The sequence below is a fragment of the Schistocerca gregaria genome, chromosome 4 (assembly GCF_023897955.1).
Source record: "Schistocerca gregaria isolate iqSchGreg1 chromosome 4, iqSchGreg1.2, whole genome shotgun sequence".
Lineage (NCBI taxonomy): Eukaryota > Metazoa > Arthropoda > Insecta > Orthoptera > Acrididae > Schistocerca > Schistocerca gregaria.
The window spans coordinates 70,565,383-70,637,471 of record NC_064923.1 but is presented as its reverse complement, the minus strand read 5'-3'; positions in this window follow the sequence as shown (position 1 = coordinate 70,637,471).

The window sequence follows — 72,089 nt, the reverse complement described above, 5'->3', positions numbered from 1 at the left end:
TAGTGACCGGGCAGATACAAACCGTGTACCAGGACATTGGTCTACAGCAGCTGCATGAGAGATTTGAACTTCGTATGAAAATCAGCACAGGGAACTCTCAATTCAAGGATCAATGACCATCACATGTAAGTAGGAACTGTTATCTGTTTTGTTGCTTCTTTTCCATTTAAGAGATCGGGGAAGTAAATTAATGAGCATAGGTTGGAGTAAAAGCGTGAGGATAACAGATATTTGTGGCACTGTATGAATGACAGGATGATAAAATCAGGCCTCATGAGCTTGCTACTTGGTGAAACGTTCAGGTTAAAAGTAAGTAATGAAAACATCAGTGATCTACAGTTTGCATAATAATAAAATATTTGGGGTATTAAAATCGAATATCAGGAAGGTAGAATTCATTTTAGGAAGACAGTATGGCAGTTTTTAATCGACAAGTGTAAGTTGAACATATGCAAACATTTTAAATTACATTATCCTCAAATGTAAAGCCAAAGAAGACTTACAGGAACTGGAATCACGAAGGAGAAAGCTGCAGTGATCGGTGCTGACCCACATGTAACTGATGAAAACCATGCACATTTATCCAGGCTCATTGAAAGTATTCTGTCAGAAGTCCTTCTTCGTGTGCATATTGTAGCAAGAAAAGAGGAAAGGACGTGAGCAGGTGTTTGGAGGTGGATGCAAGATGTTGTCGAAGCTGCTCCCCAGTCGGTGATTTTTAGACTCCAGAGGAAGCAAAGCATTAGTTAGGTGACTCGACGAGCTTCACATGAGTAGGGTGTCCCGTCGAGTGCAACTTGAGTAGTGGCTGAGCAAGGTCGACCCTCTGCTGTGTGTGTTATGTGTCTTGTGTCTTGAAGCGAGGACCTAGAAACAACGGAGAGGCTTCGTCCGACCGTAGCCTTCAGTGGTTCACAACCTCACACAGGCCACAGCAGTACACCCCCCCCCCCCCCCCACCACCACCACCGACACTGAACCCAAGGTTATTGTGGCTCCCACAGTGGAACCCCCCCCCCCCCCTCCTCCCTCTCCTGGGAAAGTCTTATAACGGGTGAGTGTAACCCCAGATGTTTGAATGGTAATTATAGTGTACGTGTATGTAGAGGCTTTTTGCACACCAATCGACGATTTAGTGTAACTGATGAGGAATAAGGGGAATCAGCCTACATTCACCGAGGCAGGTGGAAACCCGCCTTGAAAACCGTCCACAGGGCGGCCGGCACACTGAACCTCGACACTAATCCTCTGGGGGAAATCGTTCTGGCGACCAACATGCCTTCCCGCTCGGCAAGCAGCGCGTTAGAACGCGTGGCTAGCAGTGCGGGCCTACCCTCTGCTCTACAGCCCCCCTTGTGGCTCGGTGCCAACTATCTCTCACACTACTGGCGAGAGTTGCTCTCTGTGCAGATGCCTCTGATCCTGAGGCAGTGTAAATCTGTTGGTAGAAGATCGGTGATAGTTTAACTTTGCAGAAGCTGATTTTGAGGTCGGCAATGGGTGCCATCATGGGTAGCTAACCGGTCACAATAGATGGGTGGAGTGTCTTCAAGGTGCTGTGCATATCGAATGCCCACTTCTTAAAATTCTGTGACCGTACTACATGGCCAGAATAAAGACCTCATCGAAGTCCACCCTCACATACTTGACCTTTCTCCTCACATGCATGTACCTACGGTGCATTTGTTAATTTGCTGCACTCAACCATATGAACTCCTATGACGAATTAACACAACAGCACTATGGGAGCAGTTGGTGCACCAACCAGTAATTGGAGAGCAAACAGACTGGGTGAAATGGTAATATACTGTTGAGGTCCAGTGTCCTCCAATTTAGTTTGTATACAATGATTACAGAAATTATGCAATGTTGTAAGTGTCTGTTTAATAGTTCAAGGAGGACACACTATTGCAGCTACTTCTGATCATCACTGCGATACCATCACAAAAGAAACAGTCATTGGTATAGTAATTTTTAGTTGTAAGCTGCCACAACAATAATATACTGTGTGGCATATGATTTATACTCTCTGCCAAATGGTATTTATGACAATAACGCCAGGATAATTCTGGACATGCTGGTAATAAATGACGGTCATTCTCCAAAACACGACCTTAACAGTCATAACACTGAGGCAGTAAGCAATTAGACAGTCCTCGTCAACCCGCTTACTGACATGCCCTGGAGTGATGGCCTGTTGCACAGCATACGATGGTCAATGTTTCCTTTCGAAAAAGTTAAGAGAAGACTGTTAATGTGAGCGCACGCTATGTTGTCGACCAGTGCCTGTAGTATCAACATACATTATTAGCAGAGGCATGCTCAGGTCATGTGCTCCTCTTCCGCCAGCAGCAGACTATGAAATAACTAACTTGAGCCTTGAGAAAAATTATATGTCTGCTGTCACAAGAAAAACAGCTACTCCATTCATCAAGTTAACTTGAAGTTTTGACAGAAGAAGCGTATCACTGTGGATTTCAAAAATATAGTGAGCATGGATGAGAATATGACATCCAGGCACATAGCCGATTTGTATTCAAGGTCACCCCAAACCCTAACGCAGGCCAACCAACAGGGTTTGATCAACGTCACCCAGGGGAATCACTCAGGCAACTGTGCGAGTTATATTTAAGGTCATAATGTAACTTGATACTAGTCATGTGATCCTACCCGCACACCTCATGCAAGTGTACTTGTTACTGAATATCTGATACAAAACTGTCAGTAATCCCTCTTAGCCAATGGGCCAATGAGGATCAAGCACCTCCATCTTTTCTCCCTTATCAGGTTTTATAACTAGGTCAACTGTATGTAGGTCTCTTCATATGAGGTTGGAGCACCATGGGGGAGGGGTGGACATTAGTTACAAACAACAGCAAATCATTAATAATAATTTCCTTTCTCGCTTTGTAGATTAATTATTGCATGAGGCTAGTCAACTGAACTCAGTGGTGAGAGGGTTTTTTAAATAATAACAATGATAAAAGAAATTGATTAATAGTATATTGTCAACGACTTTTTTGCAACACATTTTTTACAAGTACTTTTTGTTTATTAACACTGGTTTTCCATTTTTGTTCACAAAGCTTTTTGTTTCTATGACATGTACTACGTGTCTTCTCATTTACAATCATTTTGTTGTTCCAGTTTATTAACAATTTTTATGACTATCAGGCACATTAAAGCTAGAATGTAAATACTAAGTTTTCCTTATAAACATTCAATATACCCAATGTTTCTTTCAGTATATTTACATTTCAGTTAATCATCTCTTTGTAATTACAATTTATACTGCTCGTGCAGTATATCCACCAACGGCCTGGCAGGAGAGGTAACACTGGTTCCAGGTAGACCACGGAAGTCAATCGCTATTGGGTTAGGCTAGGACTTGGTTAGGTCAGTGTCCATGTCTGCCAAGCGTTGTTGGCAAGGGGTGAACTCAACCTTTGTGAGCTACTTGTGAGCGGTTGAGGAGCTACTTGATTGCGGGTATCGTCATGAAAAATGTCAATGGCAGGGAGAGCAGTGTGTTGATCATAGGCCCCGCCATATCTGCATCGAATGACACCTATGGGCAGAGGCTGACTTGGCCGCCAATAGGTACCGTTGGCTTTTACGAGGCCTGCTCAAACAGAGTTTCGATGTATCCAGTATTTAACAAATGAGTTCTGTTCTATTTACTACGTGTACATGGCACACACTGTCTTGTACCACAGTCGTAAGTAAACATCTTCAGCAATGACTGCTTGGCTGCTGTCGTTAACAATTTATTGTTTTAGGGTTCATTGCCTACACATCACATAATCGGGTTAGATACGGTCAATCATAACATTATAGTTGCAACATGGGCAAGCGTGAACATCCCTTGTCCGTGAATAAACATACAATATTAGCAACTAGCATATCATCAAGTAAGTGGAAAGTAAGAGCAGACAAGTGATGGACATGATATATCTGTACAGATAGTGCAGAATAAGACATTTATTCTCTCACGCACCAAAAACTATGACAAACGGCCCTTCAGAGTATTCAAAACGTAAACACTAAAAATTTACAAATAAATACACAGGCACACCATCAAGCAGTCGAGTGAAAAATATGAGTACAGGAGGGTTTTAATCCCGTCCCCATACCCACAGATGAACCGTTTCTCGTCATGATGGTACAGCTGTACTTTCAGATGCAGTGCAGTACATACCTCACGGTCTCTCTAGACAAAGATTACCTGGCGCACCATGTGTGGAGATGCACCAAAGCCCTCGAAAAGGCACGTCTCATAATCTTCAATCAGGAGAGCGTTTGAGGCCACATGATGAACATCCATAGCCGGCATTTGGGACGCAATTGGATCTAAATGGTAGTTGTGTACCTCGAATGTGAGCCCTATAAACTCCACAACCTGGCAACCATTTGTCTCGTCTTTCATCAGACCGATAACGTTTCTATTTTGACGTTTTATTCGAAAAAGATTATCGGCCGCATATCAAAACTTATCGAATTCGTCGTGATTATGCCTAATTACTCCACATGGTTTGCAGCTTTTCACGCAGTAGGTAACACTATCGGTATCCATGTAAAGTGATTTGTGATAGGTGAACTTAGGCTTAGCAAAGTGATAGTGAAATTGCTTTATGTAAAGTTTGACGAGGTCCAGATCACACATACTGATATAGACAGGTTTCAGGTTTCATGAATTACATAGGAAACTTCGAATTTCAAAGAGACCAGTTCTTCATTGAAGACAGTGACCGAATTTAAATTTGGTCTGGCGACGTCATAATGCCCATCTCACCGCCAAACTTAATGATCTTCATGTTTTTCTCCAGAATTCTCCAGATGTTTCTGAAAATTAAGTTATTCATCTTTATATATATAATTCTACTGTACGTGTGTATGTCACTAAACTCCTCATAAACAGCAGGACCTATCTGAATGAATTTTTTTGTATGCATTTGGGTGGCGCCCTGGATTCACAAATCGGCCCGGCAGATGGCGCTGCAGTCGGTATCTAGGTTATTTATCTATACTACAGCTAAACGACTGAATCGACTTGAATGAATTTTTCTGTATGCATTCAAGTGGGGGCCCATATTATTGACGACATGTTTTCCATCTCAAGTTTCTGTCCTCTGGAATAAATAAAAAAGATTCCATGAGCGACGAAATTCTGCACCGCATTCGGATCGCTGATCAAGATCCCAATATCGATTTTTCACCGGAAATATATAACGAGGCGCTAATAAAGATGAAGATATTTGCCATTCTGATTTCGAATATGCCACTCATTCATTTTGGTATGCCCTCACCTAACCGCCCAAAAACAGGCAACATTAACAGCGAGATTCAGCGAGAACAACAGTTCAATACGGCCTCTTTAACTACTTTCGTTGAAAATAATGAGCAACTCACTGGAAAAACGTTTCTCATCTCACTAATACTTGCCGCATTCGATCGCGAAATCATATTGCGTTAGCAATTGCTTCATCGGGTATTGCAGCCACTTTCCTTGATGGCGGGCGGACTGCACATGCAGCACTCAAGTTGGCGTTGAACATTCACACAAATGCCGATGCAGTGTGCAACATAAAAAAGCATTCCGGCATGGCTAAAGTTTTGCAAAAATTCAATATTATTATCTGGGATGAATGTACTACGGCCCTCAAGCATTCACTTGAAGCTCTCGATAGAATGATGAAAGATCTAAATAATGACACCACGCTTTTCTGTGGTGCCTTATTGCTGCCGTCCGCTGAATTTAGACAGACACTGCCAGTCATTCCACGATCTATATATGTGGATGAAATTAACGCATGATAAAACAGTCTTATCTATGGCGAAATGTCAGTACATTACGTCTTAACACAAATATAAGTGTTCAACTGAAAAATTCTCCGAGCAGTTGCTCAACAGTGGAAATGGAACAGACCATCAAATTGCCAGACAATTTCTGCAACATGGTAAATACGAAAGATGCTTTGATTGAAAGCATATTTCCAGATTTACAAGCTACTTGTATTAATCATGCGTGGCTTCGTGTACGAGGTATTTTCACCGCAAAAAATATCGATGTTGACCCTATTAACTTAAAATCAACAGTCATTGACCGGCAATGAGATTTTGTTCAAATCGATCGACACTGTTACAGATCCTGACGAAGCAGATAACTACCCCGTTGAATTCTTGAATTCGCTGAATTACCAGGTATGCCACCACATAACTTGCGATTAAAAATTGACTCACCTATCATTTTGCTTCGGAATTTAAACGCACCTAAGCTATGCAACGGTACAAGATTAGTCATAAAAATTATGGGCAATGTTTTGAAACTACAATTTTGAACGGTAAATTTGAAGGTGAAGATGTTCTCCGGCCACGAATCTTAAAGATCCCTTCACACTCACCCATTCCATATAGACGTCTGCAATTTCCAATTCGCTTGGCACTTGCCGTGACTATTAATGAGTCACAAGGTAAAACAATGTCGATTTGTGGGTTGGATCTAGAAAATGCGGTCTTTTCACATGGCCAATTATATGTGGCGTGTTCTCGAATTGAAAAACGATCAAGTTTATTCATTTATACTTCTTAGGAATTGACTAAAATATTGTTCATCAACTCGCATTAACATAAAATTTAAAACAAACGTTATTGATTATAACGAATTGTTTTTAGAAAAATTTATGTTATTTCAAAATAAAGAATAATGAAATTATTATTTTATTTATCTTTCATTTCATACTTTGTTTAATATCCTAACCACTTGAAATATCATGCAGGACAACGTGTGTCGGGTCCGCTAGTTAATTTATGAAAATCTTTCTCAAAATCACACAGTGCGACAGGTCTCTGTTTGGTATTTAAATCAAAATTTCATTTCGCAGGCGATACTAAACGATTTCATCACCAAATTGAGACACTGCTGGAAGTTTCTGTAATCGATAATATAGCTATGTTTCTTCCCTATCCTTGTGAACAAATTCGAGATGGAGACTTTCCTGCTGGACTAGGCGCTCTGTGCGTAGCGTCAAGTCACTTTAATGGTCCTGCTGATAGGTGGGTTGTTCCAGTTCTACCTCTACAAAGTATCTCTGATGAGTTTCATCAGCCACATCAAGCATCTCTTCCTTCATTCTGTCAATACTCTCTTTGAGAAGCCACTGCAACTTTTCAAATGGTAGATTTTGTTCCATGGATTGCCGACAGAGGTTGTTGACATCCTGGTAAAGGACGTATCTTAAAACGTGAGTAGACCTGTACTCGTAGTCTCTCATTCGAGGGTTGTTCACCTTAGTGCACCTGTCTACGCACTGGCGAATTCCTCCACGAATCCCGCGTCTGAAGAACATCAGCATGTCAACACTGCCCAAACGTTTGATGTTGACACATATCTTCCTTAGCACTGAATCCCATGAAAGGCCACGAGAGGTGAAATGTAACCCAAGATCTAGAAAGTGTGTCCCCACACATACCCTCAGAAATTTCTAGAAGATACCGACGATCAGGTGGATGTCATATGTAATTTTGCATAATCTCCTAAATCGGTGAAACAGAACTCCTGCCGAACATTCACTGTGTGCTTATTTTTCGCTTCCGTTATTGCAGTGCTTGGAGAAAGTGATTGGGTCTTTCCACTGAATTCAAGTATTCGTATGGAAAGACCCTATTCTTCGTCTCAAGCTGAAACATCACATCAGCGAGATATACTGGTCTAGTTATATGTTTTATCCTCTGGGCTTACCATCCCAGCAACTTTTGGAAGACATATGTGCATGAAGCGGATCGGAGCATTATTCTTGCTGTGATTCGCTTTGAGAACAAGATGCACTTCCCAACTCAGATGTCAGGAATGATACATAACTTACCATCCTTCAAGCCAAAATCACCCAAGTGTGGAACTAGACGTCAGAGGACGTCATGTTTCCATTTGATAAAAATATAAGAGATATTAGAGATAAAGTTAGTCAGTTGCTCATAGATGTTGACTCTGAAATAATTGGTCTCTCGGACCACCACTTAAATAATTTGACAATTCAGAGGCTTCCTTTACCAGGATACAGATTAGCTGGTTGTTTTTCAAGGAGTTCCTTGCTGTGGGGGGGGGGGGGGGGGGGAGTGACCATGTATAGTATTCCATTTGAGTCCATAGACGTATCATGGCACTGCACTGAACAAATATTTGAATGTTGTGCAGGGTTAGTTTCATTTAGTGAAACTGAACTTCGAATTGTTGTCGTTTATATGTACCCAACTCTGACTTCAGAGCATTTCTGATCAAGCTAGAGAGGGTTCTTGATTCACTTTATAGAAAGTACCAGAAATTAGTTATACCGGGTGTTACAAAAAGGTACGGCCAAACTTTCAGGAAACATTCTTCACACACAAATAAAGAAAGTATGTTATGTGGACATGTGTCCGGCAACGCTTAATTTCCATGTTAGAGCTCATTTTAGTTTCGTCAGTATGTACTGTACTTCCTCGATTCGCCGCCATGATTTCACACGGGGTACTCTACATGTGCTGCTAGAACATGTGCTTTTAGAAGTACGACACAACATGTGGTTCATGCACGATGGAGCTCCTGCACATTTCAGTCGAAGTGTTCGTACGCTTCTAAACAACAGATCCGGTGACCGATGGATTGGTAGAGGCGGACCAATTCCATGGCCTCCACGCTCTCCTGACCTCAGCCCTCTTGACTTTTATTTATGGGTGCATTTAAAAGCTCTTGTCTACGTAACCCCGGTACCAAATGTAGAGACTCTTCGTGCTCGTATTGTGGACGGCTGTGATGCAGTATGCTATTCTCCAGGGCTGCATCAGCGCATCAGGGATTCCATGCGACGGAGGGTGGATGCATATATCCTCGCTAACGGAGGGCATTTTGAACATTTCCCGTAACAAAGTGTTTGAAGTCACGGTGGTATGTTCCGTTGCTGTGTGTTTCCATTCCATGATTAATGTGATTTGAAGAGAAGTAATAATATGAGCTCTAACATGGAAAGTAAGCGTTTCCGGACACATGTCCACATAACATATTTTCTATCTTTGTGTGAGTAATGTTTCCTGAAAGTTAGGCCGTACCTTTTTGTAACACTCTGTGTGTGGTGACATCAAAATAAATGTTGTTACGATGGTGCAAGAGAAAGGATGTTGGTAGAGCTCCTAACTTCATATGCTCTGATGCAGGCTGAGCTTTTTCCAACTAGGGCACAGGGGAACAGTAGCACAGCCATAGACAATATTTTTATTCGTCCTTCATTACTAGATGGGCATGCTGTTAGTAAAACCCCATTTACTACTTTTAATACTAAAAGACTTTTGTACTCAAAACATGTCGCATATAGCTACAAACTATGTAGGAAAGTTGATCCAACAACAATTGAGAGTTTCTTAAACTTCGTTAAGGAACAAGAGTGGCAGGATGTTTATAGAGCGGACAACATAGGTGCCAAATATAATGCTTTCCTTAACACTTTTATCAAGCTCTTTGAGTTGCTTTCCATTAGAACTTTCTAAACGGGGTTCTAGCAGTTAAAGGCAGCCCAGGTGCCTTACTAGTGGAACAAGGATATCATGTAGAACAAAGTGGGAATTACATCAAAACGTTAGAAGTAGTCACAATCAAGCTACAGTAGCCCATTACAAGCAGTACTGTGAAGTGCTTAAAATGTTATTAGGAAGGCAAAGAGTATGTGGAATGCAAATACAACAGCTAATTCACAGGATAAAATTAAAACCATATGGTTAGTTGTGAAGGAAGTGTCTGGTCAGTAATACAAACTTGACGACATAAAGTCCGTTGGATGTAAAAATATTTCAGTTACTGATATATACATGCACAGTATTTAACAACCGTTTTCTGAACATTGCTGCTGAATTAAATAAAAATTTATTCTCTACAGGGAATCGCATAACTCTCTTGTCAGATGCCTTTCCGAGATTCATGTCCGGAATACTACTCTGTGTTACGGACAAGGAGGAGATTGAGTAAATAATAAAATCACCGAAGACGAAGGATTCTCATGGATATCATGGAGCGCCTAGCAGAATATTAAAGTACTGTGCTGTACATGTCAGCCCAGTATTAATCCATATTTCTAATTTTTCCTTTAGGAATGGTCAGATTCCTGAACTATTAAAGTACTCAGTAATGAAGCAGCTATATAAAAAAGGATAAAGGGATCAAGTAGACAATTTTAGACTTATTTATATGCCATCAGTGTTCGCTAAAGTTATTGAGAAGGCTGCGTATGTAAGGGTAATTGATCAATTTACATCACATGATTTGCTATCAAATGTACAGTTCGGCTTTAGAAGCAATTTAACAATTGAATACGCTTTATTCTAGTTTCTCTGGGAGGTATTGGATGGCTTAAACAAAAGGTCTTGAACGCTAGGCATATTTTTTGAGTTAACTAAGGCATTTGATTGTGTTGATCACAAAATATCGCTCCAGAAGTTGGACCATTACGGAATACGGGGAGTAGCTCACAATTACTTTAGCAACAGACAGCAAAAGGTCATTATTCAAAGTGTTAATAATGGCTGTGATGTGGGGTCTGAGTGGGGTACGGTCAAGTGAGTGGTACCCCAGATCAGTGTTGGGGCTACTCGTGTTCCTTATTTATATAGATGATATGCCCTCTACTATTGTGGGTAACTATAAAAGACTTCTGTTTGCTGAAGGACCCTACCCTGTTAGTAAAGGATGTTGTGTGCAAAATCGGCTCGATTAATGTTCATGGCTTGTGAAAAACAAACTAACGCTAAATCACAGTGAGACTCAGTTTTTAGATTTTCTAACATGCAATTCAACAAAACCTGACGTTTTTATTTCACAGAATGAGCATATGATTAATGAAACTGAACAGTTCAAATTTTTAGGTGTTCAGATGGATAGAAAAACTGTCGTGGAAAGCCCGCGTTCAGGATATTGTTCAAAGACTTAATGCTGCCATTTTTACTATTCGAACGGTACTGACGTGAGTGATCGTTTGACACGAAAATGACTCTACTTTCCTTATTTTCATTCGCTTATGTCGTATGGTATTACATTTTGGGGTAACACTTCCCCTTTAACCGACAGGAAGAAGACGCTGTGATACGCAAATGATTAGCTTTTCAGAGCATTCACACAAGGTTGGCGCCGAAGGTGACACCTACAACGTGCTACATGAGGAAAGTATCCAACCGATATCTCATACACACAGAGCAGTTGAACGGCGTTGTTGTGACATCTCGTGTAAGGAGGAGAAATGTGTACCATCACGTTTCCGATTTTGATAAAGGTCGGATTGTAGCCTATCGCCATTGCGGTTTATCGTATCGCGACACTTCTGCTCGCGTTGGTCGGGATCCAATGACTGTTAGCAGAATATGGAATCGGTTGGTTCAGGAGGGTAATACGGAACGCTGTGGTGGATCCCAACGGCCTCGTGTCACTAGCAGCCGAGATGACAGGCATCTTATCCGCATGGCTGTAACGGATCGTGCAGCCACGTCTCCACGTCTGGATCCCTGAGTCAAAAGATGGGGACGTTTGCAAGACAACAACCATCTCCACGAACAGTTGGATGACGTTTGCAGCAGCAGGGACTATCAGCTCGAAGACCATGGCTGCGGTTACCCTTAACGCTGCATCACAGACAGGAGCGCCTGCGATGATGTACTCAACGACGAACCTGGGTGCACGAATGGCAAAAGGTCATTTTTTTCGAATGAATCCACGTTCTGTTTACGGCATCATGATGGTCGTATCCGAGTATTGTGACATCGCTGTGATCGCACATTGGAAGTGTGTATTCGTCATCGCCATACTGCCGTATTACCCGGCGTGATGGTATGGGGTGCCATTGGTTACACGTCTCAGTCACCTCTTGATTGCATTGACGGCAATTTGAACAGTGGACGTTACATTTCAGATGTGTTACGACCCGTGGATATACCCTTCATTCGATCCATGCGAAACATTGCATTTCAGCAGCATAATGCACAACCGCATGTTGCAGGTTCTATACGGGCCTTTCTGGATACAGAAAATGTTCGATTGCTGCCCTGGCCAGCACATTCTCCAGATCAGCCAACAATTGGAAACGTCTGGTCAATGGTGGCCGAGCAACTGGCCCGTCACAATACTCCAGTCACTACTCTTGATGAACTGTGGTATCGTGTTGAAGCTGAATGGGCAGCTGTACCTGTACACGCCATCCAAGCTCTGTTTGACTCAATGCCCAGGCGTATCAAGCCCGTTATTACGGCCAGAGGTGGTTGTTCTGCGAAGTGATTTCTCAGGATGTATGCACCCTAATTGCGTGAAAATGTAATCACATGTCAGTTGTAGTATAATATATTTGTCCAATGAATACCCGTTTATCATTTGCATTTCTTTTTGGTGTAGCAATTTTAATAAGAACAATCCGTTTCACTCAGTTAGTACTCCGCAGAAATCAAAAATGCATTTGGATTGGACTTCCTTAACCTTTGTGCAGAAAAGTGTGCAGTATACTGCTGCATCCTCTTTCCGTAAGCTACCACTAGAATTAAAAATTCTTATCAGTAATCCATGCGCTTTCAAATCGAAACTGAAGATTTTCCTCATTGGTAACTCCATCTATTCTGTCGAAGATTTCCTTGAAAAATTAAGCTGATTCTTGTAGTATTGTTGATTGCGTTTATTTAGACTGAAGGCTTGTCAATTTTCGGGTTCATAGACATTTTATTTTTATTACTTTTGTGTTGTAATTTCATAACTGACATATTGCATGACCTTGGAGACTTGCTCCTCCATTTTGTCCCACAGAAGTTGACGAATCAATAAGTTAATAAACAAATAAACTAGCCAGTATGCATTATACCCAGTCAAACTGCGGAAAAAGAGTTGGAGTTGCTACTTCACGTTGTATGCATTGTGAGTTGCAGTGCGGAACTTCCCTATCAGATGACAATGGTCTCTACAAGGAGATTCCGCATCTCTGTCCAATGCATCCCACAAATTTGACTTCAAGTGTCTTGTCATGCAATCCATCATTCTCCTCCAAGTCAGTCATTGCGACGTTGGCGCCATAAAAGCGATAAATTTCCCACAAGTTTTCGAACTCAGTAAGCAACAATCTCGCAGCATTGATCCAGATGTAACGTTCGAATCTTTCTCGAGTGGAGCCATACACGCACACAGGTTGATGCACAGCTACATATGGTACGTCCCATTCTGTGAAGGTCGTGTGGGAGCCAGAGGGGTCATCTTCACAACACGCCACACGAGTTAGAAGGCTCTCGAAATCCGGGTAAACGATGATGGGGCGTCGCTCCTGGTAGTGGGTATTCTTAAACTTCAAGAACTTCATATCATCAGTAGGTATATCCCGGCTCATTAGTCAATGAAATGCCTCTAAAAATACTCACTCTTGGTAAACGAGTTGAGGTATCTACAGCAAAATACTTTTCACCTTTAATTTTAGAAGTTTGGATGGAAAGTACATGAGATATGTTTTGTCATGTTTTTCATTCCCATCGAATAAGCAATAAATTTACACGTTTAGGGCAATTATCGGATAATTTGGAGAAGTAGAGGGGTCATAGTACTTCATACTTGACTTCTTCATTTAGCACAGCCTTCTCATGATTGTCATAATTTTATGTCTCATCAGCTCCCTAAACGTGACTCGAATGATCAGTGATTTTGGAATACCCTGGAATCTTACAAAGATTTCGATACCTCAGAATCCTGTGTGATATATATATATATATATATATATATATATATATATATATATATATATATATATATATATATATACTCCTGGAAATTGAAATAAGAACACCGTGAATTCATTGTCCCAGGAAGGGGAAACTTTATTGACACATTCCTGGGGTCAGATACATCACATGATCACACTGACAGAACCACAGGCACATAGACACAGGCAACAGAGCATGCACAATGTCGGCACTAGTACAGTGTATATCCACCTTTCGCAGCAATGCAGGCTGCTATTCTCCCATGGAGACGGTCATAGAGATGCTGGATGTAGTCCTGTGGAACGGCTTGCCATGCCATTTCCACCTGGCGCCTCAGTTGGACCAGCGTTCGTGCTGGACGTGCAGACCGCGTGAGACGACGCTTCATCCAGTCCCAAACATGCTCAATGGGGGACAGATCCGGACATCTTGCTGGCCAGGGTAGTTGACTTACACCTTCTAGAGCACGTTGGGTGGCACGGGATACATGCGGACGTGCATTGTCCTGTTGGAACAGCAAGTTCCCTTGCCGGTCTAGGAATGGTAGAACGATGGGTTCGATGACGGTTTGGATGTACCGTGCACTATTCAGTGTCCCCTCGATGATCACCAGAGGTGTACGGCCAGTGTAGGAGATCGCCCCCCACACCATGATGCCGGGTGTTGGCCCTGTGTGCCTCGGTCGTATGCAGTCCTGATTGTGGCGCTCACCTGCACGGCGCCAAACACGCATACGACCATCATTGGCACCAAGGCAGAAGCGACTCTCATCGCTGAAGACGACACGTCTCCATTCGTCTCTCCATTCACGCCTTTCGCGACACCACTGGAGGCGGGCTGCACGATGTTGGCGCGTGAGCGGAAGACGGCGTAACGGTGTGCGGGACCGTAGCCCAGCTTCATGGAGACGGTTGCGAATGGTTCTCGCCGATACCCCAGGAGCAACAGTGTCCCTAATTTGCTGGGAAGTGGCAGTGCGATCCCCTACGGCACTGCGTAGGATCCTGCGGTCTTGGCGTGCATCCGTGCGTCGCTGCGGTCCGGTCCCAGGTCGACGGGCACGTGCACCTTCCGCCGACCACTGGCGACAACATCGATGTACTGGGGAGACCTCACGCCCCACGTGTTGAGCAATTCGGCGGTACGTCCACCCGGCCTCCCGCATGCCCACTATACGCCCTCGCTCAAAGTCCGTCAACTGCACATACGGTTCACGTCCACGCTGTCGCGGCATGCTACCAGTGTTAAAGACTGCGATGGAGCTCCGTATGCCACGGCAAACTGGCTGACACTGTCGGCGGCGGTGCACAAATGCTGCTCAGCTAGCGCCATTCGACGGCCAACAACGCGGTTCCTGGTGTGTCCGCTGTGCCGTGCGTGTGATCATTGCTTGTACAGCCCTATCGCAGTGTCCGGAGCAAGTACGCGAAGGAACTTGCCCCCCTTCTTGCAGCGGTGTACCGTAGGTCTCTAGAAGAGCGAAGCGTTCCAAAGGATTGGAAAAGGGCACAGGTGATCCCCGTTCTCAAGAAGGGACGTCGAACAGATGTGCAGAACTATAGACCTATATCTCTAACGTCGATCAGTTGTAGAATTTTGGAACACGTATTATGTTCGAGTATAATGTCTTTTCTGGAGACTAGAAATCTACTCTGTAGGAATCAGCATGGGTTTCGAAAAAGACGATCGTGTGAAACCCAGCTCGCGCTATTCGTCCACGAGACTCAGAGGGCCTTAGACACGGGTTCACAGGTAGATGCCGTGTTTCTTGACTTCCGCAAGGCGTTTGACACAGTTCCCCACAGTCGTTTAATGAACAAAGTAAGAGCATACGGACTATCAGATCAATTGTGTGATTGGATTGAGGAGTTCCTAGATAACAGAACGCAGCACGTCATTCTCAATGGAGAGAAGTCTTCCGAAGTAAGAGTGATTTCAGGTGTGCCGCAGGGGAGTGTCATAGGACCGTTGCTATTCACAATATACATAAATGACCTGGTGGATGACATCGGAAGTTCACTGAGGCTTTTTGCAGATGATGCTGTGGTGTATCGAAAGGTTGCAACAATGGAAAATTGTACTGAAATGCAGGAGGATCTGCAGCGAATTGACGCATGGTGCACGGAATGGCAATTGAATCTCAATGTAGCGAAGTGTAATGTGATGCGAATACATAGAAAGATAGGTCCCTTATCATTTAGCTACAAAATAGCAGGTCAGCAACTGGAAGCAGTTAATTCCATAAATTATCTGGGAGTACGCATTAGGAGTGATTTAAAATGGAATGATCATATGAAGTTGATCGTCGGTAAAGCAGATGCCAGACTGAGATTCATTGGAAGAATCCTAAGGAAATGCAATCCGACAACAAAGGAAGTAGGTTACAGTACGCTTGTTCGCCCAATGCTTGAATACTGCTCAGCAGTGTGGGATCCGCACCAGGTAGGGTTGATAGAAGAGATAGAGAAGATCCAACGGAGAGCAGCGCGCTTCGTTACAGGATCATTTAGTAATTTCGAAAGCGTTACGGAGATGATAGATAAACTCCAGTGGAAGACTCTGCAGGAGAGACGCTCAGTAGCTCGGTACGGGCTTTTGTTAAAGTTTCGAGAACATACCTTCACCGAAGAGTCAAGCAGTATATTGCTCCCTCCTACGTATATCTCGCGAAGAGACCATGAGGATAAATTCAGAGAGATTAGAGCCCACACAGAAGCATACCGACAATCCTTCTTTCCACGTACAATACGAGACTGGAATAGAAGGGAGAACCGATAGAGGTACTCAGGGTACCCTCCGCCACACACCGTCAGGTGGCTTGCGGAGTACGGATGTAGATGTAGATGTAGAAGTATGGTGGGTCTGACACACCGGTGTCAATGTGTTCTTTTTTCCATTTATATATATATTGCTTTGTACATAGTTTCGCGCAGTCAGTGCATACAAAACTTTCCCACTAGAGCGCGCACCGCTACGCACAACAGCGCAGAAGTGACAATGTATTTATCCTCAAGATCCTGGACATTAATGCATGCGTTACCTTCGGGAAGACGAATGAAACTGAACCACTGATTAAGTATATCAGAAATATGTGAGTAAACATCAAGGTGGAGTACTTGGCTGAGCGCCTTATTGGAGCCCCCTTCTTGGAAGTCGGAAAAGTGGCCCAATACAACGCTCTTTGTAAAAGTTCTGAACCACTCAGTGATGGACGCCTCGCGATATCACACCTGTAGCCCCAAAGATCTGGATGGTGGTCCTCTCATCAGCACCACATTCCTCTTTCAGGGCAGCATCAGTTCACACTACTGAACTGCCGTTTACTTAATGGTGGGATACCGTGGGCCACTGATGTGTCCAGGGAGCTTCCTCTCCAAAATATGCTTCAAAAGCGTTCATGTAAGTGGCGGAATCTCGATAGCCAGTATTAGAATTTTCGACTCGAGTAAGTGTGATCCTGCTCCAAAGTGTACCAACGGTCACTGGGTCACTGAGAAGTAGAACGCGGCCATAGGACTTACCTTGCGATCTCAGGTCTCGAGATGGGCCATGACGTGCAGAGTGCTGTCCAGTCCATGGCAAACAGAGTGAAGTACTGATGCCGTGCCAAAGGCTGGCATGTGAAATAGATGGTTGGGACTGTACCGCAGATGTCGGTGGAACTGGCAGTTACTGTTTTGCAGTCAGCTACTGGTACATTGTCAAATATGACGTCAGGGCTGATTGTGCTGGTGTTGCACAGCCAGCGGTGTATGCATCATTGGCAGATGCATTACCGTCATGGTTGGAGCAGCAGCTGCTGCTGCTGGAGGCGCAAGTAGGCCATCCAGAATCCCATCCACATTACCTGCGTGTACAGAAGGAGGGACAATGTTAACTGTCATGCATAATTGTTTAACATAAAGGTATTCGCAGGGTCTATTGTTTTCCTATCTACGTTCAATGTCAGCCAACAAACCAGGCAACTGGAACATCATGGACAGCTGAGTGGGCTGCTTATGCCCTGATGGCTTGCAAGGCTGCTGCAAACCCAGCTGCACCACCATCAATGGGGCTGCTACAGATGCTAGAGGACCACCCAGCATCTCCTCCATGTCACCTATACAGACAAAAGGACGAACAATATTAAGTACCGTCCACAATTAAAAAAAAGAACTGATTACGCATCTCTACTAACATCCAATATTAACTTCCTCTGAATGAGTCAATGGCCATTATCTCCAGCAAATGACTGAAGAGCTTATGTTGCACATAAAGTAAAAATCGTAATGAACAAGAGAACATGTTAGTGATCCATGCAAGCAAATGTGTTAGAAAATGATGATGAAGAAGAAGAAGGACAAGGATATGCAGATAACTACTCCATATTCACTGCTCGATATGTGGCCTTATGCCACGTGGACTAATACTGCAGAAAGGGTCACACCATCCACTGTGCCTCGTTATTGAGTGTACCTACAAGTATAAAGGACGACATAAGTTACTAATGAAAGCATGTAGTTGTGTGAGTGTGTATGTGTGTGTGTTTGTGTGTGTGTGCGTGCGTGCGTGTTTGTTTGTGTTAAGTGTTAGAGGACTGTTTGCTCACTCTGCCGAATTCTATCGTTCAGCTGAGATTAACCTTTCATAGTTGCTCCTTTGATAATGATTTCTAGTTCCGCTAACCTACTGTTGATTGCCTCCATACTCGCTGGATTCTTTCAGCTGAGATCCGGGTTCTGAACTTTTGCAGCTGCTGCGTTGGTACTCCTGTCTGATTCTATTAATCTTCCGTTGATCGTTTCGAATTTTCAAATGTTGTCCAAATGAGTGTGAAATCTTATGGGACTTAACTGCTAAGATCATCAGTCCCTAAGCTTACACACTACTTAACCTAAATTATCCTCATGACAAACACACACACCCATGACCAAGGGAGGACTCGAACCTCCGCCGAGATCAGCCGCACAGTCCATAACTGCTGCACTCTAGACCGCTCGGCTAATCCCGCGCGGCCTCGATTTTTCTGTTAACGTATAAATATACCTTTGATCTACGTGCTTCCCATCGGGAGGAGCGCACTGCATCATTTCGAATTTCACCTTAGCCTACAGCCTCCTGAAAGAGTTTCATTTGGGTATACTACCTTTTATACAAAATATTGTCAAAGTTTCGTCTGTATTGCCCCTCATTCAGTTCCTTCGTTTTTTGATAACCAGAAAACCATACTGCGACTTATTAAAGCAATCCTCGCTTATAGCTACGAATTCGTTGAATGTCATCTCGGTTCTTACGAGCTTGGTATATATGCTTTAAATTCAATTTGTAATGCTCGAAAGCTATAATAAGGTTTACACCATCTCAGATCAACTGCTTAGGAATACTAGAGAATGTCTGACTCAAACAAAATATATCGAGATGGATATGACGATCAAACCAGAAATATTTTGTCATTTCATCCTCGTTTTCGACGACGACGTCCACAAATATGAACTCTTTCAGGTGCTTTTCCTGAACGCCTGTTACGTCCCCACCGAATATTGTGCAATATCTCCTGTAATAGCTGATATTTTGGCTGAAACAAGTTTTTTTTCTTTTTACTCATTACGAATTCCCTTTGTATGTCCTACCAGTGTTAGAACTAAATTATTTGTTCCGCAGCCTGAAAAACACCCTACTGAAGTGCGAATGTTACCAGGAAGTAATGAGAGTCATTTTTTTCTTCCTCCTCCGGTTTTACCGACAGGAGTGCCGCCATGATTAGCACACTGGACTCGCATTAGGGACGATGACGGTTCAAACCTGAGACCTATCATCCTCATTTAGGTTTTCCGTGATTTCCCTAAATCGCTTAATGCAAGTGCTGGAATGGTTGCTTCGAAAGCGTACGGCCGCCTTTCTCCTCCATCCTTCCCGAATACGACCTTGTGCTGCACGTCCAATGAGACGTTAAACACTAAATCTGCCCCTCCATTTCCGGTTTCCAGCAAGATCATTGAAGGACCAGTAGGAGACCACAAGACCCTTGTGAAAGTGCTGTTTCTTCCACTCCGCCATTACAACTAGAAGCGCAAATTGGCATTCGGAGCATTTTTTTTAGGGACCATACGGTACAATTTTTTTTTGTATAAACGCTTACTGATTGAATGGTATGTGATGAGATTTAAACACGAGCGCAGTTCCTTGACTATATTTGTCACGTTTGGCTCATACATTTCCACCCACCTCTCGGTACAACATGAATCGTAGAAGTGAGCGGCGGTTGTTCCGATGGACGCATAGTCCGGAAAGACTAGAAAAGCTTACCCCACAATGTCTCGTGCAATAGGTGGACATGTGACTGCCACGTTAATCGCCAGCCTGCGGCATACTTTGCGGTATGACCTGTTTTCATTAGATTCTTAAACAGGTGAGCCTGCAGATGTATACACCCTCTGCTGTTTAATATTTAAATTGTTCCTGGACGAGCGACCGACAACCTCTCCGGTCATTTCTTGTTCTAGTGGGCGAAATCGAAAAGTATTTGTAAAGAGTTTTGGGACATTTACAGTAAACTTATTGCAAGACTTGCCAGTTCAAATGGAGTGGACTGTTACCTGTAACTACACATTTTATAAACCTACTATGTGACATTTCACACGGATTTCAGGTAGTATCTTAAGTATTTCAAATACGAATCTCTCTATGAGCCCTGGTATTAAAATTACGATGTAAATGCTCCATGCCAGATCAACCCATTGAACTGAACCGTGTTTATTGTGAAATGGGCGGCTGCCACATGGCGGTGTGTTGGCTTCCGCTATGAGGAAGCTATGCAACGAGATGTCGCATAGGATATGGGTGGGTGAGGGGTTGAAACAACAAAACCTTTTTAATAAAATATCAAGTTTTATTCACTTTTAGGTACACTGCTTTGTTGCAGCTCAGAATTTCGAAAATAACTGTTATCTGTGGCCCTTAAACTTTGCTTGTATGGCGTTCAAACCATTAGCCGTCGTTGACCTACATAAGAGTTCCATCTGTGAGCCCTGCGTCGACAGTCTTCACAATTCATACAGATACACACGTTGGTACATTGGGGGGGGGGGGCTACATAGCAATTTTATAGACTGCTCCACCTGGTAAATTTAATACTACTTTTGCTCATACAGTCTATAAACTCATGATAATCAGCAATTACCCAGAGTTGAAAAACGACACAGTCTTGCTGTAGCTATCGTTATCGTACACTCCATATCACCTAATTTCACAACAGTGGAAAATTTTAAATATGGCACCGCTGTCCATATCAACAGTAGTGACTTTACTGCCTATCATCTGGATGTCAGTCGGACTATGGGCAGCACGTACTCGTCTTTCATCTTAGTGTTTATATTACCGATTATACTTCTCATATATTCCCACTCTTACCATGAACATTGAAATTTAGAACCAAACCGATCGGCTTTCTCAGTTTCAGTAAGCACAGAAAATTAATTATCCTGAGCCAGACCCACATTTACTAGTTTAGATATACGAGCAATAACACTATAAGTGCTATGGAGCAGTGGTACTCTTGTCACGGGGCTTACCTACGCTTCTGCAAGCTGCGGCTACTCCAACGAAAGTGACGGCTGCTCCTGCGGCACAGTATAGTTGAGCAATGGTGCTGGTACTGTATGACTGAAAGACACCAGGTCCGATAGCTCGAGGAAACCATCTGTGGGCTACTGCTGCTGCAGCAACTTGGCCATTAGTATGCGGACGTTCTCGTCGAACAGTTCTGCTATCACAGGTCCAGTGACACATTGTGGTGCTGGACCCAATAACAAATGTTATATATATAATCGAATATATGTTTATTAATAATAATAATAAATACAATAATAATTTCCCTAGATACTTACTTCAAATCTCAATCCTCATGAGTGTGGTGGCATTGGCTGATACCTGACGTTGTTGCTGGCGCTTCATCAGTTTCTCACTCTGAAGTTCAGACTTCAAATGATGCTAGGGAACAGGCTGCTGCATTAATACCTTCATAAAGGGAGGGGAGGAGAGAGCTCAATTCCTATTGGCCCAATGGTTTTACCGCTATTTTACTCTGCCCCTTTTGGCTGAGAGAGGTTCCCACCAGTTTTGTACATACGTCACAGTTACCTTTGTGGAGTTGTCCCCTGGGTGACTTTGATCAGTTCCTAATTGTTACCCAGACGAGAGAGAGAGAGAGAAATGGCGTGACCTTGAACATAAGTCGGCCAAGTCTGTAGGCTGACACGAGATGTCCTTATATGAGACGCCGCTACATTTGGAACCTGTGTTTACGAGTGCTTAAGCAACTGCCGCAATCGAGATAAATCTATTTTCCAAGACAAGGTAACGAGGCAGTCATTATGAAATGTCTCTGGGTATAAAGAATTAGGAAAGAGACGTGCCAAAATGTTTGAGTTGGTCGCGTGGCGAGCTGTCACATCGTAGCAAACGACACTTAGAGCTACTGTCATTAAAAGACTGTACCATCCACAAAGTGAATACGTCTATGAGAAACGCCGCAGGTTGACTAAAACATTACTTGGAGTGAATTTTCTGAAGCAAGTAGACGTTCGAGGGCTTAGCGTGGCATAAGGGCCATAAAGTGGTGAACCAGAACTAGGTGTGGCTTATTTAGTGGCTACAGCAGTAACAAAAAGAGAATGGATAAAGTTTCAAAATGGAAAGTAGGAATCAGGACAATAAACGCGCTTTCGTATTTTTGCTTTGATTCAAATGGCACTGAGCACTATGAGACTTAACATCTGAGGTCATCAGTCCCGTAAGAACTACGTAAACCTAACTAACCTAAGGACATCACACACATCCATGCTCAAGGCAGGATTCGTACCTGCGACCGTAGTGGTCCCACGGTTCCAGACTGAAGCGCCTAGAACCGCACGGCCACACCGGCTGGCCTTTCTGTTTTAAACCGAATAACACCATTTCTTAACTGCGTTGAGCAGTCTTTGAACTGGGAACTGTGAGTGGTGGGAAGGACTTGTGATTAGTCTGTGGTGTAAGATCAGTGGTAGAAACTTGAAATTGCAGCAAATAGTGGATCGTGAACCCGCTCACCAAATGTTTGTAACGAGGAATTTTGATCTCTATTTTATTCACGTCTGTCTTACTGCTCGTAAGGAGCAATAGTAAGCACTTTACATTGCACTACAGAAGTTAACACTGAGTCCTCACACATGCCGTTTGTCGACTACACCGGTTTCAACATCAATGGAACTCTCAATAGTTCTATGAAACAAGAAATAATGTATGACGTCAACATTACGTTAAATAAACACTTCAGTACGATACGTATGTGAAAAGGGATACCATACTGCACCTTCCATGTTGGCTGGGCGGCGTCGTGTTGCTAAGGGACTGTAGGGTCAGGAATGAGTGCAGAAAGGGCAGCGAGTAGTCGTGGACGAGTCTGGCGTCGGTTCCCTCGAGACCACCGTTGCCGTGATCTGCAGGGCGTTGCTGGGCAACGGTAGTATATACCGTGTTGAAGAGGCGGGGAGGTAATACGTACTAACGTTAAAAAATCACCGATGCATACAATAGTGGTGCGCTATAACGGGTATTCATGACAACAATAATAATGATAATGATAACACATAAAAACAGCAGTGGGTTTGTAAATACAAAGATTAGTCACCGGTATGTAAAAGTATGTAGTAGTTGGACAGCAGTTTCAAAGAAGGTCGTTGAAAATAAAGACCATCTTCCTCATAAAGTGGCAACGGCCTTGCCGCAGTGGATAGACTTGTTCCGATGAGATCACCGACGTTAAGCGCTGTTGGGCGTGGCCGGCACTTGGGTGAGTGATCATCCAGCCGCCATGTGCTGTTGCCAGTTTTCGGGGTGCACTCAGCCTCGTGATGCCAATTGAGGAGCTACCCGACCGAATAGTAGCGGCTTCGGTAAGAATACCATCATAACGACCGGGAGAAAGGTGTGATGACCCTACGACTCCCCTATCCGCATCCTCCCCTGAGGATGACATGGCGGTCGGACGGTCCCGGTAGGCCACTCGTGGCCTGATGACGGAGTTCTTTTTTTTCCCTCATAAAGTAAACTGTCAACGTCTTCTGTAAAGCTGCTTTAAATTTCAGGTACCTTAAAATCATTCAATTACTTGACCTTCCCAACACGATGGAGAGTATACAAATTGTAATTAATGCTATCAGCACGATGTTTTAGTGCTACTAGGTCATATGTAGACAAATACTGACTCGAGAGCAACATGTGGCCCGCTAATGGTGTGCCAAGGTCAGCCTTGAAGCGATATTTCCAGTCCCTGCGCTGCTTAAGATTTCCACTAAGACAGCGAATACGCTTGCACAGTATAGATACAGTATGTGCAAACTAAGCTGACACTTGGCGCGGTGGCTGATAGGCGCAACCCTAAGGGCATTTCCCTTTTAGTGTTGCTGACATGATGTACCACACTGTGTGAACTTAGTTTGCGCGTGTAATACTATTCGCACAAACCGAGTTCCTCCCGTCAGCCACAGCGCTGTGTGTCAACTTATTTCGCTCACAGTGTTTTTCCCGTTAATCTGGTTTATTTACATTTAATCTGTGCAACATTAAATCTTCAAGTTTCCAAATTTAGTGGTCACAAACCCTTAAAAGAAACGTAAAATCAGTGGAAACGTGGGTTCTTTAATGGATAATGGACAAACACATACTTCTTTGCCGACAGGGAGTAAAGTCGTGTTCTTGTGTCATTAAACCATAGTCGCTTCTATGAAGTACAGCGTGAATCGATGTTAGTGAAATAAAACAAACCGAATTTGGCTGCAGGCGTTGCAAGCAAGAATGTGAAACAAAAGCTACATATAATGAGAAAAGGCTGAAGAAGCAACAAACATTATTTACAAAGCATCATCACATCAAAGCAGAGCTACAGAAGCAATTTCCAGGATGGCCTATAACCTGCTAAACTCAACAGATATCTTTCGTATCGCGAGTTTACTAAACAGAGTATGTCGGTGACTATTATAGTGACTTCGACCCCAAGGCGGCGCCGGCGCTGAGTGGCTCAGATTCTGCGTCACTCCGACGCTTCACGATGGTCGCTGGTGATGAGCTGGCTGCCGGCCCCTAAATAAGCCTCTCTGTCGCTGATGTTTGCAGTTCTTCCTCCACAGCTGGTCGCGGGAATATTCTGGTGTGGTTTGGCTGAGGTAAGTGACCCGATTAACGCCCTCGATGTTGACACCGTGCTCCTGCTCCTTCTCACGTCATTCGCTTCTCGGTGACACAGTGTTCTCCGTTGTGTTTCTTAACTTGAGACTCCACTCACCCATCTGCGTCATGGTACCATACCACTGAGCTGCCCAACAGAATGTAGTGCACATACGACTTCTGGCGCAAAATATTCCTTCACACCTGGACTTATTTTATTACTATAAAACTCCTATCCTTAATTAACTTTATCGCTCTTATCATTCGAGCTTCTACAATGGCATGATGCAGATTCAGAAAATCCCACCCTAGGATCATGCTGTACCCGTCGGTTACATGGGATATCACTTCCACACGACCCCTGAACTTGGTTGTGCCAACAGAAAAATTCACCACCACTGACCTCAAGAGTCATATATCATTATCTCCTACCCCACATATATCATATCTTGGTGGGTTCCACTGCCTCATACCCACTAATTTTCTGGAGGTTATTGTATGGTCCTGTGTATAACAACATTTTATATACTCTTCCATTCTCAACACTCATTATGGCACATTCCACCTCTGCATTTGTGCTTATTCCTACCGGGAACTCCAGTCAGCAGCCCTAGGGCTCCCTCCTAAGTTTAACGGATCCTTTCAATCTCAGGACTACCTCTACCACTATACCTATAACCTTGCTGTTGACCAAAACCTCCTCTATTGCCATTTCCATAAAACTAGTGGCGACACCTATTACTCCAGTTCTGCTGTCTATTTCGTAACTGGTAACATTGCCTTTTTACATGTCCATTCGACCGCAATCAAGACAGTGAATATCCGAAGTGGATACCTGTTTCTACCCTTTACCCCAACCGACCTATCGATTTCTTCGTATTCCAAAACTAACCTACCCTTCCATGAAGATCCTTACATGCCGTTCTGCGCAGTCACGTAGAAACTTCCGGTCACAAATCTCTTTAAAAGCATCGAAAGGACTTCGTTAGACCTGTTGCAGCATCATTTTATTTACCTCTGCCTTTAATAAGTGCTCGTACGTGTTAACGTTCCTTTTCTTAATTCTATCTACAATGTCTCGTTCTGCCCTATTGTGTCTCCTGTATAGCAACCCCAACTGTTCGTGATAAACCAAGGATGATTATGATTCCTGTATCGTTGTTCTAGTCCCTGTCTCAACTGGTGGAAAGTTTCTGGATTTGGTAATGCTTCTGTGCACCTTCCGAATAATTTTGCTTCTCCTGACAAATGTAACCTTGCGATCTGCAGCAATTGGGTATCTGACCAACACCCATGTCAGCTGAAGAGTTAAGATCCTCTTTAAATCTCAACACATCCTCAGATGCTTTATCAGTGAAAGGGGAAACAAGATTCGCCATAGTCGGATCCAGTCCTAGAGTTTGCGACTTCAGCACTTCTGTCTCGTGGTTCTTCCCTGCTACTTCATTAAACATAATGACATTATCCACTCTCTACTGAACCACCTGATCCACTATTCACTGCACCAATTCTTCACTGGTTATACATTGTGCTTCTGATTTTGCTTCCATGTCCATCATAAACATTACACTACAACAAACCAATATGCACAAAACAGTTAGTCCCGAAGTGATCTACCAAGTTACCTCTTCTCTCTAATCATGAGCAACCTGGACTCTCTACGATGCCTAGTATTAGTATGGCCTATTAGTATACATACAACTTTAGTAAACAGTGATTACAATAAAAGAAATGTTGTTAAAATATTTCAACAACTGCCGTTGTAATAAAATTTGCAAGTTGTAAAGGGACTTTATGGACACCCTGTACATCGAAAACATCACTAATCGACCTACTAAGTAATGCCATTTTTATCCATAGTATCAACATGGCTACCAGATCTTCAATAATTGTGCTCAGTTTTATAGTAAACAAATACACACTTGAAGTATGCTTGCTGCGTGTTGTCTTCAAGCATTTCACTTAACTGCTGAGTTACAGCTCCCATTGTTGTTTCGTCATTCTTTTTTTTTTTAGCATTCAAACATAGCAGATTTACAAAGGGAGCTCCCTGCTGGATACGTCAGTGTCCCACATTATCCCGCATTAATGGCAAGGCAGTTCTGTACCGTGATCTGACGCAACCAAGGAAGAGGACTGTGGTGCTGAAGAGAGGAGCATCATCCAAATGTGTGAGGGCTACTGTTTCTGATTCACTTATTTAGTGGTCCAGTTTCATTCGTCTCCGTGAAGATAGTGCTTGAATGTGATGCTCGAGGATAAATATTGTTCTGTGTTGTCGCTTCTGGATAGTGACAGAAATTATCCTAGAGAAGCGTCGAATATATATACATACAAAGCATCACATGTCCACGGTCATTATAATTTCCAAGGCCTTAATTCCCCGTAAAGCTCTACGCTATTCCAAAACCTCCAACTACTCGATTCACGTTTACACCCTGGGAGTTGATGAATCACGAAATGATGGCAACCATGAGCCACTGTTCAGAAGAAAGAGGTCAAACATAAAGGAACCCTCTACTTCTGCAAATTAGCTGGTAAATTTCCTATTGCTAATCTCCTAGGGCTATGAGCAACACGACGTGCGGAGCCAAAGCTTATCCTACGTAGTTTCCTCCCAAGTGTCAAAAATTCAAGGGGCAAGGTATTTTTGCTGTTGATGCTTCACCTCGTTTACTAAGAGTATCTTGGTTGCTTGATCTAGGGAATGCCTACCGATGATAAAAAGTCCTTGAAGTTTAAGAATACCCTCCACCAGGAGCGATGACGCATCTTCGTTTAAGCCGATTTCGAGTGCCTCCTACTTCCTACGGCACGTTAGTGTAGAGACGCGTCTGCAACCCCCCCCCCCCCCCCCAGCCAACCATCATAGAACGACATGTACGATATGTGGTTGTGTATCACGTTGTGTGGATGTATGACTACTGTCGAAACTAATTCTAATGTTACATTGGGGATAACCCTGCGCGATAGTTGCTTGCTCAGCTGGAAAAAAACTTGTATGGGAAGTTGATAACGTTTATCACCACAACGTCCCAATGACTGACTTGGAGGTGAATGACGCATTGTACGACACTGCAGTTGACGTCATGTTTGTGGCCTGGCAAGGAAAGTACTTGTAGGGAAGACAGTCATACAACAAGAAAGTTGTAAATCGCAGCTCATAATGCATGCATGCATGCAACTTCAAGCACTAACAGCCATGGCACATATCCGTCTTTTTCCGCAGTATGATTGGGTACCATGCACACTTCCTACTTCACCACTTACGTGATTTTGAGATGGGCTATGATAAGGTTAGTGTGATTCCTGACATCGTGGAAAGGTACATCTCATACTGAAAGTGAATCATGCCAAGAATAACGCTCCACTTCCTGGATTCGCTTCGCTTCATGTACATGTTTCTTCAGAAACTTGCTGGAATGATGTGTACAGATGATATGCAAATTACTGGAGCCTCATAACTCGATGATGCAAAGTTTCAGCTGTTCACCTCCAAACTACAGCTCACATCATTTCCTCAATTTGTATTTTGTATTACAACCTGCACGCAAAGAAGTAATTGTGGTGGAATACTTGCTGTGAGCCTGGACAAAGGCAGATGGTTTTCATCAGGGACGTACGGGTGAGCACCGACCACTGTGGAGTCACGACAGCTCTCTGCTCCCGATTCCCGTTTCTGTAAGTCTTCTTTCGTTTTACGCTGGAGGATAAAGTCAGTTAATTACATAATGTTTGCGTGCGTCCACCTTCCACTTGCAGTTTTCCTCAGATCTTGGGCTAATTCGTAATCGTCATTAGTACTTCTACACCGAAATTTTTTTTTAAAAAAAACATTGTTGATAAAATTCAACGGAATGACTATATTTGTACTACCAATCGTGCTTTATTACTGTTTCACTTTCAGCATTTCTGTTAATTGTATTTTTGAAAGAGAGAGTTTTATGATCACTCAGTTTCTATTAATAAGTTGCATTTTAGTTGTCCACTTTCAGTATTTTTATAAATTGGATTCAAACTTTTACATATTTTAAGTAGTCTAGTACATCGGCAGCCACCCACTACTATTCACGGCTTCTATGGGGACGGTTTCTACCCGTCGCCTTTTTTGCCACCTTAAACATCTTCCACATTCCAGAGCGGTCAGTACTGCCTGCCACTCAACAACCTTTCTACTTGTGGTGCGGTAATGTCCGTCTCGTTAAGGGGGTTCATACTTTGTTTGGCCCACTTAGTTTTTATCCAGATTTTATTTTTGTGTGTTCTGTTATCCCTATCATTTTAAAAATGGACTACCGCTTTAGGTGTGCTATTTATTAGCAATTTGGCATGAATGATGTGGAATGGGTATAAGGAAGGCATCTTCCGGCGATGACTTTTGAAAAGAATCTTTGTCAGTACTCTTCAAACACAGCTCTGTAATACCACTTCTCACTACGTCTTTATTCTTTAGACCTTTGTTAAAGTTTTTCTGTAAAAGAATTTTACCTTAATATTGGTACTGATTACCTGAGGATGCATCTTCAGTTGACGGTCGTGATTTCTAATAAAAAGTATTCTACAGCCAGTGCGGATCATTTCATTCAGAACATTTTTTTTTTTTTCTGGTGGTCTGCCTGCGCGAGACCTCTTGCTGTGATTGGTATTGATAGCCACCAGTAAAACACCTAGCCGGCTAGCAGTCGGAAGGATCTGAGTACGTCTCACGCGTGGCAACAGAACTAGAAGACCACACAGATAGATCTTCCTTTTCCTGGGTCAGCCCCTGGAAGGGTTTCATCCATACAGCACATGGAGCATATCCTACTGGCCTCACAATATGACGGGTCCAACATCTGCTTTGGCCAGCTAAAACGGGAAAAAATTATTGTTCAAGTCGATGTCGCACTAATGTCGTAAGGTAATAATAGAAAACTGAATTTATGCAGCACTGTTTTCAGTCAAGAGTCTGGTTAGTTCAAACACTGCAGGTAGCATTCCGTTTTCAACACGTAATTCTCCAAATCATAATTGTTGAAACTTGTAAAGGGACCTAAGCTGAGGCTTGCCTCGGGATTGTTTTTCCCCTTGTTCTTCATACTCTGTATTAATAATCCGTCAGACAACATTAGTTGTAACTGGAGACTTTTTACAGCAGGGGTAGTGATCCCTAATGAACTAATATAAGAAAAAAATGTTACACATACGTCGAATGAGGTGTTGATAATATTTCAAAATACGATTGGCAACCTGCTTTACGGCCAAAAACTATACTTTCGAAAATTATCTAGTACATGGGTGGCTCAGGGAGCAGTTTATGGAACTAGATAGTGGTGAATTGCACCTATTAAAAAAAATACATTCACTGATTAATTTTACATGTCAGAAAATGTATAAACTGTACCTCAATAATAATTAAATATAAGTGAAATGGAAATAGTTTTATTAAATTTATTGATTTTACTAATTTCATGTAATAAGCTCAATAATAATAATGGCAGAGTATTAAACATTTCTTTCCCAACATGATCTGTCTGCATGTCACTAACTTCAAGCTGCAGCTCTTCAGGCGATGTGTCACTATCAGCACCGATGAAATGAGGTAGAAGACTGAACTGAAACTCAGTTTTCTTAAAGTCCTGAAATCATCCTGCCAACTCGTCCCCCACGTTCTGCAAATAAGCTCTAGTCTTAGCAGAAACCCTTTCAGGCGTTTCTGTTTTTATAATAACGGGAATGACAAAAATTGCCTTGATGTGCTTACCTGGCAAGTAGATCTAGTTTTCCTTCGAATTATTTCAGATGCGTCCACATTTAATGTGTAAACAAGCAACTTCCCTCAATATCACACTGATTTAGTTCAACTTCTCAACAAACTTTATCTCGTAAGTCCACTTCTCACTTCTTATCTCTGTCACAAAATCGTGAACTACCTCTTTCGTGTCCATAGATAAGAAGATATGATCCTGCAATACATAGACTGTTTTTAACCCTTTGACCATATTGAGCCATCTCACACTGTTGTGCCACACTGCCACGTCACACTCCGTCCACACATCCTCATGACGATAATTTAGTTTTTGACGGTGGCGTGCCCTTCCTCTATGTTCGTAACACCAACAACAGGAACTATCACTTGCTTTGAATCCCGTGCAGATTTGCGAAGGATCTCCTGATGCAAAATGGAGAAAAAAGACAAGAAATTATTGTCTTTGTATTGTGCTTGTAGTTTATTTGTTAAAAGCTTGTGCTCGTAATTTTTTGTTAAAAACTTTACCATGCCTACGTGTTCTCCCACTGAAAGCTCTGGCGCCTTGTTGAGATGCTTGCTACTTTCTTGCAGGGCGAGCCGCTCTTCTCCACGCAATTCACAGCAGACTAAAGCAATTCGTTACCAGTGCTTCAATTTTTAAGTGATTCTAGCCCAAGTAATTCCTGTGTGAGGACGAAGCGAATAAATGTGAATAACTGTGCAGTGACTTAGTTATCTTTGCTCTCATCCATTCCCAACTAAAACAAAACAAAATCTTTGCGCCCAGTTTTCCGCTGTTCTGTGAATTCGTCAGTAATTACATCAACGCTATTTGCTATAGACTTCTTGACAATGAAATGCTTTCAGATTTGGTTTTAATGCCAGGACATAATGTAGTTGCATACTCCACAATACTCTGTTTAATAAACTCGCGATGCTAAAGAGATTTGTTGCATTTAGCAGGTTACAGGCCATCCTGGAATTTGAGTATGTAGCTCTGCTTTGAAGTGCTGATGCTTTGTAAATAATGTTTGTTGCTTCTTCAGCCTTTTCTCATAATATGCAGCTTTGATATTGCATTCTTGCTTGCAACGCTCACAGCCAAATTTGGTTTGTTTTATTTCCTAACATCCTTTCACGGTGTACTTCATAAAAGCGACTACGGTTTAATGACACACCAAGAACACAGCTTTACTCCCTGTGCGCAAAGAAGTATGTGTTTGTCCATTATTCATTAAAGAAGCCACATTCACTACTGATTTTACGTTTCTTTGAAGGGTTTGTGACCACTAAATTTGGAAACTTACAGATTTAATTTTGCACAGATAAAATGGAAATGAACCAGATTAACTGGAAAAACACTGCGCGCGAATTCGCTGTCTTAGTGGAAATCTTAAGGGGCGCAGGGAATGAAAATATCGGTTCAAGGCTGACCTTGGCAAACCATTAGTAGGCCTCACGTTGCTCGCTGGTCACTTTTTGTCTGCATCTGACCTAGTAGCACTAAAACATCGTGTTGATGGCATTAATTACAATTTGTATACTCTCCATCGTGTTGGATTTTTAAAGTACTTGAATTTTACAGCACCTTCATGGAAAAGGCTGACAGTTTACTTTATTAGGAAGATGGTCTCCATTTTCAACAACCTCCTTTGAAACTGCTATCCAACTACTACATGTTTTTACATACCAGCGACTAATCTTTGTATTTACAAACGCATGGCTGTTTTTATGTTGCCATTATCATTATTATTGTTGTCATGAATACCTGTTATAGGGCACCACTACTGTATGCATCGATGATTTTTCAACGGTAGTACGTGTTGTCTCCCCGCCTCTTCAACGCGGTACATACTGCCGTTGCCCAGCAACGCTCTGCAGATCATGGCAACGATGGTAGCGCGGCAACCGACGCCAGACTCTTGCACGACTACTCGCTGCCGTTTCTGCACTCATCCCTTAGCAATACTACGCCACCCAGCCAACATAGAACGTGCAGTTTGGTACCCCTTTTCACGTACGTATCGTGCTGAAGTGTTTATTTAACGTAATGTTGACGTCGAACATTTTTGTTTGTTTCATAGAACTTTAGAGAGTTCCACGGATGTCGACACCGGTTTAGTCAACAAACGACATGTGTGAGTGCTCAGTGTTAACGTCTGTAGTGCAATGTAAAGTCCTTACTATTGCTCCGTGTGACCAGTAAGGCAGACGTGAATAAAATACTGACCGAAATTCCTCGTTATAAACATTTGGTGTGCGGGTTCACGATGCACTATTTGCTACAACAATTTCAACTTTCGACCACTGATCTTACACCACAGACTAATCACAAGCCCTTCCTATCACTCACAGTTCCCAGTTAAAAGACCGCTGAACCCAGTCTAGAAACGGTTATTAATCGGTTTAAAACTGAAAGGCCAGCCGGTGTGGCCATGCGGTTCTTCGCGCTTCAGTCTGGAACAGCGCGACGGCAACGGTGGCGGGTACGAATCTTGCCTTGAGCATGGATGTGTGTAATGGCCTTAGGTTTGGTGGTTTACGTAGTTCTAAGTTCTAGGGGACTGATGACCTCAGATGTTAAGTCCCATAGTGCTCAGGGCCATTTGAGTCAAAACAAAAATACGAAAGTGCGTTTATTATCCTGATTCCTAGTTTCCGTTTTATAACTTTACCCATTCTCTTTTTGTTTCTGCTGTAGCCACGAAATAAGGCACACCTAGTTCTGGTTCACCGCTTTATGGCCCTTAATGCCACCTAAAGCCTTTGAACGTGTACTTGCTTGAGAAAATTCCCAGCAAATAATGTTTTAGTCAACCTGCTACCTTTCTCATAGACGTATTCACTTTGTGGATGGTACAGTCTATCAATGACATTGTATCTAAGTGTCGTCTGCTACGAAATGACACAAATCCGTGACACTAGTTACTGCAGGACCGTGACGCACCAGGTGCGACAACCATATCCCAGACATTTTCGATTGGCGATATATCTGGTGAAAGTGCAGGCCACGAAAAGAATGGTACCCGTTGCTCTTCAAAAAGGCCTGCACACTCCTCGCAATATGTAGCCGGGCATTGCCCTGCTGAAATGTGGCCTGTGGAGATGCATGAAGCAGGAGGAGTACCTCAGGCTCCACAACCTCCGTTAGATACCGGTTGCTGTCCAAAGCACTCGCAATACCTACAAGGTGAGATGGGTTGCTGTAACCAATGGCGACTCAAACCATCCCAACTGGTGTTTGTCCGCTATGCCACTCCACAGTGCAGCCCTCCAGGTTACTCACACCACGGTACCGCTGCACACGTATGTGGCCATCACTGTAGGACAAGTTGGAGCGGGACTCATCCGAAAAGATTACATCTTGCCACTCAGTGCCCCAGTGACGGTGTTAAACTGCCCATGGTAGTCGGAGGAGCTTGTGGTTTCTGGACAGTGGAAGTCGACATAATGGCATGCGTGCAACCAGTCCAACCTGCAGCAGACGGCGACGAACCGTCGATGCAGCCAATCTCATGCCTGTTGCAATGCTGCAGCGACGAGCTAACACTGTCGATGACACTGTACGGTCCATAATGGTCTTGCGGACAAGATGACAGTCACCCTATGATGTGATCATGTTCCGTGGTCCAGTTCCCGCTCGCCGCTGAGTACGATCTTCCTCTGTCCACTGCTTCCACACCAGCTTCACTGTCGCAGCAGCATGCCCTGTATAAGCCGAATTCGATCATTCTGCCCCCTTAGAAATCGCTCACATTCCCATAAGGCTCCCATTGGTGTCGACGAGGCATACTGGAGCTCATTTTATTGTTTCCACCTTGTGTGACAGCTCTGCACCGGCTACACTAGGCTCAGCACGGATCCTGTCGGACCGACACGAGAGGGCTGTGCTCGGCCTACGTGTACCCCATCTCGCTGCAAAACGTATCACGTATTGCTTGCACACCCGTCGCCACTTCCACCAAGTGTGACGCTATTCGGGTAATTCCTTATCGGTGCTGAACTTTTCACAAACAGCAATGTAGTTACCTTCAACTGTAGAACCTAATCCTACAATTATTTATTTTGGAAGTGATAATACGTAATTATTTTGAGTAAATGAGATAAATTTCATTTCATAATCAATCATGTTCTGAAGGCATACAGATCTTAGGTCCAAGCAAACATATTTACACACAAGAAGCATATTTTTACGCCTAAATGTTTTCATCTGACGTTCAGCATGAATGATGAATCGCAAGACACTAGATATCTGGCTTTTTGATAATTGGAACTCCGTTGTGAATGCCCGAGCGATGACCTAGTGTGTCCTCACGCAGCGTCCTGACCGAGTATTAGATCATCATCCTTAACATCTAATCCTCGGTCAGTCCCATAGGTGTTTCGTCTTCCATATCACCTTCACTCCCACTGGATCGCGCTGTTGCGTCCTACATCTATGAGGAGGCTACTTGAGTTTCAGATTGCTGCTAAAAATATTCATTCCTCCTGCTAGATTTATAAGACCCTCGAGGAAATCGTATGCTTCTCTGCAGTATTTTTTATACTGGTAGCTTTTCTCTCAAAACTACTATGCGCTGATTCATTCTGGAAGAAGTTCATGCCATTCACTCTGTCTCCTGGTCCTCTGTTACACTCCCAGCCCTGATAATCGTGAGGTCGTTCACAGACAGTACCACATGTACTGTATGGTCCCTGCTTTCTTCTTGTGAGATAGATGGGTATCGCCGGTGACAGTTTTAACGTTTAGCTATTAGCCTGAAGAATTCCATGTATTATTAAGCCTCTGACTCACGTTCGTTAGGGAACTGTAAACCCGCCTGCCTTTTCTTGCTGTGTTCCTGGAATGCTACCATTGTTGGTTGAAGAGTACTTTAATCACTTCTTTAATTGACGTAGCTCTCCTTCAGTGTTTGTATCTGTGTCTATTGCTTTTATTACGTTTCTGAACACGCAGCTTTGCCAAGGTATGCGTTTATTCCACTGCACGCCCTCTCTCTGTCCATCTCTTCCTTCCTCCATTCTGTTTCCACCTCCTCCTGCCCCTCTCTCTGCCCATCTCCTCCTGCCTTCACTCTCCTCATCTGCTTACACACCTCTATCTCTCTCCATCTGATCCTCACTTTTCTCTCTGTCCATTTGGTCCTTCCACATCTGTCCATCCACTCCTCCCCCTCTAATCCCATCTCCTATTCCCTCTCTCTCTGTCCAACTCCTACTCCTCCTCTTCTGTCAATCTCATCCCCCCCCCCATGCAGTCCAAGGACATCTGCTAGTTCCCCTCTGTCTGTCCATCTCCTCCTCCACCCTTCTCTCTCCAATAATATATCCGCCGTCAGCGGATAGGAAAATCTGACAGTGTGAGTTATAGCGTTTCTATTTAAACTAAAGTCTTTCTTCAAAATTTACAAAACAATATTCGTGAGGTAGGACTGATCCTCCTAGCCTACCAATAACTAAATCAGAAATTCTTCCAAACACAAACTATCTTTAGTAACCATACGCCCCGGGCCTCTCGTGAAGAGCGGCGTGGAGTCCACGATGCCGTCACCTGAGTCCGAGGATGAGTAGAGGCCCTGCGACGATGGCTCCGGTACGCTGGCGGCGGTGGACGATGACGCTGCGGCTACGATGACACCAGTGGGCTCGCTCGGCGTGAACTGCCTCTCCAGGCTCCTGTGCCAGCCTACATACTGGTTTGCGCATGGATATGGCTGGCTCTATTTGCAGTCACGTGTCGATTGGAAGGAAAGAGGTCGGCGGCTGTAGCGATCTCTTGCGGTCCGTGGACGCCTGCAGGTAGTCCCTGGGAAGCGTCTATGTTTCCGGAACGACCGGCCAGGCTGACCCCTACTCGGTCCGGGGCCCGCTGTCTGCTTCGCGGGAAGCGAGAGTTGCAGGCGCTTAGTCTGGACGCAGTATCCACTTTATCACCTTTACGTCAATAAGAGACTTTTGGTTCTTATCACCAAACAGTTTCTTTCCAGATTCCAACTAGTATGTGTACCAAATTTAGTTGAATTCTTACCAGGGTTTAAGGATGTGTTTCTTACCCTTGGGTTTTCCTGGGGACACATATGTAACATAAATTTAACACATATTTAACGTATTTCACGCGTGTTTGTACACTTATCTCATCTGCATCTCTAACGAATTTCAACCTGCAGATCATTTTCACCAAGTCACTGTTTATGCCAGCATACCTTCTGAATTTTGTGTCTTATAATTAGATAGCTTTGTAGGTGCATCCAACGGTGTATTTGGGTACCGTACATGAAATGTTTGAGCATAGAATTAACAGTAAATAAGAAATAAATTAAAACTTCATACATAATGTTGCAGTTTTTCATGCGTCTCTGAATTTTACGTTGTATCTCTTATGTGTCATACATTATATAATATTGCTAGTACATTCAACTGTATTTGTAAATACTGTCTGGAAAATAAGTTGTGAATGCAGTTCGTTGTAAATAAGTAATAAATTAAAACGTCATCTTTCATGTGACAATTCTTCTGTATAAACAGTGAAGATGTAGTAAGCGATGAACCTTTTCTCGTCCACCATTTTGGGAGGGTCGTCTACGCGAAAAAGTTCCTTAAAGGTCTGAAATTTTGTGTGAAGTTTGTTGTAAATCAGTAAGATTTCTCATTCTCAGGTATTGGATAGCTGAAGTAAGAGTATTCCAACCTTTTGGTCTAGACTACAGTTTCACTCCCACTACCTTTCTTTAAGACATACGTGATTCTTCTCAGACTAGAAGGCATATATATATATCTGCAAACCAAAGATTTCTGCGAACTTCGACAGAGTAGGTGGAATTTGCTCTAAAATATTACGTGTGAAAGGTTAGGTCCTTATGTCTGTTTTCGAAAAACGGCGTTGAGTACCAGAATGGAGGATGCTTCAGGACGAGATGAATTCGTCAGAAGACTCGAAACTAACGAAATTTTATCGTTATGCATTAGGCATAAATTCTAATAGTATGAAAGAAATGTAAGGTTTAGTGATTTACAGCTGTTGCTAATATATATTTCCGTGTTTTATATTTCAGTCACATCCCAAATGCATTAAGAAACATGTCATACAACTAGAGAAATATTGATAGGAGATACCAACAATATAGGAGGAACACTATAGGAATCTATTTCCACTTAAAGTTCACTAAAAACGATGCGCATATTGTAGAAGAAAACAGAGAAAAAGCACAGAAAACTTACTGTCTCCGCCAAGTATCAAACAGCTGTCGTCGAAGTTTCATGGCATAAGCTGCACATTTTCTTTTTCCTCACATTGTTATTGAGCTAGCATACTTGCTACAAAATCCCCTGTTGCCACATGCAGACCATCTGATGTCCAGTACTATATGAATGCTCGAGATTAACTCGTACTTGGCTGAACCACTGTTGCCCTGCTTTTTACTAAATGATTTGTATCAGAGTTCCCAGTGACTTGCAGTTTATGCCATACACTCTTCCTGTCTCTGTTGGCTCTGAATGTTTCACTATGGCTTTCACTCACACGATGTGACATTTGATAATTTGTTCAAATGTTAACACATGCTGTGAGACACATACCATGAAAGATTAATGAGACTGTACCAGATTCACATACTCTATCATTGCTTCAGCCCATGTCACACGATCTTAATTCAGCGCTAGTCACAACAAGTGGTAGAGGCCACAGCAAATGATACATGTACCCACACAATAGTCATTTACTAGCCTCTTGTTGTGTTGTACAGAAGTTTTGAGCATTGATTGTGGTACTCCTTGCAATTTTCACCATATATCATATGGCCATGTGGTAACATGAAAATTACAGATGTTGCTAAGTAGTTTCTTAACTGTACTTGTATTGTTGTTTTGCTGAATATGTTGTATGTCAACCTGAATTGTCAATGGATGGTGTATTAGAGCGAATTTTTCATGTTGCTGATTAGTGAAATCAACACATTGCACAAAGGGCACTTCAAAGTTTATCTGGCGCACCAAACGTAAGTGACAGCGTTGTATAGGTGGTAACAATGGACACATATGCGGTTACGAGGCTCAGCCGCAGTGGCAGGACGCCCAGCAAGGTTGCTGCTGGCGTCGTGCAGCTCAGCTGCAGGTGCAGCAGCTGCAACTCGTGGCGGGCAGTGTGGGGCTGGCTCTGTGACAGCAGCTGTGACGTCAGCCTAGCGGTCCTGTCTGCCTCAGTCGCCAGCAAGTGGGCAGGTGTGAGAATGACAACAAGTAGCCAAACATTAAGCATCAGTGCAAACCATAGGTATCTCATTGTGTAGGTGACTATCTGATCAGAGGAAACTGTAGCCATCAGATAAATAATCTCAACTGCCTGTGTCGATACTGCTATCAAGTAAAGCACCACAAAAGTTTCATGAGCAGCCGTGACTGTAGCCGATAGCTCACAAAGGATAATGTATGCTCTCCTCAGACATCGTAAAGATGGAGATCTCACACATATCTCTGTAAGAATATGATTTGTTATAATTGACACAGCGGGATTTTCAGTTGCCATTGTTTGTTTGCATCTCCCTGCTACCATTTCACGTTGCATATATTCAAGGCATTCATTGACAACCCTAACTCTCTGCATTGTAAGTAACTGCAGATCCACGAATTTCACAAGTGACATTATACATGGTACACCGCAGTACATTTCGAGTAAAAAGAATAGCCTTACATACCCATCACTGAGAAGACTACATGTGTAGGTAGCAAGTATAAAATAGAAATGAGCTGCTAAAAAGAGCTGAATCTTCACAATCTTGGCTGATGTATTCGCAGGCCCAAGATGAGTCATTAAAATCGTATCACATCTTGTAATTAAGTGAATCATGTTTTTGTAATTTTTGATGTTGCAAAAGAAGTCAACAGCTATGGCAAACATCGAGAGAACTATAAGCTGCACAATGATTGTAGCTTCTAGAAATACGAGTACTGACATTTTCAGTGGAAAAGTTTCTAGTAAACACAGAAGACCACACGCAGAAGTCAGCAGGAGTGCAGTGCTGAGGATGAACAGGCCGACGTCTGATGCAGTCTGTTTCAGAGAGGCGTTCTCCGCGTCCACTGTGAAAGGCGTCAGGCCAAACAGCTTACACACCACGTGGAGGGGTCTGACCGCCACCAGCAGCTGCACAGTGGAGTCTGGCACTGGACCCCCGTGACGACTCATCTGGAGACCAGGTACAAAAGTGAGCCTCAACCAGAGCTTGGTCGACAACTGCCACATAGCTTAATAGAAAGGTACAGTTGCAAGAATATCTGTAGATAGCAGTAAATTACGAATACGATGCTTGAGTGTATGGTTTACGTTGCCTAGCTACGTATCTGATTTATAATAATGTGACCAAAGTGATTTTTTGATATTTGGTCGTTGATTGCCATTTGTCTTATGTCGTAATCTCATATCATTGATGTGTGGATGCGTTTGTCAACTTACTTTGAGAGAAAAGGGAGTATGACTTGTTTCTAATCCATAAAGTGGAGTTAAGATTTGATGTAGCCGATGGTTTGAAGCCAGTGTCAAACAAATATGACTTTATAAGATGCAACGGTTGTTGTGGGTTCCACAGTGGGAAGTCAGTAAGCGGCAAGCTCCATAGAGGGATAAAGGGAACTTTTATGATGGAAGTGGAGGAAGGAGGTCATTAGGCTTTTTAGTAGTTTGATGCCATCCACCGCAGTTCCCCCTCCTGTCGCTACCTCTTCGTTTCAGAGTAACATTATCCTCCAACATCCTCAATTATTTATTAGAAAGTAACTTTTGATAACATTTTTCTCAGAGAACAGGGGTGTTCCTTCGTGGTTTAAAATGAACATAAACAGTCTTGACCGTGAGAAACCTTCATTTTTATGGTTAACGGTTTAGTTCAGTTACTGACCTGATACAATGTTGGAAACCCGTGTCAGTGAAGGGAGCACGCGTTGCGAATGAGCAGCTAACGTTGATGGAGTTCGTAACGCACTCTCCGTGAGCCGACATCGGCTACCAACATGGTATGAGGTCTGAATATGGGTATCAGGAATTGACCGAAATCGGTAACCATAAAAATTAAGGCTTCTTGTTGTCGATACTGTTTATGTTCAGTTTAAATTTACTGGAAATATTCTGATCTCCGGTTCACATACAGTTTTTGCCCGCTACAGTTCTTTCAAGTGCCATGAAAGTTTTTCTTGACGTCGTAACGCAGGTCATATCATCCTGTTCCTTCTACTCGTTCCTCTCCTTACCGATTAATTGAAGAAATTCCGCATTTCTTTTCCTATCAGTTAGTCTTATTTTAAACATTCTTCTATAGCACCATATCTTAAATTCTCCGATTGTCTTCTTTCCTGGTATCCCATACATCATGATTCACTTTGTAACATCGTTGGATGTTCGAGACCTCACCTTATTGCTAAAGCTTACACCTGAGTCGAGCGAAGTACCTACTACACATCCTGCTATCTTGATGCAGTGCTGGAGGGAAATTGCGCCAATAGAAACTAATTGCGTTCTTACTGGCAATGAAATATTTTAGTAATTCCGAAACAATATTATCCTGCCTTGCGCCTTATTTGACCACAAGTGTTCCAAATATTTCTGACATATATGGTTTGTGCTCTGCGTTCAATTTTGCTCTGGCTGAATCAGTCATTCAAGCGGAACCCACTATTCCGCAGTACTTCAGTAAAGTTCAAATTTCATCATGGATTCTCCGGACGATTCATTATAGGTCCTACTCTCTATTATGACCAAATATTAGTCTAGGTCTATATACGCTCTTTTGTACACCTTACATTCCATTATCGGAATGACGAAGTTGTAATCCATCTGGAATCTTTCCATTTCTCTAGGATTTTTCCAGCAATACCTTTTTCTATTGTGATACTTGAACAATGCATTCGCAATTATTAGCTGAAATTCATTACACAATCCAGTTAATCTTTCTCCTCTCTCATTTCTAATGCCAATGCCGTTATCTCTCTTAAATTTGCCTTCTGCCTTTTCCCTACTATTGCGTTCCAGTAACCAATGAGTATTAGGTTTTCACCTCCCTTTACATGCTGAATTACATATTGATTATCATCATATACTTACACAATCTTCATTTTGCTTGTGACATACGTGTGTTTTTTGCGTTCAATTGCAGTCATATAGTATGTAGATAATCCAGATACGGAACTGTTCTCGGTTCGTGAGGAATCCTACTCACATATCACTGTATTCTGTCGATATTACACGATATTAGTCTGGTCACAAATGTTAATCTTCTTTACATTTCATTTTGCTGACCCCACTGTATGTAGAGTGGGCCTTTGCACTTCGGTTTTCCATTGGTTTACCTTATCTACCATATTCAGGCCTCTGGCACTCAAACGGGCCAAAAGTTATGCTTTTGTCGGTTATCCACACTTTTTCCCATGCTCACCTTGAAAGTTGCATGGTAAATGAACTATTTTTCGAGAGCTTTGCTTTCAATAACTCGCGAATTTCTCTTCCCTAACTGTCACAAAGATATTCTGTAACGATGTGCAGTGTATGTTCTTCTCTCTTTGAGGTGGTGTCGCGGAAACGTGGCTACCTCTGGTCATTTCCGCGGATTCCCAACCAATCAGATCGTTTGCGATTAGTGAGGACGTGCTAGCTAATGCGTGTGAAAGACACAATTTCTTGGAATTGTGATAGGAGTGGTCGCAGCTAGGATAGGACGGTAGGAGCTCGGCAGATTTGGTCAGAAGGTTTCGTTGTTTTATGCTCACCTGATTCGTCAAATATCACCCGTAAAATTTGTACTGTATGATCCATAAATTTACAACTACTATTTTTATTATTGTGGTGGAGTGTCCGTAGCTACGAACGGGACATATCAGCTTTTTCATCTAGTTTCCCATGATTCAGTTTAAAGAATACCTATGAGGCAGCGTAAAACGTAGACTCATCGACAGTTACAGAACAGTGTAACGTGTTGCGCAGCAAGGGTAATCCGTCAGTTGTCGCTGTACTACAGGTTCCTTAAAGACCGAGTTTACCTATCAGATTAATTAACACGTTCCTTTCAAAAATTGTAACATGTCTATAGTTTCCAATTCAGGATATCTGTCGAAGGATGTGCTGGTAAAAATGCCTATATTGTTTATCATTCTAAATATCTCATCACACAGTAATGGTGAAAATAACCTGCTCCTCTGTGCGACAGAACCGATTAAATTCGGCGTCTTAACCAACAGAATAAAGGAAGCAAAGAAAAAGTATTTTTAAAAGAAAGCGGAATCTCACCTGCGGTAATTGGCTTCTGTACACCGTTTGACGTAGTTGTTGATGAACCTCGGAATCCGCCGAAAGAGAAACGCATTTCACCAAGTAACTTTCCACAGAAGGAATGAATAAAGTTCTGTAGCGTCCGTTCTCTGTATTGTGACAATTCACGTAATGGAAAATAGGTCGATAGACATCTCTTCCATTACCTAATTACTCGGACATCGAACGCTGGAAGATAACGCAAAACTCACTCTCATTTTACTGTCATAGAGTGAATGCCCCGTCATTCACCGCAACATCCAGAAAAAACTTGGTCTCTTCCAGTGCATCAGCCGTTATTTTGAAATAACTCACTTAAAATTAGTAACACATCTAACGCAAAAACACAGGTTGATTACCTGATCTTAAATTCTTTACACATCATCTCAGAGAGATTTCGTTTTCAATGAAACTAGAGTGGTTTGTTCTGAATCATCTGTAAAAGAATGTGACAAGTGGTACGAGAGTGACTACTGACATATATCTTTGCTGTTGTCTCCTGTATAGCGTTTTCAGGAAATATTGTTGTCTCATATTCAGAATAATTGCTCAACAGATATTAATAATTAGTGGATGAAATATGAAAACATTTTAATTCCTAATCGGCTGCCCATGTAATTTTATGATGTGTGTAAGGAAGGGATTTGACTGTCTGACGTACCAAGTTGTCCACACCGAAACCCGAGATTGTAGTAAGCTTTTATAACATTTCTAAAAGAAGGGAGAACACCCTCAGTATATCATCGTGTTTGAAAGCATCTAGTTTCTGCGGTCATGACGAAGATGAAGAGAAACCTGAAACAAACATCCTGATCCATGCTACCTGAAAATCCAAGATATCCAATGAGTTAGCCCAAGCTGTGGTAAAAAGAATAACTCCAGGGATATCAGAGGACCAGCCGCAGTCTGAACTACACCATTCACCCACGGCTGGTTAAATGCCTCCTGGGCAGTTGCTGGACTCCAAGCATTGCATCGGGCGGATTCAGAAAGATGTAGATGTGAAAGATTCGAGCTGAATCTTATGAAGATCCCTTCTTACCGATTCTCCTCCATATTGTAGACCACTACGTGTTATTTATGAAAGACATCCCCCCCTACCCCCGCCTGAATCAAAAAAATGCTTAGTATTCTCATAAAAAATACCTGAATTGCAACAAATTGTTTGATGAATGACAACTGGATGACGTTTAGCAGGCATTTACAATGAATTTTGTTACCCTATTTTTCAGCTATAATTAATGTGATTTTTTTCGTACTTTCAACAATAATGTGTCTATCTTGTCGGTTAAAATGAATTACAATCAAGATAGTCAAGTAGTACACTTTCAGTAACACTCTCGGTGGTGCAAATACAATTAAGTCCGTTTTAATCCAATGTAGCTTGTGAAATATGTGTACAATTTTGTTATTGTGTGTATACAAAATTAATTTCTGTGTGCAGAGGATACAATGGGTTTATAAATGTTTTCAATAATTTAGTTTCATTTTCACGTGTAATTATTTGATGCATTTCTTGTGAATTTACTACTTTCTACTGCTACTGTCTGTGCACAACATACATATGATGAACTGCCTGAAACTTGTAAAGTAATTATTACTCGTGATCTGAATCTGATAAAATTTTCACAATATCAGGATTTAGAGTTATGTCTTTTGGACATTATTTATTATCCATGTGAGATACGTTATGTAAATTTTAAGAACAGTTGTGTTTGGTATTATACGGATCTGTGTGAAAGTGGCTAAACACACTGAACTATCTTAGTAATGACAGTTTAATTTTAATTGTTTACGTAGTGGAATGACTGAATTAATTGACAAGGCATCACGGACATGAGTGTGGAAATCAGAGTTAATAACAAGTGGAATTTACAAAATCATGTGGACTGAATTAGAATTTTCCTTATAATTTGAAAATGTTAATGTTTTTACATAATGAGAATGAGTTTAGGTTTGTAAGTGGTCTGCCCTCTTACACTGTTTGTGCCCTGAAATAACGATTTGATATGTACACCACCGCAAGGAATGACTGGATGCAGTGGCTTTAGGACTGAGTGTGAGAAACTGTAACTAGTACCGTGGTATAGAGGTTGGCAGATCAAAGTAAGAAAATCTGTGCGATGTTGTCACACTATGACCGCGACAACAATTGTGAAATTTTTCCCCATGAGGCTAGGTGTAGTGATACATGGTAGTGACAACTGGACTCACATGGCTTATGTTTCATTTTCATATTTTCTTTAAATTTATTTAGTCTAAGTTGAATCAATTTCAGTCAATGAATGGTCACGTTTGTGGAAATGAACCTAAGTGAATGCACAAATAAGGACATCATGTAATATAATCTTCTCTCTGTATGCTGGTGGAAGTTGCAGGTAATACATTAGATAATTTTCTTGGAGTAAATGAACCTCAGGTTAGAAGCGTGTCTGGAAACAACATAGTCAAAATTCTGAAAGGTCTGTGGGGATGAACGCTAAACTTGTTGGACCAAGGCAATTATCTGGCTGAAAGTTTGCAACGTAACACTTTACTGGTTAAAAGTAATCATTTAGCAAAGGAGAGGAGCTGAGGGCAGCTTACCACAAAAATCAAACTTCTAACCTAGCCCTTTGGCTGGTGAGTTAACTCAATTGCTGGAAGGGGAAATCTGACACAGTTTTTGACAACTGTGTCCTTTTGTAAGTTAATACTTCAAAACGGTTGCTAACTGGGAAATTGTCCGATTATTTATTTAGTGCAACTTTAGTCAGAACATCGAAAAGCCACCTCATTGGTACACAAAAGCTTCAGCAGGCGAAGCTTCGTCTGAAGAGCAAGCTGAAATCTCTTGTTCGGCAGAAATATGCAGTGAGTAGAGACTTCTCTGACACTGGACGACGAGTTATGACTTCTTCTTTTCTGGCCGGCAAAGCGGAAGCAGTTCCTCTCCGACGGCATGTATCAGCAGCAGATTATTGGACACGCACTCTTCTGTTCACCGACTTTCAGAATTTGGTGAGGATTGCAAGCATAGGGAAATGGGTGACGTGACTACTTGCAGACTAGATGTTAGGATTGAGTAACTGATGTGAAGCTTCTAATTTCGTCGATAGTTTAAGGGTTCATTCACAATTTATTTTCTTAATGTAGTATCCACATTTTAGCTAACTATTCTTTCATTGTAATCACTCAATAATGAGCAGGGTTCGCTAGTTGGTACTTTCACAACTGATCTGTTAGATGATAACCTTACATATTCTCATTACTTTCTGCTCTTTGTGAAGACTTTCGAATATATCCTGTTGAGCTATTATCCATTCTGTGTTCCCAGCGTGGCTGGGCTTTGTTAGACAAAAATTGTATTAATGTATTTAAACAACAGAACTACTTCAGTAACCTAATTTGATTTACAATTCTATTTCATTTCGTTGTTGGTTAACCTTATATATTGCTATGTAATCTAGCGGTTAAGGCGCTCAGTCCGGAACCGCGCGACTGCTACGGTCGCAGGTTCGAATCCTGCCTCGGGCATGGATGTGTGTGATGTCCTTAGGTTAGTTAGGTTTAAGTAGTTCTAAGTTCTAGGGGACTGATAACCACGGCAGTTAAGTCCCATAGTGCTCAGAGCCATTTGAACCATTTTGCTATGTAATCAGCGACTCATCTTTCACCAGGGCCATTCATTTAATTAATATTATCTGTTGCAAATGGTTTTAATTAATCTACAAGGTTCTAGGATAGTTTACAAATTTCAAACAGTCGCTAGCATATTTGTACATCATGTACAGGGCTTCAAAGGGACTGGTGTTTTTAATGAGAATGACTAATATTTTGTCTGGTGACCCTACATTGCGTGATGAATATTTTGTGTACCGGTACTAAGATTTTGACCTTAAAGTGTTGCTAGCTGCAAATTTTTCACAGACCGCTGCTTCTTATGATTGCTTCAGTACCTGAAAAGATGTCGAATGTGGAAGGCTGCTACACGAATCATCTACGTTGAATCTACTGTTCTCTTTACGTGGAGAACTGGTCCAGTGTCCCACGCAGTGTCGTTAAGACAGCCGCAGAGCTATTTGAAAGCGGACATTCATGACAGACGGGCGTTCATTGGTCACAAGGACCTCTTACTCTGCTACCTAGTGAAGTCTTTCAGAAAAATGTGAAACAGAAAATGTAGGCTAACATCTTGTGGGAGGAAACTATCATGAAGGGAAGGTTATTTTCTACGTTTTATTAAAAGAAACCCCCTTCAATCTATGTTAATCAAAATTCATAAGCAGGTGTACTGTAAGCGATTGAAGAACCACAGTGATTATGACACTGTTCTCATAACCTGGCAGTGAAGCGTATCACGATTTATTTTCTGTTGGAAGTGGGATGCTGGTCAACACAATGTTTTCACATTCAGGGAAGAATCATTCGGATTCCACACTTGGCAGAGTCATTAATTTTTTTGCGTTCTGTTTTCCAAAATCAATATTAATTAGTGCCAGAAATTTCTTAAACGGAAAAATTACCGATTACCTACACTGCCACTGTCTTATGTGTCTCGAATTCTGATGACGTTTTTATCGACTAGATGATAAGCTCTAATAACTCTTGCTCTGAAATGCGAATTACAGGGTTAATATAAGCAAAAACTTTCAGATGTGTCAGAGTTAGGTTGTAACGTTATTTGAGTGTAGAAAAAATTATCTTTCATTCATTTAGTCAACGTGTTGGATACTGTATAAGACGCAGTCAAATGAAAGTGAGACAGATGAAGAAAAGTGAGTAACCTGTTTATTACTTCAAAACTAATCACAATAACTTTTAATACATTTATCTGACTGTGAGACAATACGGTCAACACCTTTATGGAAAAATGTTTGCAGCTGCCTGTGGAACCATGATTGTGATCAGTAGCACAATGAGCGACAGCAACCTCCACCTACTTATTGACTTTCTGGTACACGACGCCAGTTAGGACATAGTGGTAAGTGGACACTTTGCAAACATTTAAGCACGCCATCAAGTGCAAAAGGCCAGAAATGTTGACTAACGACATCATTCTTTTGCAGGATAATACCCGCTCGTGTGTCGCCAAGGTTGTTTCGAGCAGCTGCAGAAGTTTCTCTGGGAAGCCCATACACATTGTCCATCAGTCCAGATCTCTCCTCATGGGATTTTCATAAATTGGGAGCCCTGAAGAAGGAAATTCGTGTCCATCGCTTTGCTTCAGAAGTTGGGGGTGGACGCCTGGGTACAATCACGACCCCACAGCCAAACACAAATATTTCTCCATTAACGCTCAAATGGTTCAAATGGTTCAAATGGCTCTGAGCACTATGGGACTCAACTGCTGTGGTCGTTAGTCCCCTAGAACTTAGAACTACTTAAACCTAACTAACCTAAGACATCACACACACTCATGCCCGAGGCAGGATTCGAACCTGCGACCGTAGCAGTCGCACGGTCCGGACTGCGCGCCTAGAACCGCGAGACCACCGCGGCCGGCCATTAACGCATTGACCGTATTGTATCACAGTGGGATACATGTATTACATGTTATGGTGATAAATTTTAAATACCTAACTGTTCACTTACCTTTTACCACCAGTCTGTTATTGATTTGACTTCCCCTTATTTGATGGTCTTCAAACGATGACATCAGCGTCTCACTGGTTCTGGGATGACGAGGGTTTTTTTTAAAATTAAATGTTTCAAGTAATGTTAAAATCAAATACAAACAAATAAATCAGTATATTACTTGACAAATGATAATATATAGGGGGGTATAATAAAACTGGCCCGAAAATATTTAGAATAACACTGACGTAAGTTTCACCCTTGTCAATGGACGTGACAGAAGGTGGTGGAAACGGCCCTCATTGACGACAATGCACCGCTGAACTCGATTTATGAAACTGTGAAACAGGCGTAGCCGCGCTTACCTGAGGTTTACCAGCAATGTAGTCTTCAATATTCTGTTGTAACATTTCCAGCGTGTGAGGGCTTTATGAGTTCGCCTCGGCCCTCTGTTTGTACCACAGATAAAAATCGCAGGGAGACATATCAGGTGACCTAGGTGACCAAGAGATTGCAACGCCATTGCTGATTGTCCTCTCATCACAGAACGCATCATGCATTTGTCTGTGATATTGCTCCGTCTTGTTGAAATCATCCATACAGCCCTTCATCCTCTGTAACTTGGTCCAAATATGGATTAGAAAAATTCTAGACAAAGCAGTTCGTACTAATGGTTTGGTGAAAGAACTGTGTTACGATGCAGATCCAAGACATTGTGCATTAAACACCAATCCTGAGATTATTCTACTGATCTTCAAAGTGCTGATGGGGAGTTTTTAATACATAACGACGCATGCTCTGTTGCTTCCCATTCCCTGACAGGCTGAACCAGGCCTCATACGATGAAATGAAAACTGAAAATTCACAACTCCTGATTCTCTATATTAAGAAACCACCGTCAGAATCCTACACGTAAAAGGTCCTGTGGACGCTTAAGTGAGCAGAACAGTAATCTTGTAATGATGGCGATCTAGGTCCTCAATTATAGTCTTTCAACACGTTGGTCTGTTAATTTCCACTTGCAGAGATCAGAGGCCTCCAGATATCGTCGGACTTTGGAACAGGCTTTCCTTCACTCGAGTCATGTTTTCTGAGGTTTAAATTTTTTTTGTATAGCTACGGTTTTTATTCGTTACAGATCCAGTTCCATGCTAGTAATATTTGAAGTGCAGACTCTGATTGAGGTTTTGACAAGAACACCTCCTATCTTAAACTCTCACCCTCAAAGTTCTGCGCAAGTTTTCCACGAAGTGTGCTTCGCACAACACTCGACAACAAGCGTACATAACTACCACTTTGTGTACCGTCCAACTGGTCCCTGCTGCTCTCATTCACTCAGACGTAATGACGCTGCGACTTTCTCGGGACAGAGCATGTGGAACATACGCATACGCGGGATTGTGAGATCAACCGGTAGGATAACAGAGATCACGGCTTCCAGCATTTTCTATGATGGGCAGTTCCCCTACTAATTAACAATGGACAGTTCCTCTTCATTCTTGTAAATACTTTTTGGGCCAGTGCCTGTTCGAAGTTCGTCCATCTTTAAACAAAGATTGTTTTTGAAACAAATTTCGTAATAAAGCTATTCTGCGAAACATGAAACACAAGAGTTGTTTTTAAAATGACGAGTGTGAAACATTATGTTTTGGTATCAAATAATATTTAGCCCTAGTTTTTGATAACCACGAAAGAGAGATTTCAAAACTAACTCACACTTTCAGTTACATGTTTATTATGGGCTGAAAAACAGTAGGTTTACAAAAATGATGGGAACTTTTTTAATAGTAATTCCTGTAACTTGAGGCTTATACCATCGATGTATCTGCTTACAACATATTAAAATTTCACTAACAGAGAACGAAAGTCTTTCGAGATATATAGTTTTAAGGTGAGTAGTGCTTAGAGAAAACGCCCAAATGTTGGAGAGCAGAGAGCCAGATCACACTTTTTGTATCTTATGCGTGTCATTTTTCGTTGTGAATGAGCAGTACATACTACACAGCGTCTCTGGGGAATCTCCTTTTTTTTCCGTCGCTACGAGGACCCTGGATGATGTCCCTCTTCATTCTGCGGTCAGAAAGAGCTTTCTTCTTTTGTTGTCTGTGGGATCGCACTTTTACACGGTTAACTACGAAATTTAACAAGCAACTGACGGATCATTTACAAGTGGTATTTCGATAGTGATATCTTCTGTTGCTTTTGTATTAAAAAATTAATTTTGCTCTAAGCACACACAAGTCAGTCAAATGAAATAATACTTTCTTGCACCACTTCATTGTCTTTCGGTTGCACTGTACAGAAAGATAAGAGCATATCTGTCTTATGAAGTGCAACCATTGACTTATTACAGCTGACGATGCAGGAAGGTTTCAGTTTGTTATGGGCCGTTCTATGTTCTTTTTTCTCTGTCTCCACAAATTCCGGTGGAAAGCATCCAGACTTCTTGTCCATCCATTATAGTGCCGTTAATGTTCCACAGCACTTGAACTGTATTTGCCCACTTTTCAGCTTGTGTGGCAACGGTGGTAGATGTTTCCTGTTTTTGCGTACATTTATTATGGAGCCACAGGAATAATTGGGGGCTCGAATACCAACTGTATAAATAAGTGGTATGACCTTTGTTGAGGCTGCATAGGGTAACGGCGCATATAATCCAAAATATATCTGGTTGGTACGTCACAATGGACGAAAATTTTAATGCCAAAACGGCTATGTTTATTTGGTATATACTGCTTAATTTGGGGCCTTTCTTTGAAGAGTAGCAGACTTTCGTCGACGATTAGGTTTTCATAGGGTACTACTGCCTCAAGGAACTTACTTTTTGTGTGAGCTACAATGAGACGTATTGTTTACAAGAATATCTTGAGATGTGGTGGAATTGTCACTGAAGTGCAATAAACGCAGAACCAACTTGTACAGGTCCCTGGCCAATATCTTAGAAAATATTGGTGTTTGAAGCAAAGAATCTGTTAACTAACGGTCACTCACACCTAAATTTTTACTTCTCGGCGTAAGGAGAGAACATGCTAGGAAGCAATAAAGTTCTGCTGGTCTATATGTTTCCAAAACGCTAACCTCCTGGGTACTGTCGCCGTTTTTCAGTAATAACTGTATAATATTTATTGATCTGTGGACAGATGGAAGAAATGAATTTCATGGATATGAAGTAAACAAAATCTAAATTAATTGCTGACTCTTTGAAGACTGCTTTTAACCCGCTAAATGTGTTCAAAAACGGTGTCCTTTCGTCACTGGATCATTCTCATCATTGAATATGGAGCACAACATAAACTTAGGGATGTGCAAGGAAATCGTCCATGCCCTGTCAAAGGAACTGTCCTGGCATTTGTTTTAAGATATTTAGGAAAATTATCGAAAACTTAAATCAGGATGGCTGGATGCGGATTTGAACTTTTCTTCCCGAATGCGAGTCCAGTGTGCTAAGCGCTGTGCTATTTCGCTTGGTGGGGACTGTTTGGCATTGATACTAGTGTACAATGTCAATAGGTAAATATTCTGGCTTCTTGTTTTACACACATCCCACTTGTCCTCTCTGCTTATTTTAATAGCTCATGTCAGCATTATGATTCGACTGGAGATCCTGCTAGTGCTTTTATTCATCGCATATTTTCATATTGCACTTTGATTTTATCAATCATTTTCACAATTTATATACACTCCTGGAAATGGAAAAAAGAACACATTGACACCGGTGTGTCAGACCCACCACACTTGCTCCGGACACTGCGAGAGGGCTGTACAAGCAATGATCACACGCACGGCACAGCGGACAAACCAGGAACCGCGGTGTTCGCCGTCGAATGGCGCTAGCTGCGCAGCAATTGTGCACCGCCGCCGTCAGTGTCAGCCAGTTTGCCGTGGCATACGGAGCTCCATCGTAGTCTTTAACACTGATAGCATGCCTAGACAGCGTGGACGTGAACCGTATGTGCAGTTGACGGACTTTGAGCGAGGGCGTATAGTGGGCATGCGAGAGGCCGGGTGGACGTACCGCCGAATTGCTCAACACGTGGGGCGTGAGGTCTCCACAGTACATCGATGTTGTCGCCAGTGGTCGGCGGAAGGTGCACGTGCCCGTCGATCTGGGACCGGACCGCAGCGACGCACGGATGCACGCCAAGACCGTAGCATCCTACGCAGTGCCGTAGGGGACCGCACCGCCACTTCCCAGCAAATTAGGGACACTGTTGCTCCTGGGGTATCGGCGAGGACCATTCGCAACCGTCTCCATGAAGCTGGGCTACGGTCCCGCACACCGTTAGGCCGTCTTCCGCTCACGCCCCAACATCGTGCAGCCCGCCTCCAGTAGTGTCGCGACAGGCGTGAATGGAGGGACGAATGGAGACGTTTCGTCTTCAGCGATGAGAGTCGCTTCTGCCTTGGTGCCAATGATGGTCGTATGCGTGTTTGGCGCCGTGCAGGTGAGCGCCACAATCAGGACTGCATACGACCGAGGCACACAGGGCCAACACCCGGCATCATGGTGTGGGGAGCGATCTCCTACACTGGCCGTACACCTCTGGTGACCGTCGAGGGGACACACAATAGTGCACGGTACATCCAAACCGTCATCGAACCCATCGTTCTACCATTGCTAGACTGGCAAGGGAACTTGCTGTTCCAACAGGACAATGCACGTCCGCATGTATCCCGTGCCACCCAACGTGCTCTAGAAGGTGTAAGTCAACTACCCTGGCCAGCAAGATCTCCGTATCTGTCCCCCATTGAGCATGTTTGGGACTGGATGAAGCGTCGTCTCACGCGGTCTGCAGGTCCAGCACGAACGCTGGTCCAACTGAGGCGCCAGGTGGAAATGGCATGGCAAGCCGTTCCACAGGACTACATCCAGCATCTCTACGATCGTCTCCATGGGAGAATAGCAGCCTGCATTGTTGCGAAAGGTGGATATACACTGTACTAGTGCCGACATTGTGCATGCTCTGTTGCCTGTGTCTATGTGCGTGTGGTTCTGTCAGTGTGATCATGTGATGTATCTGACCCCAGGAATGTGTCGATAAAGTTTCTCCTTCCTGGGACAATGAATTCACGGTGTTCTTATTTCAATTTCCGGGAGTGTATTTTACCTACACCACATTTCCCTTTTTATCTACAATCTTCCCACAAACCATATTATATCCATCCCTTACACTTATTAGTTTACTATATCTGTGTATATTGTTATCTGTTAAATGCTTTACTATACAGTATACACTCTCGTTATTTAGTAGATTTTAGACATGTCTTTTCACTTTTAAATAGTTTGGTCTGTTCACACTGAATTCGTGACTTGTGCTAGCTACAGACGACAGGCAGAAGCAGATACTTTCCAGCATATAGAAATTAATGTGTCTGGCATGTATTATTACAGAAATGAAGTACAAATTATGTTTTGTTAGCCAAGGAATATTTTGTTTCGTATACAAGCTGGTTTCATCAGTGAATGTCATTTACGTAGATGTAACAGTTTAAAGAACTCTAAACATCTGACTTAGTAAAAAATGTTAATCAAGCTTTCGGAAATACAGCTTGAGTTTTCCTTCAACTCACACAGCAGCAGCAGTAGCAGCAGCAGTTCTACCTAAAAGACAGTACTGCAGTGGAGCACGTGACAAAGACATAGAGGTACCAAGAAACTCCATGCAGGCAAAGAGTGTAGCTGCCAGCAGAGCGGCAGGGAATGTGACACGGAGTGTGGTGTACCACCAGCATCAGCTTGCAGTGGACACCCCTGCTGCCAGGACTGTCCCTCAGCTGCAGCAGAGGGGGAGGTAGGGAGGGGAGGGTTATGAAGGCATTACGGCGCTTATGACGACTGTCAGACTCGTGGCACCAGCACCCGTGACAAGGAAACAAGCTGAAGTACACTGCTGATACACTGTCTGCTTTCAACTGAAAGACGTTTTCTTTTGTGCAATTAAAGCAGACCTGTCAATTGAAACACATTTTTCAGGCACAGTACCAGAAACGTCTTGTGAGTACTGGTTATTACCATGGAAACATTGCTCTCATACGCGTGCCTCAGGGACTGTACTTCAGAAGAAGGAAATGTAGTTGCCTGCTATCCCACAGAAGATTTGCCACAGTGAGGATTTCTTTGAGAACACAATCTGTTTTTATGGCCTATTGTTTGTGTCACTCGGGGTACCCATGCGGTCTAAGGCGCCTTGCCACAGTTTGCATTACTCCTCCCTGTTGGAGATTCGCATCCTCCCTTGGGCATGGGTGTGTGTGTTGTCTTTAAGTTCGATTAAGTAGTGTGTAAGCCTAGGTACCAAATGGCCTTAGCAGTTTGGCCCTTAGTACCTTACCATAAATTTCCAATTTTCCAATTCTTTGTGTATCAATGTTTCTAGTTCAGAGGCAGCACTTCTTACCCTAAAAATCCTGGTTCATGGGTAACTGATGAGTAATAAGTCTTAGAAAAGTTATGTAAAGAATTCCAAGGATGTTAACACACCAAACAGAAATAAGATATGCCATGAGCTTTCTGTTATGATACCCACAAAAGTTTCATCTACAAAGACACTTAATAGAAATGTGAACAATAGTAGCTCACGAAGCTTCTGTATGCAGTAGAAAGAGGTACACCACTTACTATGAGGTTTCTACAACAGAGTGATATTAAGTGGAGAACGCTTTCAAATTTACCTCTCCTAGTTACGATATTGTGTACAGTGGAAAAAAGTGACAATACGTTGGTGGCTAATGAACAAATACATGGAACAGCTTGTGTTGCAGAATGTATTGGCGGAATATCGATTATAGATAGGAGGACTGCACTAGTTGAAAGGAGTTGTGAAACAGTGATAAGCAGACAAACAGCAAAATCTGTCTTCATCCAATCGAGACAAGCCTTCATAATATCGATGGAGAATGGCACCAAGGCTTCCATGTTACGTAGAGAAAGAAGTGGCAATGGATCCAACAGCATGGGCACAGTAGCACCCCGAGGTTATCCTCTGCTTGCATCTGCACCTGAATGAAAAGAAAGTACTTTTTTTTGAAGGATATGTTGATACAGTTATAGTATAAGACATAATGTCTAGTTTATAACAGATGTTGCATAATTAAATATTCCAGCCTTGTCGATATTTAGGAATGAATTCTCAGAATTATGACCAGTATGCAACTCAGTCTCAAGGTAGCAATATGTTTTACTGCACAAACTCTCCTTCTGTTATTGACTAGTGTAGAGGAAACCTTTCTTTTTTTAAAAAAAACGCCATCTAAAAATGCCTGAACAATCTGTGCTATGTCTTAACAACATTTACATCAGATCCAATCTCCTATGTTATGTAGATCAAAGTCAACAAGAATGACAGAGTCATATTGGCACTATCAAGTGAGTGTGATGTACCCTAGGGCATTTTTCAGGCGTTTCCCTCTAGGGAGTACAATAATAGAAGTTTAATATACACTCCTGGTAATTGAAATAAGAACACCTTGAATTCATTGTCCCAGGTAGGGGAAACTTTATTGACACATTCCTGGAGTCCGATGCATCACATGATCACACTGACAGAACCACATGCACATAGGCACAGGCAACAGAGCATGCACAATGTCGGCACTAGTACAGTGTATATCCACCTTTCACAGGAATGCGGGCTGCTATTCTCCCACGGAGACGATCGTAGAGATGCTGGATGTAGTCCTGTGGAACGGCTTTGCCATGCCATTTCCACCTGGCGCCTCAGCTGGACCAGCGTTCGTGCTGGACGTGCAGACCGCGTGAGACGACGCTTCATCCAGTCCCAAACATGCTCAATTGGGGACAGATCCGGAGATCCTGCTGGCCAGGGTAGTTGACTTACACCTTCTAGAGAACGTTGGGTGGCACGGGATACATGCGGACGTGCATTGTCCTGTTGGAACAGCAAGTTCCCTTGCCGGTCTAGGAATGGTAGAACGATGGGTTCGATGACGGTTTGGATGTACCGTGCACTATTCAGTGTTCCCTCTACGATCACCAGAGGTGTACACGGCCAGTGTAGGAGATCGCTCCCCACACCATGATGCCGGGTGTTGGCCCTGTGTGCCTCGGTCGTATGCAGTCCTAATTGTGGCGCTCACCTGCACGTCGCCAAACACGCATACGACCATCATTGGCACCAAGGCAGAAGCGACTCTCATCGCTGAAGACGACACGTCTCCATTCGTCCCTCCATTCACGCCTGTCGCGACACTACTGGAGGCGGGCTGCACGATGTTGGGGCGTGAGCGGAAGACGGCCTAACGGTGTGCGGGACCGTAGCCCAGCTTCATGGAGACGGTTGCGAATGGTCCTCGCCGATACCCCAGGAGCAACAGTGTCCCTAATTTGCTGGGAAGTGGCGGTGCGGTCCCCTACAGCACTGCGTAGGATGCTACGGTCTTGGCGTGCATCTGTGCGTCGCTGCGGTCCGGTCCCAGGTCGACGGGCACGTGCACCTTCCGCCGACCACTGGCGACAACATCGATGTACTGTGGAGACCTCACGCCCCACGTGTTGAGCAATTTGGCGGTACGTCCACCCGGCCTCCCGCATGCCCACTATATGCCCTCGCTCAAAGTCCGTCAACTGCACATACGGTTCACGTCCACGCTGTCGCGGCATGCTACCAGTGTTAATGACTGCGATGGAGCTCCGTATGCCACGGCAAACTGGCTGACACTGACGGCGGCGGTGCACAAATGCTGCGCAGCTAGCGCCATTCGACGGCCAACACCGCGGTTCCTGGTGTGTCCGCTGTGCCGTGCGTGTGATCATTGCTTGTACAGCCCTCTCGCAGTGTCCGGAGCAAGTATGGTGGGTCTGACACACCGGTGTCAATGTGTTCTTTTTTCCATTTCCAGGAGTGTATTTTCTTATTCCATTATTAAGTGGTAGCACTTAAGTTTGACGTGGTGCAGGATTTTTCCGAAATTAGAAACAATTATTGCTGAAAAGTAAATTTTTCCAAACTCGATAGACATATTCCTGTAAGCAACAAGATTTTCCTAGGAAAAAGTATTGCACTGAAATTTGCACTGAGGTGACAAAAGTCATGAAATATCGATATGCAGATATACAGATGGTGGTGGCATTGTGTACAAGGTATAAAAGGGCAGCAGTGGTGGAGCTATCACTTGTACTCAGTGTGGAAAGAATTCCGATGGGATTGTGGCTGCACGACGGGAATGAACAGGTTTTGAAGACGAAATTGTAGTTGGAGGACATGGGACATTCTGTTTCGAAAATCTTTATAGTCTTCAATATTCCGAGATCATCAATGTAAAGAGTATGCTGAGAATAACAAGTTTCAGGCATTACCTCTCACCATAGACAATGCAGTGCGCAATGGTCTTCACTTAATGACAGCACCGTTATCGTGGAGTTGTATGTGCTAGCAGACTAGCAACAATGTTTGTGAGACTGCGACGAATGTATTCCTCAGGACGGTGTGGCGAAATTCGGCTTTAATGTGCTTTGGAAGCAGCTGACAAACGCTAATGCCAGTTCTGACAGTACGACTTCACTTCTAGCACCTCGCCTGGTCTTGTGACCATATCTGTTAGACCCCAAACGATGGAAAAGCTGTGGCCTTGTCAAATGAGTCCCCATTTCAGTTGGTAAGAGCTGATGGTAGGGTTCGAGTGTGACGCAGACCATACGAAGCCTTGCGCCCAAGTTTTCAACAAAGCACTACGCAATGTCGTATTGCCTGCACAATATTGTGGGATGTATTTACATGGAATGGAATGGATTCTCTGTTCCAATTGAACAGATCATTGAGTGGAAATGATTATGTCCAGCTACTTGGAGGCCATTTGCCGCTATGCATGGGCTTCATTTTCACTAATAATGATGAAATTTTTGTCGATGACTACGTGACATATCAATGGGGCAAAATTGCTCGCGAAAGGTTCGAAGAACGTTCTGGCCGATTCGGGCAAATGATTTGGCAAACCAGATCGTCAGAATTTAATCCAATCGAATATTTATTTGACTTAAACGAGTGGTCAGATCGTGAGTCCATGCCACATCGAGTTGCTGCGCTATACTCGGGGAAAATGAAATCCAACACGAATTTAGGAGGTGTCAAATGATTTTTGTCACTTGAATGTAAAATTCGAGGACATCTTATCAATACTGTATTTAGTACACTATCTGTAACACTATTGCTCTACTACCTTACACGAATTATTAAGTGACATCAAATTAAGTACAAGTATAACCAATAATCATTCACAACTGAAGTATATTTTTAAACAGAAGTTGTCCGAAATTCTCAGTTAATCTGCATAATCATACATTTCATGGTAGCAGACCTACTGTTCAAGTTACACTATTGCGCACATTCGAAGTTATACAAAGGTGAACATCTGAGGAAGTACTGCGTAACCATCTATGTATTGTATACCGCGTTTTAAAAGTATATAGATTTTTTTCACCAAAAAATTACCAGTACCTTCCAGATAGCTTTAATATTATACACAGCACTTACATAGTGAGAGCTTAGAATATGCACAACTGCCGCACAAAACTCAGCCCTGTGTTCTACAACAAGAAAATCATTGAAAAACGCCGATGATTGCCTAAGGCGGTCTGTAGTGCACATTTCTTGAAATGATTATACCGTCAGTGACTGGATTGTTACACCGACCAGGGAACATCATGAAGTTCCTAGAAGCACTGTCCTCAAGGTGCCACTCTTTCCCATACTGGTTTCTTCTGCTCTGCTCGCGTCATTCGAAATTGTTCTAATGCTTCCATTACAGCATATTCTAAACACGAATGATACGACAATGAACGCAACAGTAATTACTTACTCTGGCGAGCATCGACCTTTCTTTGATTAGTCTTCTGCATCGGCATTCATATAGTATTTTTAACTGCTTCGATAGTTTTCCAGACTGAAGGTTGTCGTATGTCCACAGTCGTCAGCCACACCATTTATAATTTCGTAATCAATAACCGATCGTGATATTAGTTGAGTGTCATAGGTCATTGGCGGAGTGTTGCTGGTGGGTGTGTCTCTGGCATCTCTCGTGGAAAGCACGCTTGATGCAATGCCTACTAATCGATCTTCGTGCTTCATCTTTACTGACCGGTGTGTTGTCGGTGACAAGCTTACAGCAGCATATTACTCCCCCCCCCCCTCCCCTCCCAAAGAAAATGTTGCAACGTTGTTGTGTAGGGAGGATGCGAACGAAAACGGGAAGAGGAGGAACTGGAATAAGTGGCCACTGTAAGGGAAATTGAATTTTCACCAAACTATGGTTACTGATACAAGTTTGCCGCTATCACATTTTGAATGTGCTGCACCGTTCCAAATATTTTAGGTGAAAAAGCAAATAATATGGAGGAAGTATATACAACAATGCTCCATATTTGTGGCTCTGATTTAGAGATGTATTATCTAGACGTCTTGATACTGTAGTGTCTGGTTTGTGGGGCGCTCAACTGCGTCTTTATCTGATCGTACAAATTCCCGACCTTTGGTGAGTCCACTCTCGCCACTTTCATGAATGATGAAGACAACACAAACACCCAGTCATCACGAGGCTGGTGAAAATCCTTGACCCCTCCGGGAATCAAACATGGGACCTCTTGCTCGGTAAGCGAGGACGCGACGGAGAGACCACGAGCTGCGGACATCTGAAGAAATGCCAAGCAGCAGGAACAAATGCCAAGCAGCAGGAACATACCATTTCTGTTGTGGTTGGCAGGAGAGCCAACACCGTGTTCCTAGAGGAGGCCGAAAGGCACGCGTTGTAGCTCACGCAGGCTGGCGTGAGGTCTGGAACAGGACTAGGAAACTGGAATTTAGAAACAACGGAATTAGCTGGTGGAATACTTAACTTTAATCCATTAATGATGAACGTCGCTCTTGACATTACCTGATTTACAGTACCAATAACAACTGATAATGGCGCCTTGCTAGGTCGTAGCAAATAACGTAGCTGAAGGCTATGCTAACTATCGTCTCGGCAAATGAGAGCGTAGAAGTCAGTGAACTGTCGCTAGCAAAGTCGGCTGTACAACTGGGGCGAGTGCTAGGAAGTCTCTCTAGACCTGCCGTGTGGCGGCGCTCGGTGTGCAATCACTGATAGTGGCGACTCACGGGTCCGACGTATACTACAGGACCGCGGCCGATTTAAGGGCTACCGCCTAGCAAGTGTGGTGTCTGGCGGTGACACCACAATTTTAAATCTGATTTTCTTATTAGGCCAGATAGTAAAGACACGGATCTAAATAATACAATTTAATTAATGAGGAAGACCTAGGAGACAGCCATGCTATCGGAGTTTCACAGACCACTGAGTGATCTGTGTTAAAGTCGCTCTCCACGAGTAAAGAAACTGTGGCTCTTATTTCCTCCGGCTAATGTGAGAACACTGATAACTGATATTTCCTGATTATTCAAGGAACTTAAGCGTCGTGTTACTAGATTAAATTGGTGACGTGTTACGATAGATAATGTGGTTCAAATACGCACATAATATGTGTCTATCATGTTGCAATTTCTCACTAACAAGTAGTGTATCATCTTTAAAGGACATACCTAAATTTTTATTCTATTTCTGTTTCATACACCCGTCATTAACCATTATTTCCTTTTTTTCTATTTTCCACACAGCCATAGTAAGGGGTTCTGTAATTAAAAAACACGACCTACATAGCTTTGATGTCAGATTAATTATAAAACTCTTCAAAGTTCCGAGTATTATGTTTTTACATGAGGACCGTCTGTCAATTTTTTTTTAAAGTAGTATTTTATATGAGTGCATCAAAGTGTCATGTAAAGGACTGGAATTGTCTAGGAGAGTGATAGAAAAACAAGAAGTCTACGGCGAAGACACAGTCGATCCAATAATGCAGTTTCACTTAATTCTCTGGGCTCAAATACACAGTACCTGATCTAAAGCAACTGGAACTTATTTGTACATACTAATGTGCGGTGTGCAAGCCCGACGCTTTTACGATGGCTTGAACTCTGCTATGGAGACTTTTGGGGAGGAGTCTCAATGTTGTGGCGAAATTGCAGCCCATGCCTCCTCAAGAGCCCAAACCAGGGAAAGTGCTAATGTTAGACACTTGGGTCTAGAGCAAAGTCGAAGTTTGAATTCATCCAAAAGACCTTCCATTGGGCTCATGACAGAACCCTGGACAGTCCAGTCCATTTCAAGAGAACTATGCCCTAAGCAACAGTGGAGAATTCTCTGTACACTGAAAACTTTCTTAAGTCCACACTATCCTCAGATTTTTGAAAAATTTTGTTCATCAGTCCAGAGATGCAGTTTGTAATTATTAAAAATATTCCATTGGATTTCAGTACTCCTTTCCGTGAGTCTGATGGTGTATTGCTGCAATCGTTGTCCAAGTAAATTCTCACTCCATATGAAACAATTACTCCTCTAGCAAAAGTACATACCACCATGTAAGAGATAGTCCAACCCCTTCTTTTCAGCACAGGATGTACTTCGTGGGTAAGAAGGCGAAACGCAGAGGCGAAAACCTAACTAAAGCTGGAGAAAAGACTACGAAGTCATTATTTACGACATCATCGATGTACATAACACTAGCGACGTACATGTCTTTCACTACCAATGTCTTAACTTCATTCACAACGTAGACTGAAATATCATCAACTTACTGGCCATACTAAAGGACAGACGCAAGTAAATAAACCTTATGACAGCAGTAACACTCTCAATAGCTAGCAGAAGGGAGCTGAAAATAATGAAGTCACTTTAGAATCTAAAAAAAAGAAAAAACAACTGTTGCTTTGATGCATGCTGATTTTGGGTCAACAGTCTCCTCACTGGCGTGATGTGGCTCGCTACGACTTCCTCTCCTGCGCCAATATCTTCGCCTCAGAGTAGCACTTAGCCAAATGCCGTGAGTTATTTGTTGGATTTATTAGAACCTCTGTATTCCCACAGAAAGTCTGCCCTCTGCACCAGTTTCTAGTACAATTTGAGCTAATCCCTATTGGCTTTAAACGTTTCCTGTCGACCTGTCCCTTCTTCTTGTTAGTATTTTCCAATTATATACATCTACATCTACATCCATACTCCGCAAGCCACCTGACGGTGTGTGCCGCAGGGTACCTTGAGTACCTTCATCGGTTCTCCCTTCTATTTGAGTCTCGTATTGTTCGTGGAAAGAAGGATTGTCGGTATGCTTCTGTGGGGGCTCTAATCTCTCTGATTTTATCCTCATGGTCTCTTCGCGAGATATACATAGGAGGGAGAAATATACTGCTTGAGTCTTCGGTGAAGGTAAGTTCTCGAAACTTCAACAAAAGCCCGTAGCGAGCTACTGAGCGTCTCTCCTGCAGAGTCTTCCACTGGAGTTTATCTATCATCTCCGTAACGCTTTCGAGATTACTAAATGATCCTGTAACGAAGCGCGCTGCTCTCCATCGGATCTTCTCTATCTCTTCTATCAACCTTATCAAACCCTACCTGGTACGGATCCCACACTGCTGAGCAGTATTCAAGCAGTGGGCGAACAAGCGTACTGTAACCTACTTCCTTTATTTTTGGATTGCATTTCCTTAGGATTTTTCCAATGAATCTCAGTCTTGCATCTGCTTTACCGACGATCAACTTTATATGATCAATCCATTTTAAATCACTACTAATGCATACTCCAAGATAATTTATGGAATTAACTGTTTCCAGTTGCTAACCTGCTATTTTGTAGCTAAATGATATGGGATCTTTCTGTCTATGTATTCGCAGCACATTACACTTGTCTACATTGAGATTCAATTGCCATTCCCTGCAGCATGCGTCAATTCGCTGCAGATCCTCCTGCGCTTCAGTACAATTTTCCATTGTTACAACCTCTCGATCTATCACAGCATCATCCGCAAAAAGCCTCAGTGAACTTCTGATGTCATCCACAAGGTCATTTATGTATATTGTGAAGAGCCACGGTCCTACGACTGTCCCCTGATGCACACCTGAAATCACTCTTACTTTGGAAGACTTCTCTCCATTGAAAATGACATGCTGCGTTCTGTTATCTAGGGATTCTTCAATCCAATCACACAATTGGACTGATAGTCCATAAGCTTTTACTTAGTCCATTAAACAACTTTTGGGAACTGTATCGAACGCCTTGCGGAAGTAAAGAAACACGGCAACTACCTGGGAACCTGTGTCTATGGTCCTCTGAGTCTCGTGGACGAATAGCGCCAGCTGGGTTTCACACGACCGGCTTGTTCGAAACCGATGCTTATTCGTACAGAGTAGCTTTCTAGTCTCCAGAAAAGGCATTATAGTCGAACATTATACATGTTCCAAAATTCTACAACTGATCTACGTTAGAGATATAGGTCTATAGTTCTGCACATCTGTTCGACGTCCCTTCCTGAAAACGGGGATGACCTGCGCCCTTTTTCAATCCTTTGGAACGCTACGCTCTTCTAGAGACCTACGGTACACCACTGCAAGAAGGGGGGCAAGTTCCTTCGCGTACTCTGTGTAAAATCGAACTGGTATCCCATCACGTCCAGCGTCCTTTCCTCTTTTGAGCGATTTTAATAGTTTCTCTATCCCTCTGTCATCTATTTCGATATCTACTATTTTGTCATCTGTGCGACAATCCAGAGAAGGAACTACAGTGCAATCTTCCTCTGTGGAAAAGGACATTTAGTATTTCGGCCTTTAGTCTGTCATCCTCTGTTTCAATACCATTTTGGACACAGTGTGGTTATTTTGTTTTGATCCACCTACTGCTTTGGCATAAGACCAAAATTTTCTAGGATTTTCTGCCAAGTCGGTACACAGAACTTTACTTTCGAATTCATTGAACTCCTCTCGCATACCCCTCCTCACACTACATTTCGCTTCGCGCAAGGCTTTGGCTATGTTTATGTTTGCTGTGAAGTTCCCTTTGCTTCCTCAGCAGTTTTCTAACTCGGTTGATGTACCACGGTGGCTCTTTTCCATCTCTTACGATCTTACTTGGCACATACTCATCTAAGGTATATTGTACGATGGTTCTGAACTTTGCCCACTGATCCTCAACACTATCCGTACTTGCGACAAAACATTTGTGTCGAGGCATCGGGTACTCTGTAATCTGCTTTTTGTAACTTTTGGTAAACAGAAAAATCTTCCTACCTTTGTTAATATCTCTATTTACGGCTGAAATCATCGATGCAGTAACCGCTTTATGATCGTTGATTCCCTGTTCTGCGTTAACTGTTTCAAATAGTTCGGGTCTGTTTGTCACCAGAAGGTTATCGAGACGAGTCGGTTCTCTGTTTAACTGCTCAAGGTAGTTTTCAGATAAAGCACTTAAAAAATATCACTGGATTCTTTGTTCATGCCACCCGTTATGAACGTTTGAGTCTCCCAGTCTATATCTGGCAAATTGAAATCTCCCCCCAGAACTATAACATAGTTGGGAAATCTAGTCGAAATATTTTCCAAATTATCCTTCAGGTGCTCAGCCACAACAGCTGCTGATCCAGGGGGCCTATAGAGACATCCAATTACCATGCCTGAGCCTGCTTTAACCGTGACCTTCACCCAAATTATTTCACATTTCGGATCTCCGTCAATTTCCTTCGATACTATTGCACTTCTTATCACTATAAACACGCCTCCCCCTTAACTGTCCAGCCTGTCTCTGTGGTACACATTCCAATCTGAGTTTAGGATTTGATTACTGTTTACGTCTGGTTTCAGCCAACTTTCTGTCGCTAGTACTATATGGGCATTGTGACCATTTATTAATGAGAGCATTTCTGGGACCTTTCTATAGACGTTCCTGCAGTTTACTATTAGCACATTAGTATTGTTAGTCCCTGTAGCATTTTGCCTACTCCTACCCTGCCGTGTCTCAGGAGGTGTCATTTCCAGCCTAGGTAGGGAATTCTCTAACCTTAAAAACCAACATGTGAATCCCCACACGTACTCCGCTACCCTTGTAGCCGCTTCCGGCATGTAGTGCACGCCTGACCTATTCAGAGGGACCCTACATTTCTCCACTCGATAGCGGAGGTCGAGAAATTTGCTCCCCAGATCTCCGCAGAATGGCCTGTGCCTCTGGTTTAAGCCTTCTACTAGGCTTCAAACCAGAGGAACGCGATCGATTCTGGGAACGATACTACAAATAGTTAGCTCAGATTTCACCCCAAGAGCGAGGCTTTCCGCCTTCACCAATTCCTCCAACCGCCTGTACGAAGTGAGGATGGTCTCTGAACCCAGCCGGCAGGAGTCATTGGTGCCGAAATGAGCAACAATTTGCAGTTGGGTGCACCCAGTGCTCTCCATGGGCGCCGGCAGGGCCTCCTCCACATCTCGGATAATACCCCCAGAAAGCAGACAGAGAGAACACTGGCCTTCTTCCCCGACCTTTCCGCTATTTCCCTAAGGGGCTCCATCACCCGCCTAAAGTTGGGGCTCCCAATAACTAATAAACCCTTCCCCCCGTGTGCCTGCTCGGACCTTGCTGAAGGAGAAGCCACTCACAGGCAGAGCGGGCGATGCCACATGGCCAGCCTCCACATTGACCCTCCGCCTCGTGCGCCGCGAACGCCGCTGAACCCGCCACTTCCTTTGGGGAGAGGGTGGCCCAACGGCGTCCAGTACCCGTGAAGATGTCTCGACAGCATGGACAGTGGGTGAAGCATGTAACACCTGGGGTGTAGCATGCGACGCACCAGCCTCGCCACAGCCGCTACACTCCGAGGCAGCAGCCTGAAGACGGCTGACCGCCTCCATCAACACGTTCAACTGTTGGCGGACAGTGGCCAGCTCCTACTCCGTCCGTACACAGCAGTAACACATCCTATCCATCCTAAGAAATCAGTTTACTGTAGAGAGTTAATCAACTTTTAACCAGACTGCTAATTCATTAAAGGCGGCTGATAGCTGACTAAACTGTCGTTACTAGACACTTCGTGTTGAAAACAATGAAAATAGCAGTACCTGTCTCTGGACTGTATTCAAAACAAACACTAGCACTACTGGCACTATGGCTGACTAAAGGGACTCTGTCTGACTGTATTCAAAACAAACACAAAATTTATGGAACAATATTACTAGCACTCGACAATTAAAACTTCCTAAAAGCAAAAATACACGGAAGAAGAAGTGTCAAGTAAGAAAAATACAGCAGACGTGAAGCAGATGGCAGACGGCCCTTTGATTTTGTAGAGGTTCTCCCAATTTTATTAAGTATGCACTACATTTTACATTCCCTGCGTTATTTAAAACATAAAACATATCAATAACAAGAGATTTCAGGGCATGATTCAACAGGTCTGTGAAAATCACCAAGCTCTATAAGTAATAAAACCTTATAGCAGCATTAAATTCTGAAGCAGTTTTTACTCAAATACCAAGATATTAATAATACATTATGGAAATCAGAAAAAAAGTGAACGCAGTAAAGCTAAGATAATGAATTACTGTCTTCAAGTAAAACTAAACAAATAAGAAATACCTGGCGCATAAAATTTTACACCACACCACTCTCGCTCCATATAGCATACGCCAATAATATGTGACGTTCGGACAATAATCCACTGTGCAGTTGCACTTTCTCATAGGCAAGAATAACTATGATTACACGACTTTGTTTGAGAAAATACGTTTCCTAACTGTGGGTACAATCATTATCGGCAGACGCATAACAGATAGCAGCGCTACAACTCAAGGAAAACTGTTCCTCATAGTCATATAATCAACCTAAAACCTACTTGGAATAACACGCTCTGTCTTAGAAAGTATGTTTATATGCCTTTGTATGTATTTCACTAACATGATCACTGTTTCCTTTATTAACTGACCTCTTTCCTCATCCCACTGACAGAGTCTGCAATTTCGTCACTCAGTGGGATCGCTGAAGGAGTTGAGAGGACGCAGTAGCTTGCTTGTGGAATGTGTGGTGGAATGATCTGATTATTTCACCATTATATCGAATGTCAACTGTAACCCACTCCCCTTTACGATCCTGTCACGTTATGATCTATGTGTGGGTGCTATACTGTCATTCTGCGCAACGGATAAATTTGAGATGTACCCTTTACCCTGTGGCTCCTGCAAGATGCAATTTCCACCCCCACATTACAACAGAAATCAGACAGACGCTCCTAACCTTCTAACGAGAATTGCCTGAAAAACTTTCAGCAATAAATATCTTCTGGAGTCGTCCACTGGAAGGAAATTACACAAAAATTCACAAAATTTCTTACATAATTAGTGGGATACTTGGGTACTGGAGTAGTGGTAGTTAGCGAAAGAAAAACATGAAACTAACGAAAATTATTATTTGCTTCGCAAAAATTCTGAGAATCAGAATGGCACTTTTAGTTATGAACTGAACAAGTTATTTCCGGGTTCTTTTTAGAATGTGAAGTTACCTCTTAAGGATAGGATTCGCTAATGAAATTTCTATACAAAGTTTAAGATTGTTATTGACTTGACAGAATGGCTGATAGCCTCGCCTACTCAACTTGAATAATTATCTATTAGAATGTTGATAGGTACAGTCGAGGCTGTCGTGTGTGAAATGCAGTGAAGTGTACTGTTGTGGAGGAAATATGGGGCTCGCAAGAGCTGTAGCACACAATACCATAAGCTGCAATGAGTGCTGTCTGCACCGCTTGCTGCTGACAAATAAGATAACTCTCGTCCTATCTGGATGAAGCTTCCCCAATCAAACTCTCCCTATGCCTTGATGAAGTCAACGACTCTTATTCCCCCCTAGTCTAACTATTGTCATGGTAACCGGTCAGATAAACAATCCACCGCGATGCCACTAAAAAATTCGCTTGCAGACGTTTAACTATAACTCTGTCCATTCACACTGCACAATAAGTGTGGTGGCCAACACAGTGAACAACGCTTAATCGCAAGGACTCAATATAGAGTCGCACTCCTATACGCTCTCGACAGAGGTGCTCTCCCAGTTAAGTACTGAGGAGAGACTTGTTCTTCGCTCTTGAGTACACGTACGAGCGCAGACGCTCTCGTTACGTGTTGTCGCTCCAAGGGCAACAACGGAACGGCCCCTCTCCACGCCAGATGTGAAGGGGTATTTCTTTCAGTCTCTTCCATGACACCTTTAGCTCAAGGCGTCAGGAATATCGTGTGCCAATCAGCATTGTTCTTCTAAAACGGGAGAATGACGTTTCGTTTAAGGAGACCAATCCTGAAATCTGTAGCATCGGCGTTTGCCGTTTGGTGTTTCCCTGTGAAAAGCTCTGAAACTGCGTGCTATGTTTGTACATAATGCGTAGGAAGGGCGCTCCCACACAGTGTAGCGGAATTTACTTTTAAGCCGAACATGGGGTCGTTCTCCCTTTCACTCGGCCAAATGCTGTCTGCTCTACGGGTGGTCGCTGGCCGACGTAGATAAATTGACTCATTCTCTGCAAGGACCGGCCCCCTGGCATGCAGTTTGCCTCTTCCAAACTAAAAGCCCCTGCGACCATCATGTCTTGAATATGTGTGTGTACGCTGGCCTCGAGTATTTCATTCTCGGTGCACACTTGCGATCTTTGCCTATCGTTTACATGAATTCATACAACATTGACTTTATCTTATCGAGTCTGGGTTCGAATGAAACGTCTTGATGTGCGGAATATGATGGTGAGGGCTGAATATGTAAGCGATGAAGGTCAGGAGACCACAGCGTCTTACAACGTTTTAAATTTGTCAAGTGCTATTGTTGCTGGCGATCATTGTGCATGTCGTTGGCTGCTCAGCAACGCTATGGCATTAGAAAAATACCAACTCGTCAATTTTAATACGACTGCCTTTGCCCTACACATTCCTACAAATTCTAGGTCAGTCCCATTGGTTCTTCAAATCCTCCTTCCATCCATTATTATTGACTGTGTTGCCAAATGTATTCCACACTTGATAAACATGTAAGGAAACACTGCTTTCCTCAAACACTACTGATTTTCATCCTGAGTGAGGAGACACTGTCTACTGCAGTTACCAAAACTTCAGTCAACAAGGCAACATCAAGTCAGTTGGAGAATGACCGACTCTTTAGACGCTAACTGACCTGTGAGCTTTCCGTTACACAGATGTAGGGGCAAATGAACGATGTAATCTTGCACCACCTTTCTCCTAAGCCAAGCCCATTCTCCTACATCCCTACCCCTTTCGCCTTCCCGCCACTCTCTTCTAATAAGCTATGCCACGTTGTTGAAAATAGAGCAGTCAGAGAGGCCTTAAGCCAACACATACATTTTGCTCTACCAATCACAAACTAATATGAAACTGCTCTTAAAAACAGCCAATAGTATCTATCCCACAGCCGCCATCGTACTGTCTGTAATCCACATGACATCGGAAAACGACTGCGGTTCAGTCTTTGTTCCAGAGTAAAACAGTACATTGCATAAAGTAAAATTTTTTTGTATTACTTGCCAAAATAGGTAGTTATTTGTTCCCCAACAATTCTAAATGCAGGTGGTTCACTTGTTCGCACTATTGTTCTAACTTACAGATTCTATAACGTTATCTTTATACTGAAGCAGAATAGATCTTGAAATAAGCGAAAGACTGCATTATTCATCAGTACAGACTAAGATTTGTTCTACACCAAAACCAACTTTGTTCTTTGTACATCACTTGCTGCAAGGCAGAGTGGAACCTCAGATAAAGAGTCAAATTGTTATTCCCACTTCTAAACTGTCAGTATTATTTCTCATAAAACACGTCTTAGTTCCGCTAAAACTGTTACACCGCCCGCAACAGTCTGACGATGAGGATGTGGCGTATGTGGCGGTCCGAGTCTGCATTGACAGTACTGGAGGCAACACAGTGGTGCACATAGCACATTCGTACACTCTGTACAACACCTTCCAGCTGGAAACATCTGAGAATTTTAGTTTTATCTTATACTTCCTGAACAATAATTTTGTTGAGACATTCCACATCTGGGATCTATAATGATAGCTCTTCTCCATATTCTAGAATATGCGTGTGGAAACTTAAGTTTACCACTTCAGAAAAAACTTTTCGTTAAATGTAGTTATTCAGTTAGTTCAAATCTCTTCAAAAGCCTATTTTGTTGCAATATACATAATTTCCACATCGTCACATGAAATATAAACATCCTTTTTAAGCATATCAGGCTTATAAACTGATTTTTCCTACGTGCTACACTGTAGTAAACATTCTTGGATCGACTGTCTTCGTCTGGTAGTTCAATGTGCTGCCACTTCCCATTCGTATTTACATTAAAGGTTGATATCTTATATTTCCAAGTCATATCAAGCTTTTTCCACATGCTTTGTTTGAAGTAATTTGGAAGCTTAGCTTGCAGCACATAGACAGTAGCTTGCCGTATTTCCAACTGCAAATTTTTATTTTTATTTGTTTTAAAGTTACGACTTCTTTCATTTCCGTTTCTTCCCCACATTACACATCAACTACAGTTAAAGGACTTTTGCTTAGGACAAGCGGAACACAATTGGAACGAATCCACACATGCAGAAGTAACTGCAGGCATGCTCAGGGAACTGTGTTGGGACCCATGTAGTGTGTGTTGTATACCGATTACCTGACAGACATTATGAATAGTAAACTCAAACGCATCGCTGGTGATGCAGCTGTCCATAGTGAATTACCATCTGAAAAAGCTGTACAAGATAAGAGTTCAAAGTGGTACTAAGATAAGCAACTTCTTTTAGACATTTAGAAATGAAAAATTGCTTCTTTTACAAAACACGGAATTCTGGTGTCCTATGGCTACATGTGAGTAAACATAATTGGAAACAGTCAGCTCCAAGAAATATCAAGTGTTAACAATATATGGGGATATGAAAGGAAATGATCCCACAGGCTCAGTCGTACGTAAAGAAGGTGGAAGACTTCTGTTCAGTGCTAGAATACGGGGAAAATTTTGTTTACAAAAGAGTTATTTACAAAATACTCGTAGGACCAATCGCTGATGTGTGGGTGAACATGAATTATAGGAAATCTTGAAAGTGTAAAACAAAAACACAGCAGGACTGGTTACAGATTTGATTGATCCACTGGGAGACATAACGCTATTGTTGAAAATCCTGAAATGCCAGAGGCTGAAGTAAGTTCAATACCACAAAAAGTATCACGAACCAGTATTGAGTGAGGACACTAGGAAAATTCACAGGGATGACAAAAGCATGGTGTAGCGATATACACATATACATATGACAGTAGTATCGTATACACAAGATACGAGCAGTGCATTTGTGGAGCTATCATTTGTACTCAGGTGATTCATGTGAAAAGCTTCCTACAAGATTACGGTCACACGACCCGAATTAACAGACATTGAACGCGGATTGGTAGTTGGAGTTAGACGAATTGGACATTTTATTTCTAAAATCTTTAGGGAATTCAACATTTCGATATCCAAAGTATCACGAATATGCTGAGAATATCAAGTTCAGCCATTACCGCTCACCACGGAAAATGCAGCGGCCGAAGGCCTTCACTTAACAACCGAGAGCAGCGGCGTTTCTGTACAGTTCCCAGTGCTAACACACAAGCAGTACTGCGTGAAATAACCACAGAAATCATTGAGGGACGTACGTCGAAAGTATTTGTTAGGACAGTTTGGTAAAATTCGAAGTT